The 72,089-nt window shown below is 44.0% G+C and overlaps 2 long non-coding RNA genes across 4 annotated transcripts; both read left to right on the top strand.

The window, feature by feature from the left end:
• Positions 1 to 30,411: 30,411 nt before the first annotated feature.
• LOC125521143 lies at positions 30,412 to 33,800 on the top strand. Of its 3 annotated transcripts, none has more exons than XR_007289069.1 (4): positions 30,412 to 30,798; positions 30,910 to 32,132; positions 32,825 to 33,346; positions 33,456 to 33,800. It is a non-coding gene; the product is annotated as an uncharacterized LOC125521143 (long non-coding RNA). The 3 variants fall into 3 exon arrangements; XR_007289068.1 differs by having other exon boundaries at positions 30,418 to 30,798; positions 30,910 to 31,735; positions 31,955 to 32,132; positions 32,825 to 33,800; XR_007289067.1 differs by having other exon boundaries at positions 30,416 to 30,798; positions 32,825 to 33,800.
• A 9,444-nt stretch (positions 33,801 to 43,244) lies between these two features.
• On the top strand, positions 43,245 to 46,317 carry LOC125522010. Its single transcript, XR_007289597.1, has 4 exons — positions 43,245 to 43,589; positions 43,674 to 43,863; positions 44,853 to 45,681; positions 45,977 to 46,317. It is a non-coding gene; the product is annotated as an uncharacterized LOC125522010 (long non-coding RNA).
• The last annotated feature ends 25,772 nt before the right edge of the window (positions 46,318 to 72,089 follow it).

Raw genomic sequence — 72,089 nt, 5'->3', positions numbered from 1 at the left:
AGGGTTACTGTTCACCCGGATCCGGATCCAGATCGAGCGTGCGCGAGAAACGAGGTTCGCCGGGGGTTGGCGCCGGAGTAGACGAGGGCGGCCGGAGAGAGGGAGGTCGGCGCCGGAGTGAGGAAGCCGGGGCGGAGGACGATGGTGGCGCGGGGCGGTGCTGCCGCGGTGGGGCGGCGCGGACGGAGCGGTGGCCGGGCGAGGCGGCGGCGGCCGGCGATGGAGACCACGGCCGCCGGCATCGAAGGGGCCTGCCAGTGTTGGGGAAGGGCAGGCGCGGCTGGCGGACGACAAACGGGCGACGTGGCGCGGCGTCTGGGCCTCGGGGGCCCGGGGTGGGCTTCCCGGGCCGGAGGCGGAGGAAGGCGGCGATGTGGGCTCGGGCGCCACGTGGCAAGCTGCGGTTGGCTGCGGGCGGCGGCGGACGTGTCCGGCGGCCGTTGGACGTGTCCGGCCGCGCGGAGAGAGGTGGATCTAGGGTTTCGGACAAGGGGAACCGCGAATTTCGGGAGGGTGGTGTATTTATAGGCATAGAGGGAGCTAGGAGTGTCCAAATGAGGTGCGGTTTTCGGCCACGCAATCGTGATCGAACGCTCTAGATGATGGAGGGGGTTTTGGTGGGTTTTGGGCCAAATTGGAGGTGTGTTGGGCTGCAACACACACGAGGCCTTCTCGGTCCCTCGGTTAACCGTTGCAGCATCAAACGAAGTCCAAATGGTACGAAACTTGACAGGCGGTCTACCGGTAGTAAACCAAGGCCGCTTGACAAGTCTCGGTCCAATTCGGAAATGTTTAATCCCCACACACGAAAGAAAGGTAGAAATGATCACCGGAGGATAACGGAGCGCCGGAATGCAAAACGGACAACGGGGAAAATGCTCGCATGCATGAGACGAACATGTATGCAAATGCAATGCACATGATGACATGATATGAGATGCATGACAACAACAACAACACACGGAGACAAAACCCGAACCCGAGAAAAATAAAATAACTTAAGGCCGGAAACGGCAAGAGTTGGATTACATATTGGTTAAAACATATCCGGGGTGTTACAGTGGATTATTTAAGCTTGCAGGTATACCCTATGATGTTGCTAAGAAGAAGGTCTTCCCTTTATCTTTGAAGGGAGACGCATTGATATGGTATAGGCTATGTGATGATATGAGATCATGGGACTATAGAAGATTGAAGTTGGAATTTCATCAAAAGTATTACCCTATGCATCATGTTCATCGTGATCGCAATTATATATATAATTTCTGGCCTCGCGAAGGAGAAAGCATCGCTCAAGCCTAGGGGAGGCTTAAATCAATGTTATATTTATGCCCCAATCATGAGCTCTCAAGAGAAATAATTATGCAAAGTTTTTATGCTCGGCTTTCTAAAAACAATCGCACCATGCTCGATACTTCTTGTGCTGGCTCTTTTATGATGAAGACTATTGAATTCAGATGGAATTTATTGGATAGAATTCAACTCTGAAGATTGGGACCTCGACGAAGGTAAGGAGTCAGGTATGACACCTAAGTTTGGTTGTGTTAAATCTTTTATGGACACCGATATTTTCCGTAAGTTTAGCACTAAATATGGACTTGACTCTGAGATAGTAGCTTCTTTCTGTGAATCTTTTCCAAAGGAGAAGTGGTTTAAATATCATCCTCCCATAGAAGTAAAAGTAGCTGCACCTATTAAAGTTGAAGAAAAGACTGTCACTTATAATGATCCTATTGTTCCTACTTCTTATATTGAGAAACCACCTTTCTCTGTTAGAATAAAGGATCATGCTAAAGCTTCAACTGTTGTTCGTAAAAGCAATATTAGAACTTATACACCTCCTGAACAAGTTAAAGTAGAACCTAATATTGCTATTGTTAAAGATCTCTTGTCTGATAATATTGATGGGCATGTTATTTAGTTCGAAGGTGAAACTGCTAGAATTGCTAAACCTTGTGATAAGGATAAACATAGACCTGTGGTAGGCGTGCCTGTTATTTCTGTTAAAATAGGAGATCATTGTTATCATGGCTTATGTGATATGGGTGCAAGTTCTAGTGTTATACCGCATACTTTATACAAAGAAATTAAGAATGAAATTGCACCTGTTGAGTTAGAAGATATTGATGTTACTATTAAACTTGCTAATAGAGATACTATTGCACTAATTGGAATTGTTAGAGATGTTGAAGTCTTGTGTGGGAAAACTAAATATCCCGCTGATTCTCTTGTTCTTACTTCTCCGCAAGATAGCTTTTGTCCAATTATATTTGGTAGACCCTTCTTAAATACTGTCAATGCTACCATAGACTGCACTAAGAATATTGTTACTATTGGCTTGGACGATATGGTTCATGAGTTTAATTTCTAAATTTAGTAAACAACATCGTGAGGAAGAATTACCTAGTAAGGATGAAATTATTGGTCTTGCTTCTATTGCCGTACCTCCTAGTGATCCTTCAGAACACTATTTGCTAGACCATGAAAATGATATGTTCATGAATGAAAGAAGGGAAATAGATGAAGTATTCTTTAAACAGGAACCTATTCTGCATCACACTTTGCCTGTTGAAATTTTAGGAGATCCCCCTCCACCCAAGGGTGATCCTGTGTTTGAGCTTAAACCTTTGCCTGATAATCTTAAATATACTTATCTTGATGAAAAGAAGATATATCATGTTATTATTAGTGCTAACCTTTCAGAGCATGAAGAAGAAAGATTATTGAAAACTCTGAAGAAGCATCGTGCTGCTATTGGATATACTCTTGATGATCTTAAGGGCATTAGTCCCACTCTATGTCAATATAAAATAAATTTGGAAGCAGATGCCAAACCAGTTCGTGATCCTCAATGACGTTTGAATCCTAAAATGAAAAAAGTGGTAAGAAAAGAAATACTAAAGCTTCTGGAGGCAGGTATAATCTATCTCGTTGCTAATAGTGAGTGGGTATGTCTTGTCCATTATGTCCCTAAGAAGGGAGGTATTACTGTTGTTCCTAGTGATAAAGATGAATTGATTCCACAAAGAATTATCACAGGTTATAGGATGGTAATTGATCTCCGCAAATTAAATAAAGCTACTAAGAAAGATCATTACCCCTTACCTTTTATTGATCAAATGCTAGAAAGATTATGCAAACATACACACTATTGCTTTCTAGATGGTTATTCTGGTTTCTCTCAAATACCTGTGTCGGCTAGAGATCAATCAAAGACTACTTTTACATGCCCTTTTGGTACTTTTGCTTATAGACGTATGCCTTTTGGTTTATGTAATGCACCTGCTACCTTTCAAAGATGCATGATGGCTATATTCCCTGACTTTTGTGAAAAGATTTGTGAGGTTTTCATGGACGACTTTTCCGTCTATGGTTCCTCTTTTGATGATTGCTTGAGCAATCTTGATCGAGTTTTGCAGAGATGTGAAGAAACTAATCTTGTCTTAAATTGGGAAAAGTGCCACTTTATGGTTAATGAAGGTATTGTCTTGGGGCACAAAGTTTTTGAAAGAGGTATTGAAGTTGATAAAGCCAAGGTTGATGCTATTGAAAAGATGCCATGTCCCAAGGACATCAAAGGTATAAGAAGTTTCCTTGGTCACGCCGGATTTTACAGGAGGTTCATTAAGGACTTCTCAAAAATTTCTCGGCCTCTGACTAATTTATTGCAAAAAGATATACCATTTGTCTTTGATGATGATTGTGCAGAAGCATTTGAAATACTTAAGAAAGCATTAGTCTCTGCACCTGTTGTTCAGCCACCTGATTGGAATTTACCCTTTGAAATTATGTGTGATGCTAGTGATTATGCTGTAGGTGCTGTTCTAGGTCAAAGAGTTGATAAGAAATCAAATGTTATTCATTATGCTAGTAAGACTCTAGACAATGCTCAAAGAAATTATGCTACTACTGAAAAAGAACTCTTAGCAGTTGTATTTGCTTGTGATAAGTTCAGATCTTATATTGTTGATTCTAAAGTAACTATTCAAACTGATCATGCTGCTATTAAATATCTTATGGAAAAGAAAGATGCTAAACCTAGACTTATTAGATGGGCTCTCTTGCTTCAAGAATTTGATTTGCATATTGTTGATAGAAAGGGAGCTGAGAACCCCGTTGCAGACAACCTGTCTAGGTTAGAAAATATTCTTGATGACCCACTACCTATTAATGATAGCTTTCCTGATGAACAATTAAATGTTATAAGTACTTCTTGTAGTACTCCATGGTATGCTGATTATGCTAATTATATTGTTGCTAAATTTATACCACCTAGCTTCACATACCAGCAAAAGAAAAAGTTCTTCTATGATTTAAGACATTACTTTTGGGATGACCCACATCTTTATAAAGAAGGAGTAGATGGTGTTATTAGACGTTGTGTACCTGAGCATGAACAGGAACATATCCTAGGCAAGTGTCATTCCGAATCTTATGGAGGACACCACGCTGGAGATAGAACTGCACATAAGGTATTGCAATCTGGTTTTTATTGGCCTACTCTCTTCAAGGATGCCCGTAAGTTTGTCTTGTCTTGTGATGAATGTCAAAGAATTGGTAATATTAGTAGACGTCAAGAAATGCCTATGAATTATTCGCTTGTTATTGAACCATTTGATGTTTGGGGCTTTGATTATATGGGACTTTTTCCTGCCTCCAATGGATACACACATATTCTAGTTGCTGTTGATTACGTTACTAAGTGGGTAGAAGCTATTCCAACTAGTAGTGCTGATCATAACACTTCTATTAAAATGCTTAAAGAAGTTATTTTCCTGAGGTTTGGAGTCCCTAGATATTTAATGACTGATGGTGGTTCATACTTTATTCATGGTGCTTTCCGTAAAATGCTTGCTAAATATGATGTTAATCATAGAATTGCATCTCCTTATCACCCCCAGTCTAGTGGTCAAGTAGAGTTGAGCAATAGAGAGCTCAAATTAATTTTGCAAAAGACTGTTAATAGGTCTAGAAAGAATTGGTCCAAAAAACTTGATGATGCATTATGGGCTTATAGAGCTGCATATAAAAATCCTATGGGTATGTCTCCGTATAAAATGGTTTATGGAAAAGCATGTCACTTACCTCTCGAACTAGAACATAAGGCATATTGGGCTATTAAAGAGCTTAACTATGATTTTAAACTTGCCGGTGAAAAGAGGTTATTTGATATTAGCTCACTTGATGAATGGAGAACCCAAGCTTATGAAAATGCCAAGTTGTTTAAAGAAAAAGTTAAAAGATGGCATGACAAAAGGATACAAAAGCGTGAGTTTAATGTAGGTGATTATGTATTGCTATACAACTCTCGTTTAAGATTTTTTGCAGGAAAACTTCTCTCTAAATGGGAAGGCCCCTATGTTATCGAAGAGGTCTATCGTTCCGGTGCCATAAAAATCAACAACTTCGAGGGCACAAATCCGAAGGTGGTAAACGGTCAAAGAATTAAACATTATATCTCAGGTAATCCCATAAATGTTGAAACCAATATTATCGAAACCGTAACCCCGGAGGAATACATAAGGGACACTTTCCGGAACATTTCAGACTCCGAAAAGGAATAGGTATGTGGTACGGTAAGTAAACCGACTCCAAAACAATTTTTAAGGCAATATTTCTCTGTTTTGGAATATTTAGAAAAATAGAAGAATAAGTAGCAGTCCGGGAAGGACACGAGGGCCCCACGAGGGTGGTGGGCGCGCCCCCTACCTCGTGAGCACCTCGTGTGCCTTCCGAAATCTTTGCGCATTATAGGGTGGACGCTTTCCGTCCTCCCATAGAGGCTATCCTCTTTGATCAAGAAGAAATAATGCGTTTTCAATCTCTAGATTATGTTGCTTTCAATGAAAATCTTAGAAGAAAGGTTCATACCAATGTTTTAGTTGATAGAATTTCTGATATTAATGATGATTTGGCTATTCGAAATAATGAACTAGGATATTCTCTTGAATATAGGCTACAAGGTTCTGTCAAAAGAATGCTTATAATGATGAATTGGTGGTGCATTATGAAGGACCAAAGGAGGAACCTATACCTCACAAGGTTGATCTTGGGGACTTTTGTCCCGTTAAATTCAATCCTTTTGATTACTTTTGCTTGCCTCAAAGAAAACTTGCTGCCGAACGTAGAGAATATGAAATGAGTTTCACCAATCTATCTTATTACTATGGCAATACTTAAATCTACCCTTGCTTGTTATGCCTAGCTAGGGGCGTTAAACGATAGCGCTTGTTGGGAGGCAACCCAATTTTATTTTTATTCCTTGCTTTTTGCTCCTGTTTAGTAATAAATAAATTATTTAGACTCTGTTTTGGTTGTGTTTTTTGTGTTTAATTAGTGTTTGTGCCAAGTAGAACCGTTGGGAAGACTTGGGAAAAGTCTTGTTGAACTTGCTGTAAAAAACAGAAACTTTAGCGCTCACGAGAACTGCTGTAATTTTTATTTGAAGAGTGCTATTTAGTTAATTCTTTTTGCAGATGATTAATAGATAAATTACTCACGTCCAGCAATTTATTTTAGAATTTTTGGGGTTCCAGATTTTGCGCTAGCTACATATTACTACAGACTGTTCTGTTTTTGACAGATTCTGTTTTTCGTGTGTTGTTTGCTTATTTTGATGAATCTATGGCTAGTAAAATAGTTTATAATCCATAGAGAAGTTGGAATACAGTAGTTTAACACCAATATAAATAAATAATGAGTTCATTACAGTACCTTTAAGTGGTCTTTTGTTTTCTTTCGCTAACGGAGCTCACGAGTTTTCTATTTTGAGTTTTGTGTTGTGAAGTTTTCAAGTTTTGGGTGAATTCTTTTGATGGATCATGGAACAAGGAGTGGCAAGAGCCTAAGCTTGGGGATGCCCATGGCACCCCCAAGATAATCCAAGGACACCAAAAAGTCAAAGCTTGGGGATGCCCCGGAAGGCATCCCCTCTTTCGTCCACTTCCATCGCTAATTTACTTGGAGCTATATTTTTATTCACCAACATGATATGTGTTTTGCTTGGAGAGTCTTGTATTATTTGTGTATTTTTTTGTTATTATGCCACAATCATCCTTGCTGTACACACCTTTTGAGAGAGCCATACATGAATTAAAATTTGATAGAATACTCTATGTGCTTCACTTATATCTTTTGAGCTAGATAATTTCGCTCTATGTGCTTCACTTATATCTTTTGAGCTAGATAATTTTGCTCTATGTGCTTCACTTATATCTTTTGAGCGTTATAATTTTGCTCTATGTGCTTCACTTAGATCTTTTAGAGCACGGTGGTGGATTCGTTTTAAAGAAACTATCGATCTCTCATGCGTCACTTAAATTAATTTGAGAGTCTCTTAATAGCATGGTAATTTGCCTAATAATAATATGCTTGGTATTCAAGATTTGTGAAACTTTCTTTTTGAGTGTGTTGAATACTAAGAAAATATTTAAACATGATAATTGTTTTGAGATATGGAGGTGATAATATTAAAGTCATGCTAGTTGAGTAGTTGTGAATTTAAAGAATACTTGTGTTGAAGTTTGTGATTCCCGTAGCATGCACGTATGGTGAACCATTATGTGATGAAGTCGGAGCATGATTTATTTATTGATTGTCTTCCTTATGAGTGGCGGTCGGGGACGAGCGATGGTCTTTTCCTACCAATCTATCCCCCTAGGAGCATGCATGTAATACTTTGCTTTGATAACTTCTAAATTTTTGCAATAAGTATATGAGTTCTTTATGACTAATGTTGAGTCCATGGATTATACGCACTCTCACCCTTCCACCCTTGCTAGCCTCTCTAATACCGCGCACCTTTCGCCGGTATCATACACCTACTATATATCTTTCTCAAAACAGCCACCATACCTACCTATTATGGCATTTCCATAGCCATTCCGAGATATATTGCCATGCAACTTTCCACCATCTAGTTCATCATGACACATCCATCATTGTCATATTGCTTAGCATGATCATGTAGTTGACATAGTATTTGTAGCAAAGCCACCGTTCATAATTCTTTCATACTTGTCACTCTTGATTCGGCATTCATATAGAGTCATACTTTGTTTTAGTATCGAGTTGTAATCATTGAGTTGTAAATAAATAGAAGTGTGATGATCATCATTCAATAGAGCATTGTCCCAAAAAAGGGAAAGGCCAAAGAAAAATGAAGGCCCAAAAAAAAGGGGCAATGCTACTATCCTTTTTTCCACACTTGTGCTTCAAAGTAGCACCATGATATAGCAAGTCTCATATATTGTGCTTCAAAGTAGCACCATGTTCTTCATATAGAGAGTCTCATATGTTGTCACTTTCATATACTAGTGGGAATTTTACGTTATAGAACTTGGCTTGTATATTCCAATGATGGGCTTCCTCAAATTGCCCTAGGTCTTCGTGAGCAAGCAAGTTGGATGCACACCCACTAGTTTCTTTTGTTGAGCTTTCATACATTTATAGCTTTAGTGCATCCGTTGCATGGCAATCCCTACTCACTCACATTGATATCTATTGATGGGCATCTCCATAGCCCGTTGATACGCCTAGTCGATGTGAGACTATCTTCTCCTTTTTGTCTTCTCCACAACCACCATTCTATTCCACCTATAGTGCTATATCCATGGCTCACGCTCATGTATTGCGTGAAGATTGAAAAAGTTTTGACAAAGTTAGAGTATGAAACAATTGCTTGGCTTGTCATCGGGGTTGTGCATGATTTAAATACTTTGTGTGGGGAAGATGGAGCATAGCCAGACTATATGATTTTGTAGGGATAACTTTCTTTGGCCATGTTATTTTGAGAAGACATAATTGCTTTGTTAGTATGCTTGAAGTATTATTATTTTCTATGTCAATATAAACTTTTGTCTTGAATCTTTCTAATCTGAATATTCATATCACAATTAAGAAGATTTGCATTGAAATTATGCCAAGTAGCACTCCGCATCAAAAATTCTCTTTTTATCATTTACCTACTCGAGGACGAGCATGAATTAAGCTTGGGGATGCCTGATACACGTATCTATAATTTTTGATTGCTCCATGCTATATTATCTACTGTTTTGGACTATATTGGGCTTTATTTTTCACTTTTATATTATTTTTGGGACTAACCTATTAACCGGAGGCCCAGCCCAGAATTGTTGTTTTTTACCTATTTCAGTGTTTCGGATAAACAGAATATCAAACGGAGTCCAAACGGAATAAAATCTTTGGAAACGTGATTTTCTCACCGAACGTGATCCAGGAGACTTGGACCCTACTACAAGGGATCAAAGAGGTGGTCACGAGGGTGCCCCCCCTAGGGCACGCCCCCCTACCTCATGGGCCCCTCGGTGCTCCACCGACGTACTCCTTCCTCCTATATATACACACGTACCCCCAAACGATCAGAACAGGAGCCAAAACCCTAATTGCACCGCTGCAACTTTCTGTATCCACGAGATCCCATCTTGGGGCCTGTTCCGGAGCTCCGCCGGAAGAGGGCCGTCATCACGGAGGGCTTCTACATCATCCTAGCCCCTCCGATGAAGTGTGAGTAGTTTACCTCAGACCTTCGGGTCCATAGTTAGTAGCTAGATGGCTTCTTCTCTCTCTTTGAATCTCAATACAAAGTTCTCCCCCTCTCTTGTGGAGATCTATTCGATATAATCTTTTTTTTTGCGGTGTGTTTGTTGAGACCGATGAATTGTGGGTTTATGATCAAGTCTATCTATGAATAATATTTGAATCTTCTCTGAATTCTTTTATGCATGATTGGTTATCTTTGCAAGTCTCTTCGAATTATCCGTTTGGTTTGGCCAACTAGATTGGTAGTTCTTGCCATGGGAGAAGTGCTTAGCTTTGGGTTCGATCTTGCGGTGTCCTTACCCAGTGACAGAAGGGGCGGCAAGGCACACATTGTATCGTTGCCATCGAGGATAACAAGATGGTGTTTATTTCATATTGCATGAATTTATCTCTCTACATCATGTCATCTTGCTTAAGGCGTTACTCTGTTTTTAACTTAATACTCTAGATGCATGCTGGATAGCGGTCGATGAGTGGAGTAATAGTAGTAGATGCAGAATCGTTTCGATCTACTTGTCACGAACGTGATGCCTATATACATGATCATGCCTAGATATTCTCATAATTATGCACAATTCTATCAATTGCTCAACAGTAATTTGTTCACCCACCGTAGAATACTTATGCTCTTGAGAGAATCCACTAGTGAAACCTATGGCCCCCGGGTCTATTCTCATCATATCAATCTCTGTCACTTTTATATTATTTTGCTATTTACTTTGCTTTTAATTTTTACTTTGCATCCTTATATCAAAAATACCAAAAATATTCTATCTATCAGATCTCGCTCTCGTAAGTGACCGTGAAGGGCTTGACAACCCCTAATTGCGTTGGTTGCGAGTAGCTATCGCTTTGTGCAGGTACGAGGGACTTGAGCGTGGGCTCCTACTGGATTGATACCTTGGTTCTCAAAAGCTGAGAGAAATACTTACGCTACTCTGCTGCATCATCCCTTCCTCTTCGGGGAAAACCAACGCAAGCTCAAGACGTAGCAACATACCACTTCCATCTTTGTAAAGTGTTACGATGATTCCTTGCACTTGAGGATTATCATCAACCCACATCGGTTCAGTTTGTAATTCATGTATACCCTTTCATTTGTTTATTTTACCCTTTGACTCATGAACTCCAAACTATATTCCATGTCAGCAAACCAACTTAGTCAATGAAGCTTGCAATATTTCTTCATTATGTGCAAAATGGCTTTTTTACGAAAAGAGAATTGTTGGACACTCGTGTCAATTAATCATCAGTTTTCTTCCTAATAATTAAGTTTGACACGGGGTGCTCCATTTTCAATGCAAGTAATAAGATGCAATCGCACCATTGTAAATGCCTTGGTGCACGGTGTGCTCCCATATAACATATCTCACCCTTCTTAAAACACTGGGATATAAGCTTAGGAGGCATTTCTAAGCATATATCTCACATACTTACTCTACTTTTAAATATAGTGCATATTATTTTTTCAAAGTCAAATTTATTAGTTTTGATTAAATTTATAGAAAAATATCAACATCTGCATTGCAAAATGATAAAATGTATTTTCATGATGGATCTAATGATGCTGATTTGTTGTCATGGATGGTGATTTTTTCCAGCAACCTTGGTCAATGGTTAAAAGTTAGCTTTTACACAAAATTAATATGAACTATTGTTGATATAGAGTGAGTATATTTCTGGAATCCTTGGTCAATGGTTAAAAGTTAGCTTTTACACAAAATTCATATGCACTATTGTTGATATAGAGTGAGTATATTTCTGGAATATATGATAACGCATATTTGCGTATTTTTTTATTACACAACAAATCTAGGTCCTCTTCTATGGCCGCATATTCCAATTAATGTCATCACGCAATGCTCTGCAACGCTCTCATCCATAGTCAGCAAGAACCATTCACCGACTCTTCCTCCATTGCTTAAGCAATTCTCCCATAGAAAATTCTCTCTTCCTCCTAAAAACAAACAATAAAACATGCTAGTTCCAGGTCCGTGGAGTTACATTATTTTTCTTTTCTTCTGCGCAGTCGCTAGATTCGTCCCCATGTGAGATTTTGGGTTCTTTGTTGTTCATTATTGGGGATGAAATTTTTGGAAATGGGAGAGCTTGTGTCATCCATGGAGCCATACTTTTCATTTCGCCCATTCCAGAAGTGTCTTGGTCGGCACACAAAGATCTCCTAGTCTAGAGACAAACTAAGCAAAAAATCATCTTTGCCAACCTTCCCACTTTGTTGTTTGTTTTTGTGTATTGATTAGATTATGTAATAAAGCAAACTAGTGGTATATCATCTACTCATGTATTAAAGCTACCATGTGCTAGTAATATCCGTTGGAGTCGACAACTATACAATAACATTCCACTCTGCTAGAGCCACGTGTTAGTTACCATGAGATAATTAATATTAGTCATCATTTCCTTTAGAGCCGGCGCATCACACACCAGTGCGCCGAAGCTTTTCTTCATGGTATCTCTTTGATCTCTCATCTCTTCATTTAAATGCTATTTTTTCCTGCATTTTCTTCATTTCTTCTTTGTCTCTGGTTCTAGATTCCTTTAGAGCAACAATTGCTCTTCCTTCTTCCACATGCTCTCTTCCTATATTCCTTTCTCCAGTCTCTTCTCTCTTTTGCATATCGGTAACCATGCCCCCTTCGACATAGCATTGGTCATCTGACTCTTTTGTTGCCGATATGTCGATTTTTCTTTTTTCCTTTCGCTAGACTATTGATATTGGTTGTGTTTCTCTTAGCTATGCAGAGGCCTGGTGTTGCTCATTATGTTTTATATCTGTTTAATGCTATATTTTAAGTTAATAAAATAATTATTAAAAAATATCTGTAACCGGGCCTAAAACATACCCATACCACTCTCTTAGGACAAGAAAGGACCTCGCCCAAGTCACCATTTCATTGAAAACACAACCGACCTATCAAGTCTCAACACAGTTGGTACAAAATAAAGACTATTCCACCCTATTACTTAAATTACCTTCGCATAAATGACATTAACCCCAACTACATCAGTTAGGTGACTCACTAACTCTTGCTTTGTTAGGCTTCGGTTTGTTTAATGTATGTTCTTGTGAGATCTTTGTTGAATAACTAATACTACTAATATGATTGTGTGCATTGCTCTATGTAGAGGTCGAGGCTTGATCCCCTTTTCCGAATAACTAAATCTTGCTTTGCAAGTAGACGAGCGAATTCAAGAAGATGTTCGACTCAAGCTAAGATTCTGTTCCGGCCCGTGTTATTGAATGAGACTAAGGCCAGTGCCACTTTATTTCTTTGGTATTATTCCATTAATCGTGTATTCAATCTTTTCTTCCTAGATAATATATTTAATTACTACTTTATCAATAGATAACACAAAGCTCCTGGTGGTCGCACAGATATAAGGGTTGCTTGTCTCTAGGAGCCAAATATCCATGTCCCTGCTTTATAAGGTTCTGATAGCCGTATTGACTTGCACTAAAATTTCATAACAACAAGCACCCAAATTTCAAAAGATAAAATAAAAGCGGTACTAGTCAGAAACCACATGCATCCTGCTCATGGCCATGATAGATAATTAATAACCTTCATTTAGTGTGTCTTCAAAACAAAAATAAAAGAAACAAGGGAACAATGCATCTGCTTCTAGACAGCCCATGTTATAAAAGATGGATATGGTAGCATAGAACAAACATTATGATACCATCACCTATAGTTCTTGCAAAGCGGAAGAAAGGAAGGAAGAGATAAAAACAAGTCAATTCCCATGGTCTGATCTAGCCTTCGAATGAGAGCAAAACCCGCAACTCATTGGGGGATTGAGAGACATGAGGAATGGCTCACCCATGTCTTCGTAATCATGACCTTCTCCTTTCTCGTCGTTGGTCATGTCTGCTGAACTCCGATCAAATGATGTTTTAAGCTTGGGGCCATCTCATCTGGCTCAAGGTACATACTTTTGGCTTTTTGGGTAAAGGAAGCTACGGAATGGGGTCATGTAGTTTAGGTTGAGATCTGTGCCACATGCTCCGTTGCAAAAGGCAGTGCCTAGGAGGCGCTTAGGCACGTCTAGGCGCTAGGCAATGGCCAAACGCCTCGCCTAGGGCATAAGTAGAAGTCTAGGCAGAGCAAGTAAGAAATTGTCTACCCAAACGAGAAATCATGTCATATTGCACTGATGTGCCAAAAGGGCCATATTCCAATTGTAGTAGCTGGTAGTTAACATTCTTATATGCCCTAAATTAATAAAATACACATATAATAACCACATATACACCCTAATAGTAATATATATATATATAATTGCCTAGGCTGCGTCTAGGGCGCTTAAGCACCGCCTAGACACTAGGCGAAGGCGAACCGCCTCGCTTACGCCTACCGCTTTTTCCAACCTTGGCCACATGTTTAACTTACGAAATTAGAGTATCACGACATTTAAGAAATAGAGAATATCATAGGATTTTTTTATCTTGTCTTGTACTCCAACAAGGACACCCACGAGGCTCAGCAATAGAACAACAATTCCACCGACCTCCTCTCTAATCATTGACACCCACCTTGACGACTGCCTTGATCGTGTCACCATTTTCTTCCTGGCACACCACTGCTTCCCTGACTATACGATGCTTCTTGCATCTGCAACTCCACGTGTGGCTACCCCAACACCGACAACTCTTTGCTTTTTTCATTTTTTCCTTTTCCTTGTTCTTCTTTTTTCTCCTACTTTGGTAAACAAATTTCAAATTTGTGAATATTTCCAATTCGTCAACTCTTTTGAATTAATGAAACTTTTTTAGACCCATGAACTGTTTTGTTTTTTATTCGTTAACATTTTTGAATCTGTGAACTTTTCCAAATCTGTGATTTTTTCCAAATTTATGTATTTTTTTCAATTTCAGAAACTTTTTTGAATTCATGGATATTTTAAAAAAAATGAATTCGTGAATTTCTTAAATCAACAAACATTTTAAAATTTATGAACTTCTTTTGAATTCATGAAGTTCTTTTAATGTCCAAAAAAAGTTATCCGATGTTTTTCATGGGAGAAGTCAACCGTGCCTAGCCAATCGGGGAGTGATGGCGCCATGTCATCAATTCACTCCAAAGTTCCCGCCACCAAATCGGGAGTGAATGCAGTGAGGCGACCGAATCGCACAAGCAACCAACGTGAGGAGCATATTGGGCCGCAACCCATTAGCCCTGATAGTTAATCATTTGCTCTTTGCAGACGACAGCCTTCTGTTTTTTGAAGCTAACAGTGAGAGTGTGGTGCGTGTGCGAGATATATTGAGAAGGTATTGTGATGCGTCGGGGCAACGTGTCAATACAGAAAAATCCTCCATCTATTTCAGCAAGGGTGTATCGGAGTCAACGCGTGATGAAATCAAGAATGCCTTGGATGTACACACCGAATCATTGTCAGAAAAATATTTGGGACTTCCTACAGATGTAGGTAGAAAGAAGGAAGGTAGTTTCAGATACCTGAAGGACAGGATATGGAAACACATTCAAGGGTGGATGGAAAAGTGCTTGTCAGCAGGGGGAAAGAGGTTTTGATCAAATCAGTAGCACAATCTATACCAACATATTCAATGTCATGTTTTAAGCTTTGCCGGGGACTAACTGAACACATAAACAGCTTGCTGAGGAAGTTTTGGTGGGGAAGTAGGCAAGGTCAGAGAAAACCGGCATGGGTCTCGTGGGAAACCATGTGCAAACCGAAGAATATGGGAGGGATTGGCTTTCGGGATATCGAGTTATTTAACTTGGCTTTGCTAGCACGTCAAGTTTGGCGCCTGCTTCAAGAACCGGAGTCTCTTAGCACTCGAGTCTTGCGAGCTAGATATTACCCACACGGCAGCATCTTGGATGCTACTATGGGCGCACACCCTTCTCAAGTGTGGCGCTCGCTGATGGAAGGAAAAGAGATTCTGGCTCTAGGTTTGATCAAGAGAATTGGCTCGGGTTTGAACACGCGCATCTGGGAAGACAATTGGCTGCCACGGGACTACAAGCTGAAACCAATATGCTCTATATCTGTTGGTTCCCCGCAGCTTGTGGCAAAGCTAATTGACGAAACATCCAGAACATGGAACACACAGAAGCTAGTTTAACATTTTATTGCACCGGATGTGTTGGTTATTCAGAGCATACCACTGAGTTCTCGAGTACAACCCGATTTCTGGGCCTGGCACTATGATAGAAGAGGAGTTTTCACGGTCAAATCAGCCTACAGAATGATCAATGGAATCAAACAGCAGCGAGAGGATTGGCTCGAGCATAGGCCGAATCACTCAAACACAGAAGCTGATAGCAAGTCCTGGTCGCAACTTTGGAAAGTGAAAATACCTTCAAAGGTTAAGGTTTTTGTTTGGAGACTAGCCCAGATGTCACTACCTACGGGGTCCCTCCGCCATTATCGCAATATGGCCACATCCCCTGAGTGTGGTCTATGTCAGGAAGGGTATGACTCTTGGCGCCACTCTCTGTTCGAATGCCGAATGGCATGTTGCGTATGGGCACTATGTGATGATGAACTTGTGGAGCATATAATATCAAACAGATCTGAGGATGCACGCCTATGGCTCTTCTGGCTTTTTGACTCAACGAACCAACATGATCTTGCTAGGGTTTTAATCACTATGTGGGCCATATGGTGGGCTCGGAGGAAAGCGATCCATGATGATGAATTTCAGAGTCCATTATCTACTATGTGTTTTGTGAACAGGTATCTTGAGGATCTTCAGATAGCCACAAAACGAGAACCAATGAAACATTCAAGCAAAGTAACACCAAGAGTTCGGAGATGGATACCCCCAGGAGAAGATGCGGTAAAGATCAATGTTGACGGAGCAGTTTCCCGCTCAGGAAGGACGGGGGCAAGCGCGGCAATATGCAGGGATAAAGATGGCAGCTACATTGGTTCGTCGGCGGTGGTTTTTGATGGCCTAGTGGAGGCAGCAAGTTTGGAAGCTCAAGCATGCAATGAGGCCCTCGCCCTTTCTCAAGATCTCCTACAATCACATGTGATAATAGCTTTAGATTGCTCGCAAGTCGTCTCAGATATTAACGGTGTTGCGCCAGCTTCTTCTTATGCTTTTGTTTTGGATGAGATTAGAACTAGAACTTTAGATTTTGTTAAAGTGGTTTTTCGCTTTGAGAATAGGGAGGCAAATGTTGAGGCACATGCCTTGGCAAAGGCAGCCTCGACACTCCCTGTTGGTCGACATGTGTGGCTAGGGAACTTACCAGACATTATCTGTATTCCATCTGCTTTGGTTGATGAATAAAGCCCTAGTTTCACTTCAAAAAAAAATAAAGCGAGTTTTTTTGAAGCACCGGTGCCTATTTCTACAGGAGAGATGCTTAGTTAAGCATCTACTCTGTACAAATAAGCACCGGTGCTTAAGGAAAGTCTGATTTATTTCTCTAAGCACCTCCCATTGTACACGGCCTTAGCGTCTGCGCGTCGCAGGTTGACTCCCTGATTCTAAAGGTGCCGAACAGCGAAATCACTCATTAGGGGTACCCGTTGCAAAGATCACTCACACTTTCTTTGATACTGATAAGTGGCGCATTGCATGTGCGTCACTTGTCGCAATCTGTGAGTTTTTCCGTCCTTCGTAGATTTGTTCTTTTCAAACAATTTATCTCTTGAACCATGCATCCAAATCAAGAAATGTTTTCAGCGTTGGATTTCTCACGTCAAGATCTTCTAAGCTAAAACCCATGTTAATAGGTTTGGACGGAGTTTAAAAAAAGAGAAAATGAGAATAAAAAACAAAAAAGTAACCAAAATAATGAAAAACCAAAAAAGATAAAAAACCAAGTAAAATCTAAAATCAGAAAAAGGAACCTAAAAGCACAATAGTACCCCCCCCCTTTTTGAAGCACAAATGTGTCTTTTTCCTTTTCGGTTACTTTTGTGTTTTCGGGAAGCATAGTTGGGCTTCTCTTGGAACACATACTGTGTTTTTTTAGGAAGCACATATCTGATTTCCTTTTTTTGTAAAGCACAGTGTGACGGTGTTATGCACGGGGGTGGCTGACCCAGAGGGGTGCCCGGCTTCGGGCTCCATCAGGGCCCGCAAAGCCCAAGACGGAGGCGAAACCCCAAGGAGGGCGCCGAAGACATTCGTATATGCAAAGACAAGGGTGGTGGCGGAGGAGATCACATCTACCTCTCTGTAAACCCTAGCCCTCCCACCCCCCCCTCCCCCCCCCCCCCCCCTATATAAGGGGAGGTCTGGAAACATTCACGATCGGATCTCTGGTAGAAACTCTCGGGAGCAATCTCATACATCATTTGTAACCCTTCTTACGAGGTACCCCTCCATCATGAATAATCAAAGCAAGCAGGATGTAGAGTATTACTCTGCGGAGGCCCGAACCTCGGTAAAATCCTCGTGTGTCCTCCGATCTAAGATTTCCAGCTGCATTTGGACCCCTACCGAGGGATCTGATGGTATTTTGCACCATCATAATGTGCTTCTCGTGAAAGTACATATTGTGCTTTTCCTTTTTTCGAGGAAGCGCAGTTGTGCTTTTCCCTTTACGGAAAGCATAGTTGTGCTTCTCGTGGAAGCATATGTGCGCTTTTTCTCTTTTCAAAAAGCCCAGTTGTGCTTCTTGCAGAAGCACATGTTGTACTTCTCACTGTAAAGCACTACTTCGCGAAAAAAATTACAAATGTATTTTTCACCAAAACCTAGGGAAAACTAAGCAAAAGCTAAAAAACCAAAACAGACACTAACAACACATGAAATAAAAACCGAAATCCCGGCGGTGCACCCAGTGTGTGACACGCAATGGCGGCTGGGTCCACAACTTGGCGTACTCACATGCATAAAAAAGTGACCTTTATAGAAACCTTCCAAAGGATACCCTTACCGTTTCCGGAGAGGGGATGGCGACTGCGCGCTCGCCTCGGCTGTCGCTCGCCTCGGCGCTGGCCGCCGACGCCGGCCTTCCCCGCCCCGCCGGCCCCTCCCCGCCCGCTTCCTCTGCTGGTGCGCCCCCCGTGGCGCGTCCCCCCTCCCCTGCTTGCCGCCCCTCCTCCTGCTGCCAGCCTCAGACTGCTCTTGCTGGGCGGATCTGGCGGCTGAGGAGGACCTGGCCGAGGCTGCGGCGGCCGCGGCGGGCCTGCCTCACCGCCCTCGCCGCTTTGGGGACCGCCTTGCCGAGTGCCTCGCCCCCGTGCTCGGGCTACCGGCGACGCTGTCCGCTTCTTCCCCGCCCCGCCTTCCTCTGCCGGCGCGGCCATTGGCCCGTCACGCACCACCTTCCCCACCACCAACGGCTCCGCACCGGGAGGCCGGACGCCGTGGTCGTGGGTCCCGAGCTCGTGCTTGGGGGGTGGCCGGAAGGTCCGACGTGGGCGCGGCGGCACTGTGGCGACGCTCTCCGGCGCATTTCTCCAACGCGATTCCGGGAAGTTGGACCCCGCCGTCGACCTCCTCCCCTTCGTTGGTTCTCCGCGGTCCGCGCTTCCGCCCCTTCCGCTCGTCGTCGGTGGCGCCGGCCGGCGTGCCTGTGGTGGCGGCGGCGCCCGTCGGGTTGCGGGAAACCCTACCTTCCCTCCCTCCCCCCCGGGATGGGTTGGGCCGTACCAGGCCCGTTGGGCCGACTGGGACGAGGGTAGGTGTTGGGCCCCTGGAGGCTTCCTGGACTGGCCTGCGTGGCCCTCCCCACCTACGCCCGACGGCCTGCCAGCGCCCTCGCTAGGGTTTTTGGGACAGCCTGCCCCCTCGTGCCCCCCATCCGCGCCCTCCCCCCACCCCTCTCCTCCCCCGCCGCCGTCTCGCCTCCTCCCCCTCACCGCTCCTCTGCTCCCCTCCACCAGCACCCACTCCTCCCCCGCGGCGGTCTCGGCCATGACCCGGGTGGCCGGAGATGGGGTCCCCCGCCCCAAGCGTCAGGCTGGCGGACGGGAGCCTGCGGCTCCGACCGAGTCTCGCCGCCCTACCCCGGATGGATCCCGTCGGGAGGCGGAGCTGCGCGAGGAACTTCTCCGCGGTCCTGGCCAGGCCGAGGCCGATGCCGCCCCTTGGCGCTCCACGCGCACCCGCGACCCTTTCCCGGAGTCTTAGCGCGGCCGTGGCCGTGACCGGGAACGGGACCGGGACCGGCGATCCCCTCCTCGCCGCTCTTGCTCTCCTCCTCGGCCTGACCGGGCGGCAGCCTCGCCCCCGCGGCGCTATGATCCCCCTCGGCGTCAGGCTCAGTTCCCCCCGTCGGGTTCCAACAACAACAATAACCGCAACGGACGGGGCACATTTGCTAAGAAGAAGAAGAAGGCTGCCCAACCCCAACCGGGTGGCCCGACGTCCTCGGCCACGAACCCTTCGGTGGTGACGGCTCCTCTCCCGTCCGCGGCCACGTGCTTCAACTGTGGGGTGGTCGGTCACTGTCAGGGAGATTGCCCTAAGGCACCAGCTTGCTACCTATGCAAGAGGATAGATCACCCCCCTGTCCTCTGCCCGGTGCACCAGCCCCCTGGGACACTTGGGTTGTTTGGGTATGCGTTGGATGATTTAGGCTTCTTCCAGATGGACCTTCCTGAGTCCCGGGCTACCCCGCCCATGACCGCTCTCATCTCGGTCCTGGATGGCCGGACCGCTTCCCCGACCATCATCTCTGAGGAGCTTCGCCACCTGTTCAACCCCGATTGGGATTGGGAGGTGACCCCGATCTCGGACCGGGAGTTCACGACGGTCTTTCCGGACCGGGTCAGCCTCCGCTATGGCACCCACAGCGCCAGACTCACGCTCGCCCTCAACCAGCTCTCAGTCCGCATCTCGGTCCCATTGGTGGACCCTCTGGCGGTGGCCACCCTGTCCACAGTGTGGGTGTAGATTCACGGGCTTCCTACGCCGGCTCGCGACGAGGGTGTCCTCCGCGGCTTGTCCCGTCTGTTGGGCAAGTTCATGGCGGTCGACAGTGCCTCCCTGCCCAAGGGCCCTACTGTGCGGATGCAGATCAAGTCCCCTAATCCTTCCAAGCTCAAGACGACGATCCGGATATTCTTCAACGATGTTGGCTACGACCTGCTCATTTCCATTGAGGGTGGGACTCCCTCCGATCCCCTCAACCCAGAGGCGGGAGATGGCGCCGCTCCAGGTTCAGGTGGGGGCGCTGATGCTCCGGGCTCCCCCCGAGAGCCTCGTCGCGACTCTCCCCGCTCTGAGGCCTTTGACGATGACTCGACTGACTCTGGGGATGACATTCCTCCTGCTGGCTCCTCTCACCCCTCGACCACTCACAGCATGGGTCATGGCCCCTTCCACACCAATCCGGGGGACGAGTCTGAGGACATTGCGGCCATCACGGCCATGCTCGACGAGGCCTCCACCCTCCCTCCTCCCTTCCTCCCTCCGTTGTCCGTATCTGAAGAGGAGGGGAGCAAGGTCAGCCGGAGCAGCATGGAGGTTCGCCCTCCGTCCTCCCCGCGGCTGGTGTCTCCGGCGCCAGGCCGGGAGGACCTCTCAGCACCGACGCCTCCGGAGGTCTCCGTGGCCCCGCTTCCTCCGTCTCCCTCCAGGTCACCCAGGTCCCGGGGCCGCCCTCGTTCGGCCTCTAACCCGGTGTCGTATGCCCGGAAGAGTGCCAAGCTTGGGGCAGCGACGGGACTGTTCGGGGCCTCCCCGAACGCGGTGGAGAAGGCTTCGCGATGCGCCGCCATCCACAACCTCGACACAGGTCCGTCCAATTCCCAAGCCCCTTGTTCTGATTTCGATGATATCTGTGATGCGTCCTTCTCCGCTCTTGCTAGGGTTCCTCTTGGTCACCTTGCCAAGGTAGCGGCTGATTCAGCTATTGTTTTCCGTGGCGAGAAGGGCCCGATCCTTGAGCAGCTTGCGTCCCTCCAGGCCAAAGAGATCCTATAGGGCCACCTCGCAGCCACTAGGGCTCGCGAGGCGACAGCAGTTGCGGAGGCCCCCACCCCTCCACCTCGCCGTCCCCACGGTCGGGTCCTCTCTGAGGCTGACCCAGGTGAGGTTCGTGGCCGGACTCAATCTCGTACTACTCAGTTACGCCGTGCTCTTAGTGCTGCCTCCACAGTTGGGTCCAGGGAGGACCCGTTAGGCGAGTGATCATGCGCGCTCTATTTTGGAACCCGCGGGGCTTCGGCCATGATGGCTGCCGCAGGCAGCTCATAGAATACATGCGTGACGAAGCCATAGATGTAGTGGCGATCCAAGAGACAATGCACACTGAGTTCTCTCTTGTAGAACTTGAGCGTCTCAGTAGACATATTTTTTCCTGGCACTGGCTGCCATCTAGTGGGGTGACAGGTCACTCCAGTGGCATCCTTTTAGGTGTGAAGGATGCCACCTTTGAGGTGGGCTCCATGGACCGTGGCGCCCACTTTGTTAGTATGGAAATCTGGGAACGCGACGTGAACTTCAAATGGGAAATCATCGTGGTCTATGGCCCGACCGATCACAGTCGGTCCGCCGCTTTCTTGGTGGAACTTCATGTCAAGATTTCTTCCGCAACCCTCCCGGTCATGGTTGGAAGCGACTTCAACCTCCTTCGGTCCGCCGAGGAGAAGAATAACTCTCGGGTGGACTTGGCAGAGATGCGTCGTTTCAATGACTGGGTTGCAGATTTGGGTCTCCTTGAGCTAGACGGGGTGGGGCCGAGATTTACCTGGACTAATAGACAGGTTTCCCCAACCCTTAGTGTGCTTGATCGGGTGTTTGTCTCCCCCGATTGGGAACTCCGGTTCCCTTTGGCATCTCTCCAGGATATTACCCATATTGAGTCGGACCACATTCCTCTCCTCTTAGCTTCTACGGATGAACGACCGCGCCCTCCCCCGCAGTTCCGTTTCGAGAATTTCTGGCTCCGGCCACCAGGCTTTATGGAAGCCGTCCAGACCCACTGGGTCTCAGCTCGTGCTGAGCCCCATAGGCAGATGTCGATCCTCGATGAGTGGCATCATTTGTCCAAACGATCCCGGCAGTTTATGAAGGGATGGGAGGCGAACAATGGGAGGGATGTTCGGATTTAGATGGCTTCCCTCCTCGAGGAGATCCGTGCCCTTGACCTCCGTGCAGATATCACAGGGATCTCTGCTGAGGAATGGATGCATAGATATAATTTGGAGGATTCCCTCATGGAGATTTACTCCCAGGAGGAAGAGTTTTGGCGCCAACGCGGCTCCATTAACTGGGTGCTATTTGGGGATGCCAACACTGCTTACTTCCAGACTATCGCGAATGGCCGTAGACGACATTGTTCCATCCCCCTCCTTTGGGAGGGTGGACAGTTGTTTCAGGACCCCCAGGCTATCCGCCTGCTAGTTGACGACTTTTACAAGTCTCTATTTCAGGGACGGCCCCGAAATGGTGTCGCCCTTGCCGACCACATCTGGTCACGCGACCAACAGGTTTCCCCCAAGGAAAATGCGACCCTGCTTGCCCCCTTCGATGCCGCGGAAGTTGAGACTTTTGTCAAAGCTATGAACTCGATCTCGGCCCCAGGCCCTGATGGCTTGCCGGTCCGGTTTTTTCAGACTTTCTGGCCGATGGTTAAGGATATCATCCTTGATCTTTTCAGCAAATTTTCTGGGGGAACCCTCGACGTGTCCCGACTTAACTACGGGATTATCTCCTTGATTGCCAAGGTTCCGGGTGCGGCAGACATTAGACAATTCCGCCCTATCATAGTGCTCAATGTGATATTTCGGATCCTCGCGAAAGGGTACGCCACTAGGGCGGCCCTTATTGCTCCCCGGATTCATCATCCGAACCAGTCGGCCTTCACGAAAGGGAGATATATCTTGGATGGGATCCTTGCCCTCCATGAAATTATCCATGAGGTTAAGAGCAAACACCTCCGTGCGGTGTTCTTCAAGATCGATTTCCATAAAGCCTATGATACCGTTCATTGGTCCTTCCTTCGGGAAGTGTTGCTGAAGCGTGGCTTCGACCCTCACTGGGTGGCCCGGGTGATGCAGTTAGTTACGAGTGGCCGGACGGCTGTAAACATTAATGGGGAGGTTGGACCTTACTTCTTGACTGGCCAAGGGGTCCGACAGGGAGACCCGATCTCCCCATTTCTCTTCAACCTTGTGGTTGATGCGCTCGCTTCGATTCTGGACTTGGCCAAGCGCGCGGGTCACATCAGGGGGATTTGCCCCCATTTGGTGGCCCATGGGGGTTTGACCCACCTCCAATATGCGGATGACACCATTATGATGGTGGAAGGGTTCGACGAAGATATTCAGAACCTCAAATTCCTCCTCTGCTTCCAGGAAATGTCGGGCCTCAAGATAAACTTTGCCAAGAGCGAGGTAATGGTCTTGGGATATTCTCAAGGGGAGGCCCAGCGGATTGCTAACCGTTTGAACTGCCGCTTGGGGTCCTTCCCGATGACCTATCTTGGCATGCCCCTCAGTGACGCTCGGCTCCAGGAGAAGGACTTCCGTCCAATAATCGCCAAGCTCCAACCTAGAATGGAGCCTTGGCAAGGGAGGTGGCTTTCCAAAGCCGCTCAAGTGATTCTAATGAAGTCCTCCCTTATTAGCTTATTGATGTATATCATGGGATTCTATAGCCTACACGAATCCCTCCATCATGAAGTTACCAAACTACTCTCCTGATTCTTTTGGGCGGGCGAGAACAATAAACAGAAGTACCACATGGTCAAGTGGTCCGAGATCTGTAAACCGAAGGACCAGGGAGGCTTGGGGGTTATTTCCTCTAAGCGAATGAATATCGCCCTCCTGTCCAAATGGCTTTGGCGGATCCAGACTGAGGAGGGTGGCCCGTGGCTTCAGATTATCCGTGGGAAGTACCTTCGCGGTCAACCGCTTGCGTTTGCGTCTAGGACTGGAGGTTCCCAATTCTGGCAATCGGTGATCCCTCTGTTCCCGGTCCTACACATTGGGACCTCCATCCAGATAGGCTCCGGTGATGCCACCCTATCTTGGCTGGACAGATGGGTGAGTTCCCGCCCCTTTGCAGATCGTTTTTTGCGCTTTTCTCTATCTGTGTACGCACATAGATCTCCGTGGCTGCAGCCATAGTGAATCTAGGCGCGATTGCCTTCCGCCGCACCTTCGGGGCGGTTGAACTCGCGCAATGGGAGGAGTTACTTGAGTGTGTTGTCCTACACTCCCCCACTCTGGAGCCGGATGCGCTTTCTTGGCACCTCGAGCCAAGTGGTAGATTTTCGACTAGATCTCTTTACCAGGCGATTGTTCCCACTCCTGGTCCAGCGGAGCTAGCGGTGCTTTGGGAAATCAAACTCCCCCTGAAGATCCGTATATTTTTATGGCAATGGGTTCGAGGACGCCTCCCCTCAAGCACTGAGGTCCGTAAGCGTAATGGACCTGGGGATGGTCTATGCCCCATTTGTCTGGTACCGGAAGATTGCAACCACATCTTCTTCCGGTGCCCGGCAGCTCAGTTCTTATGGAGTTGCTTCCGGGAGGTGGTTGGGGGCACGTGGTGCCATGACAACCTCCCAGATTTGTCCGGGGAGGTCTTTAGGCTCCCCGGGTCTAGGCACGCCCCTATTTGGGTCGCGCTAGGTACCCTTGACTGGTCCCTTTGGTGTACCCGCAATAAATTAGTCATCGAACGAGTGATTCCGTCTCGCGTGACTGATGTGATCTACAAAATGTGTGGCTTCTTGCAGCTCTGGAGACCGCTTAGTAAGCGGAGCGACCGCGGCGTCATCGACAACATCATGGCGGGTCTTCCTGCCTCGGCAGCGTCTTTTGCTCCTCCTCCACCGCCACCCCCCCCCCCCCCCCCCCCCCCCCCCCCCCCCCCCCCCCCCCCCCGAGCCGGATTAGAGTCTCCTTTTAGCTTTATTTGGGGCTTGTCTTGCTGTGCCCCCAGCATGATTCTATGACTTATTGTACTTGACTTTGTGACTTTGGATGCTTGATGGTATGCTTTATAATATAAAGCGGGGGGAAACCCTTTTTCTTTTTTCTTAAGGATATCCTTAATTAGTTGCTCCTTCCAAACAAGAGCTCCTGGAAGGAAAGTGGTCTCTTGCCAGCTGGAAATAATGAACTTGGGTCGCTCACGCCTCTTTGTCTCGCGCACCTCGTGGTCCATGAAGAGGTGTACTTATGACATTTGTTGCCAAAGGCTGACTAATTTCACGAGAGCTATATCTCCCTTCATGCGAAATGGAAATTGTTCTCGCTTCAGGAACAACGCGAGTGGGCCAGCCCATTAGCTTAGAACTCGCCTGACGTTTGTTCGTTGTAGTTTTTTCTTTGGCCATTTTGTTTCTTCACTGGTTTTCTTTGGTATAACTTTAATTTTCTTTTGTTTTTCACTGGTTTCTTCATTGCTTATACGGTTTATACACATTTTCCTTTTTTTTCTCTTTTTCCCTTTTTATGGTTTTCTTTGTTTATTTCTCAACTTTTTTGGCCTCTTTGTTTCTTTTCTTTTTTGCAATATTTATCATCACTTTTTTGTTTCCTTTTTCTCTTTAGTTTCATTTCATTTATTTATTTGGTTTTCTTTTGTTTTCCCCTCTACTTTTTACAGCACATGTCTACATTTTTTATTACACATTGTACATTTTAGTACACATCAAGAACATATTGTTTGTACATGTTTTACATTTTTCAAATACATGTTAAATATTTTCGTTTTGATTCTATTGTTTTCTTACATGCTATACATCTGTGATATACATCTATATTTCTTTCAATACATGTTTAACATTTTTCATATATATGAATAAAATATATATTTTAATATAGTTTTGATGTCTATTTTTTATACACATCGTGCATTCTTCTTATTTAATAGATACATTTTTTTATAAATGTTAATGTTTTTAGATATGCATGTTTACCATTTTCCATATACATGATTAATTTTTTAAAACATATATTTTTGGATCTCTACTTTTTCCATACACATCCTACATATTTTGTACATGTCAGGAACAATTTTTAGGTACAAGTTTAAAATTTTTTGATTGCCTTTAGGGCCCTTGGTCTCGCACAAGCAAGACATAGGCGCGCCCACGCGAGATGGAAGCAGGTCTCGCCAGGGCTATATGTCGCCCGTACTGATTCCTAATAGCGGGCTAACCCACTTTGTAGCACGGGCGCTGCGTGTGGTGCCCATTGTTCTAGCTTGTAGTGATCGCTGTAGAATTCGCTCGCTCCAGGTCTTTTCTCAGTTCCTATTTTTCTTCGTTTCATTTTGTTTTCTCATAGCTTTTTTGTTTTTTGCCAGTTTTTGGTTTATTTCTTCTTCTTTATTCCCTGGTTTCCCCCCGCCCCCCTGGTTTTTTTGTTTTTCTTTTTTCTTCTTTAAACTTTTGTTTTCTTTTTTTCTTTCTGTGTTTTCCTTAATTTATTTTGTTTCTTCGCTTTTATTTTTTTTGTCTTTTTTCATTGTTTTTCCCAGTACTTTCTACTTTTTATCATCCATATTTGGAACCTGAAGCCAAAATGGAAAAGGATGGTAAACGACTACAAGCTGAAGACACATGTAAGAGGTCATGTGACGAGTACTTTGCCCGTGGCGCTTCTGAAGATATTGACCTGTTGCTTGAGTTTTTGCGACATCCTCTGTGAGCAGCTCGTGTCATCCACTGCTACTGTTTCACCATTTTTCAGCTAAAAGTTCACGCTCGATTTTGAGCTACTACCACTCTTGTTCAGAGCAAGTTGTGGGCATTTAAGCCCTAGTCTAACTACCAATTAGTACATGTGTTCTTCACATTATTGTTGTGTTTGTCGTGCTATGCCCAAATAGGAACCTGAACTTTTATTTGCATGGGGATACCTATCAATCCGAGCCACCACGATTTGATGAATCATTGCGAGCTATCTTACTGAACCCTGAGGTTTCAGAAAGAGGGGTCATGTAATGGTTACTAGGTAGACAGTCTCTAGTCAAAATACGAGAATGTCTTTTTTTTTGCGGGTGAAAATACTACTGTCTATTTCGAATTTCTGCTCTTATTGGATTTTCAAAGTGACAGAACAAGTAATGTAATCATCAAGGTTTATCAAGCTGGACAGAGTGCATAGACGATATGAAAAGGTATGCCTCAATTTTTTTTATTTTCCTTTGCACTTGCGCCATCCTAATTGGACACAGGTCCTAACTGTTTCTCTAATGACACTCTTGATACAAGATTAGATAATATTCTGCCGGTCGTCCACAATAGACACAAATATGATCCAGGCATTTAAATTCAAGCAACTAATATCAAGCAGTACAATTGATTTAGCTCCAAGGGAACGGTAAGCGCCGTTCAGGAACCGCCAAAACTCAAAGAAGGATCTGTTTGATTTAGGTCCAAGGGACCGGTAGTCATTGTTCGGGAACAAACAAGAATCAAAGATGGATCCATTAGAGTTAGCTTCAAAGCACCGATAACCGCCATTTAAGGAACCGTCAAGAACAACGATGGAGCCGATGGATTTAGGTCCAAGGAACCGCTAGTCGTTGTTCGAGAACTGACGAGAATTGAAGACAAATCTGTTAGAGTTAGGTCCAAAGCACCGGCAACCACCATTTATGGAACCTTCGAGAACAACAATTGAGGCAATGGATTCAGGTCCAAGGGATTGGTAGTCGTTGTTTGAGAACCGATGACAATTGAAGATGAATTCGTTAGCGTTAGCTCCAAAGCACCGATAACCGCCATTTATGGAACCGTCGAGAACAACGATGGAGCCGATGGATTTAGGTCCAAGGGGACGCTAGTCGTTGTTCGAGAACTAACGAGAATCGGAGACGGATCTGTTAGAGTTAGCTCCAAAGCACCAACAACCGCCATTTAGGGAAGCATCGAGAACAACGACGAAGCCGATGGATTTAGGTCCAAGGGACCAGTAGTCGTTGTTCGGCAACTGACGAGAATCAAAGACGGATCCATTAGAGTTAGCTCCAAAGCACCGACAACCGTCATTTAGGGAATTGTCGAGAACGACAATGGAGCCGATGGATTTAGGTCCAAGGGGACCGGTAGTCGTTGCTCAGGAACTGACGAGAATCAAAGACGGATCCATTAGAGTTAGCTCCAAAGCACCGACAACCGTCATTTATGGAACCATCGAGAACAACGATGGAGCCGATGGATTTAGGTCCAAGGGATCGGTAGTCATTGTTCGCGATCTGACGAGAATCAAAGATGATTCCATTAGAGTTAGCTTCAAAGCACCGACAACCGCCATTTATGGAATTGTCGAGAACAACATTGGTGCCGATGGATTTAGATCCAAGGAAAACTGGTAGTCGTTGTTCGGGAACTGACGAGAATTGAATACGGTTCCATTGAAGTTAGCTCCAAGGCACCGACAACCGTTATTTATCTGACTACGGTCTACAGCACACGAGCAGTACATGGAAATATCATGAGAATACGCGCACAACAAGGAAGGATACATAGGTTCAACACGTTGTAGGTTCCTCGCAGGCATACACGCGGATCCTTCGTGACTAGCGGACCGAACCTGCGCCCGTCTCATCGACGGACTTGAACAAGACCTCACACAAGAGGCTGATCTAACAAGCCTAGCTACAAAATCCTGATAAAAACTTGCCAATTTACTCTCGGTTGATGCATAAGTAGCAACAACTAATACTCAAGTGACAAAAAAAACCGTTTTAAGAGACACTGTCTGGGTGCATGCTCGTTCGGCCCTACTAATAAGCTTCTCCCCCGAATGCACATTTGTACGTGGGCATACACGGGAATCATTTTCCCTACCCTAGCCGCCGTCAATAGCCAGGCCACTAGGGAGGCGATCTCCTTCCACCGATCTTCACCGGCCGGGACGCTGGCCCCCTCTCCCTTAGGCCGCTGCTCTGGCGGCAAGAGGGGGGGGGGGGCGTTCCTTTGCTCTGTAGTTAGGTTTTGGATCTATAGATCGTGGTTTGCGTCGTTGGGATGGTGGGAGCGGTGTCCGGACGAATAAATCTGTCTTAGCTCCACTCCCACACCGGTGATGCCGTTCACGGCGGCGTCTCAGAGTTGATGGCATCGTGTCTCTGCCGACCTTTCATATCGGCAGTGTTAGAGTTCATGGATGGTGTTGGCGAGGCGGCGGCGGCGACTCCATGAGGTGTGTCTCTCCTTCTGCTCTGTCCCCGTTGTTGTGGCGTTGTCTCCGACGTCATGGTGGAGCAGGGAGGTTTTGTCGTCCAGGAGTACGCGGAGGCAGTTGTCTACGCAAGTGACAGCTGGAAGATGAAGAATCTTGTGCTGGGTCTGTGGTTGAAGGCTGACAGTTCTGGTTTTCTCCTCCGACGTCGTCGTCATGCGGGGGTGTCAATTCTGAAGTTTGATGACGTGTCCGGGGACATGTTGCCCCAGTCTGATTCTTTCAACGGCTATGGTTTTGCTTCTGGCAAACCACTTTGGAGGTCCGTAAAGCTGCCGATCAGCGATGGAGCCGCGTCGAGCTTGGGTGAAGAGGTGATCTGTCTTTTTACCCTTTGGTGGCCGCTTCGGTGGTGTCGAAGAAGAGGGACATACGCTGGTATTTTGCATAGGATTTTTTTTTACCTTTTCAGTCTTGTATGGTTGATGCTTGCGTGCCTTGTAATTTGATTTTTATTTTATATAAATGAGACACGTATTATCATGAAAAAAAAACTTCGGCCCTGACGAAAAAGTCGGAGCAGTTAGACACGAGACGAAACGTGTTTGCCGCTGTTAGAGCAAGCCAGTCTGTGTGAGGCAGTTGGCTAGAAAACCACAAGCAGCAGCGACATCGAGAAACATTAACGTGTGCATCATGGGCATGCCCTCGCGCTCTCCACGTCAGATTAACTATGCGACAAAAGGTTCGCTTCGTCGAGGAGAAAGAGCGCCTGCTCGCGATGTCCACGTCGTCGACAAAAAAAGAAATGAGAAGCGATTCGTCGGATTAGGAACACGTTTTCATTGGCCAGCTGCCCCAGGTTTCTCCACGCGCAACCTCCTCCTCTGCTCCTTTCTCTTCCTCGGCGCCGCCGGATCTGCGGCAGCTCCTGCCGCACCGAGGGAGCACGGCGCCGCTGAGATGCGGGGCGATGCGCTGCCGCCTACCGCGCCCTTGGCCTTCCCTCCTCTACGGCGACGGCGAGCTCTTCGAGTCGGGGGCCTCGCCGCTCGTCTTCCTGCCCTGCTCCTGATCCAGGGCGGCGGCATGAACCTCTCCCGCGTCGACGAGAATCTCCTCAGCTCCGTCTGCTGCGCGCGCTCCCTCGCCCTCCTCCCCCCGACCCCAGCCCCTTCCCGTGTCGAGGTACTGTGTTCCTCCCCTGGTTCCTCCCTTCCTCCCCGCCATCAACCCTTCGTCCTGTGTTGGATCCAACAATAGTGCTTGGTTGCTTATCATTGTGTCGTGCGCCTGTAGGTTCCAGCTCGAGCTGTTGTTGCGGCGACGACTGGATTTGATGTCACTGAAGTTCTAAAAATTACATGATGGCTTGCTTAATTTTCTTCATTAAGAGCAGAGAAGGAGAGGGAAGAGAAAGACAAAGATATTTAGCTTTCCTTCCAGTTATCATTGCATTACTTTTCTTTAGGGTTTTCGATCATTGGTTCTAAGAAATTAACCCCAAGAAAGGGTGCCTTCTGATGTCTATAAATCTAAGCTTTATCTGTTCTTGGGATCCGATGGAAGCTTGTGATTTAGGATTAATTAGATTATCTGATCACAAAAGTGGCTCCTTTCTTGGTTTGTTCTTGTCCCTGTAAGCTGAGCTTCTATCCATCTGTCCGTAATAGAAGAAGCTTATTTCCTTCCTAGGCTTGTAGTATCATCTCATGCTCCCTTGTGCTGTGAATTCGTAATGCAATGTATACAAATTGGAGGCAGCCTCCCTGTTTACAGTACTACTTACTACAGTTTTTTCATTAATTAATTGGCTTAACTTGTACTTGCGCCTGCGCTTTTCTGCTAGAATAATGGGCCTTTTGCACTAAATCCATCATTAACAATGCCATTTTTATAATGCTTGCATGCATCCCTACGAGCAGATTAACGTGTGCCTAAACAATAAAAAAAAGCCGAGATACACATCCTTCTTGCAAGCAGGAAGACATGAAGACGGTGACTTGATCCGCCCAGTCCAGGGGAGGAAAGCAACAGGGAAACCCCACCTTCTGCCACCAGTATGAGATAACGGCCATAGGACACACGATGCATCCTGGTGCGCTTAACCCACAGCCATCATTTGGTATGCCCAACAGAATTTCTTACTGCCACAACTTGTTGTTTCTAGCAGGATAACGTATTGTTTGTTGTTGTCTTCGTTACTATCCTTACAAAAGTCACTGGTCTAGGTTAATTTTGGCCATTCTTACTGCTGTTTGACTAATGGTTTTCTTATTATATTGTTGGTCGCAAAGCTATCTGGCTACAGATACGCTTTAACCTTTTTCCCCCATGTATTCAGACAGGATTTGACATGGATGATGTAGTAAGAATGTACATCCGATACACACTGAATGGAAAACAATTCAATCCTGATGTGGTTCTGGATCTCATACGTCTTAGGAAAGCATCAATGTTTGAAGATAATTAAGTTGCTGAAATTCTGAATCAGATATCAAGACGAATTGTTCGGGAAAAAGGTATTGTTATTCTTCTTCTGAACTGTTACTCTTAGAGAACACATAGTATTTCCTAACCATTCAAAAGACTCTGTTTTTTGTGAACGCTGCATGATAGCGTTCAAAATATTATGTCTTTCTTATTGTGAACTATTGATTTCCTTGTATTTGGTAGGAATGATAATTTAGTTTGATTCACAACTAAACTTGATGTGTAAGATTATGGTTGCACACTGCTAGAGCACTGGCCGCTGAGGATATTTTGTGTTTTATGATATTGCTGGTCCAATAGTTATGGACTTATCTGGGTTTAGAGAACAAGGTTTCAAGCCTAAGCTTGCTGTCCATACATTGTTTGGAAAAATCATGTACTTATCAGAGGCAAGCTGCTGGTGTCTGTTTTTATCGACTCTCAGTTGCAGCTGAGAATTTTCTTGACTCTAAAACAGAATTAAAATGTTTTAGATGTCATGATGTTGTATTATAATGTATTCAACTCCTTACTTCCCTCATTATAACTGAATATCTGTGAATTATCCAACTCAAAGAATTCTGTTCTCGGGACGATTTGCTTGTTGTCAAAGAAATTTTTGGATTTATAGAGTATGGCTAAATCTTTGTTGTGGATTATCATCACAAATTTTATACCACAACTGGTGCTTTCAATACTACTGCCGTAACCATTGTTTCTCATCATGTTTTCATCTGAGCAGTGGATGAGCTCGAGGAGGTGTTCTACGAGGAGGTCGGTGCTGCATTTTCCGACACATGGGTCCTGCCGTCTTGTGTCAGTTGGGTTTGATGCTTTTGATTTTGAATTATGTGAAGGAACTCAACCCCATAAAGTACATTCTGGCAAATATTTTGGAAGAAGTTGGTGATGCCACCTATTTCGATAAGCAGGTTTAGTGATCTACTATCCTAAATTCCTTGCTAAAAACATCATCTGAGAGGAATATTTAGCTTGGATTTCCTCTTGTCATGGTATCAACAACACATCCTTGCCTTTAGCACAGATATTTAACTGGTTAATATATATGCTTTGCTTACTTCATCAGCCTATGTTTGAACATTTTGTATAATATTTTTAACTGGTCAACATACTTGTAGATCTACAATTATTATGTTAGGTGTTAGACCCAATGAATAAGACCGATCCCCAGTAATTTGTTAATATCACCAAGTCAGAACCCATACAGGAGGTGGACTGCATACTGCAAGTGCCTCACATTGTTGTATGTACCTAATCCAAAGCAATCCTTTGATATCCTCCTATTTTCCTCTCTAAGATATGCAATATCCTACTAATTTTGTTGGTTTGTTAAGTTATCTTCTTGTACATAGGTCACAGCTGATCTAGAGACGATCTCCACAAAGAAAATATTGGGCCAGTTGACCTTCCACGGGCATGCATATCAGAATCAAATCAAAAGCCGGAAGCTTCAATCTTGCCTTATTCACATAGCTTTTCAAGATCAAATGAGGATTTGCCTGATGTGGCCCATAGCTAGATATTTGCACGTGATAGGTACTTCTTTTTGACTGCTCTAGCTATGTAATACACTATAACAATCTCTAGGATTTTATTTAGCCACCAGTGAAGCCTAGCAGGTAGGTGGGTCAACAGTGAACCTTTTCAATTGTCATTATACCATTGATATCCAAATCTTGGATGAGTTTTTCTTGATTGTTCGGTGACTAAGCGTATGTTGGTTAATATGAATTTCAATTGTACTCTGGATCAAGTGATTTTCTGATATGGTAGTTCATTTCTACAAAAATTAGCCCATTCTAATTGAAAAACAAAGCAGCATTTCTATAACACGTGGGTATAAACTGAAAATTGTATATAGTGACCTATGGAGTAAAAAAACACAAAATGCAAATAGATGAGAAATCTTAGCTTATTCCTTTTGGCCATTTCTATAACAAAAGCTCTTGGCTGGCCTAACAAAGGTGCTGGAATTTCAGAGCGACAGAAAAACTAATTTAATGTCTTCAGATAATTCTCATTTAGGGTAGTATAGTTGTAGCTTTTATGTTCAAAATTGTTGTTTATCGGCACATTTTCTTGAAGACATGTGCCTAGCGCTTCTTTGAATGTATTCCTGAGCCAAGAGCCGACATGGCGACGGAGCAAGATATCTCAAATATAAAGGTTGATCTTAATTTCTTGATATTGTCTATTTCATACTAATAATTGAGAATCATTCCCCAAATTAATTGCTATGTAGCCAACTCTTACTGAATCTATCCATGTCAGCTTATGTTCTCAAATCGGTCAAAAGGTCATTGTCTGGTCAGTTTTATCTATAATTAATTGTTTTGTTCAACCCAACAGTCTTCTCTACGTACATCTAACCACATTGGGAGTTCTTACATGTTTATAGTTGAATTAATCTTCATTCATACGGCAGGTGCATGAGGTACCATGCAAGCAAGCAGGGTGGCCCTGATCATGCTGTAGGGGCTGGGTATATTTCTATCTTTGTAAGACCTTTTAAGTCTGACTTAAGACACCAGGAAGTATGCCTCTACTTTTGGACGCTGCCATGTGCTATCCGTTACTTTTGAACCACCATCATCGTTCATGTAACCTCCAGAATACATTCTCTAAGTGTGTTGTTTTTGCATGGCTCCATCTTAAAGTTTCAGTTAAAAACTTGCGCATACCAGTCCTAATATACATGTACTTTAAGTGTGATGGAATAAACAAGAAAGTGGAAGGGGCGCGCTCCTACCTTGCACCGCCACAACTTACTCTCAGAAGGCCCGCAATGGCGGGCCCCAACCACTAGCGTCGTACATAGTGAACGATCGGACGGATCCATGCGAGTTCCGATCAGTGTTTTTTTTTTTTTGAGACAACGATCAGTGTTTTGTTGTTCGGATGAGCGTGCGCTACTTCGAGGGAATGGGCTGGGCCGGGAGTGGAGCAGGCGTACATGGATCTTTCGCAAAAAAAAAAAGAGCAGGCGTACATGGATGATCTGGAGTTCTCTCGACCGCTGGAGTTCGTCGTACTCGAGATTTTAAATAAAAAAGTGCCGAGACAAACAAGACTATGAAGATAATCAAAAAAATCATTAGGATTCAAATCCTCCAATATTCTTATAAAAATCCTATAAATCAAAGAAGCCCTAAATATAAGTTCCTCCTCTTTTTAACAAGACAATGTAAGCAGGGGCGGACCCAGGAAAAAAATTAAGAGGGGGCAATAATGTATGGCCATATTCGAATTAACAAAGCAGCCATCCATATAAATTGAAACCTAGGCACAATCACTTCATTCTCCATGAGATGACCAAATTCATGAAAGAAAAAGAAACTATCAATTTGAAACAAAATGAGTTACATCGGTATGTCAATATCTTGTTCTGAAGTTGCATAAGAGAACATTGGTGCATTGCCTAACAATCTAACCAACAACCTGGAAGGAAAAAAAAAATCCTTAACAAACGAAGGGAGAATGAAAATATTGAAGAATGCCTTTATACAAGCGAAAAAGAGCGTTTAGCACATTGCCTTTTACTTTGTCCCACGGTGATTTTTCACCTCTTGAGAACATTTGATTATCACTTCATTGGGGGAAAAAAATTAGCAATCCCTTTTCTACAAATCAAATACGACTATGGTTCATACCAATCGACACTAAAATGTTGATTGATCGTCGCGATTGTCTTTTGCTTAAAATTTTTAGGACAAGGCAGATTTCCTCATGCCGATTGGTACTGTAATATGCAATCATCTTGCTCGGAACTAGTAAGAATAGATGATCCGAATGAAATTTTGAGTATCTCGGTCTAGACAAAGTTTGGTACTAATATTTAAATCTTACGAGAAAATTGTTTGAACCAATCTAGTCATCTAAATCAGTAAATTATACAGTACACATAAATTGGTGATACTATTATGGTTTGTATACACAGGAATTGCAAACGAACAATTTTTTTAAAAAGGAAGAACCCTAATGATCTACTATATGTCTTACTTGATGTCAATGAGAACGCTGAAATTGCAGAATTGGTGATGAGGCTGTGTTGCGAAGGCAGCGTGCAAGCGCGAGAGACAGGCGACGGAAAGTCGCTCATTGCCGGCGGCGAGCGGCGGGGTTGGGGGGGCTGCGCGGCTGCCGTATCGTGTGTTCGCTACTTTTTGAGTGTGCGTGGATGTGCATCAGGGGTGTAGGGCCGCACTGATCCATAACGTAGCTTGTTTCTTTGTGGTGGGCTTCTACAGATTTAGAATACATGGGCTTTTGAAAATAAACAATAAATTGGACTGAGTGGGGGCAAAGTAATGGGCCGAGTGGGGGCACACGTAGCTTGGCATGATCAGTCGAGGCCTACGAGGAAAAATTGAATGGGGGCAGCTGCCCCCACAACCTTCAACGTGCGTCCACCTTATGCAAGCGATATTTGAAAGCATTGACTCTTAGCTGGATATACTAGAACATATATTGAACATTGCATCAACAATACCGGGTAATGAACGCCTGTCCACCGAGCTCACTTTTTGACCCGAATTGGTATTTCAAGTACCAAAATCTTCATCTACAACGTGTCAGAGACATTATACGCTGGTCAATGAGAGCCTGCTTAAAGTTGAAGTACATAAAATAGATAAGAAGTAACCGTTCTCTAGATAATGGCAGCAATCACTCTACCCACCTCTGTAGGCATCAACACATGCATTGATGCATCTCTATAAATTGCGGAGTATGTGCTAGTATCAGATAACCTAGAGATTCTATCGTAGGTTTCAGTTTCTAGCGATGCATACCTTGCGATGTAATTCAACTTGACGAGCGTATCTATAGATCACACTTGCTTACTATGCTGGCATGGCCCCAATTTTAATCTCTATGAACATGTTAGATCTAGCTAGCCATGTATAGGATTGGGATGCAACAGGGATCTAAGGCACACAAGAGCCGATTCATAACATGTTCAAGCGCTAATGAGGATTTGTACTAGCCGGGAAGATGGTGCTTCAACCCCAGCCGAAACCTCCAATCTACGTTTCACCATTCCTAATCAAACAATTGGGCACTTGAGCATGCCACACGCACCCATCCCCAGTCGACCAACACATAGGCCGCTATTGAATTCATGCTTCAGCCAACTCATTCAAAAGTCCGAACTGATGGAGGGAGGCGAGCAATATATTTCAACACCCCCCTCACGTCTAGTCTATTTTAGTCCTTAGACGTGGGATCGATATAGGCCGCAGAATCGTTTATTTAATACGGCATTGGTAGGGTCTTGAACTCAAGACCTCTTGACTCGGATACCATATTGAATTCATGTTTCAGCCAAACTCATCCAAAAGTCTGAACTGATGAAGGGAGGCGGGCAATATATTTCAACAGCCGCCACTGCGACGCCACCCGCCCATCCACGCTACAACGCCTATGCGCTTCCACATCAGTGCAACTAGTTTCGTAGTTAGGCCAGAAACTTAGGAGACCATTGAAAGACATTGTGGTCCTATCAATTGAATAAGTTTGTTGGTTTCTTATGTTTTTATATATGGTTCTTTCGTTCATTGTGTTTTATATAGCTTACCACTCATGACAAGTGGTATTTTTTATATATGGTTCAAGGAGTCTTTAGATCCAGCGGACGTTTGCTTTAATATTAGCCTCTACACCATTTTTTGGGTGTCCATTTTGGTAATATTAGTTTTAGTTTTCTAGGTTTATGTATCCACTTTCACTTCCACATAAAAAACTGAAAAAATGCATCACTCCCTTCCATCTGTTATCATCCTTAGCCTCAAGAAAATATTGGAGTGCTAACTAGTGTATCAGGTCATACTAACTTAGTGACTAACTTTGTCGAACAGAAATGACACTCATAGTAGAATCAAGGGAATAGTTAATCGATCTTTGGATCATGTTTATTATTTTAGTTGTAGTTTGAGCCATATTTGTCTCAATGCTAGCACTTTGCACTAGTAGAATACCCATAATATCGCGTCTTCTACCCTTCGTCCGGGTTTATTAGGCTCCTTCTTATATTGGATAAGGTTTGAACATAAATGTAACTAATATAATGTAAATTATATGTCAAAGTTTATACACTAGTAGAAAAAAGGCCTTTAGTCCCAGTTCATAAGGGCCTTTAGTCCCGGTTCTGGAACCGGGACTAAAGGGTCATTACTAAAGCCTCCCCCTTTAGTCCCGGTTCTTATACTCACCAGGACTAAAGTCCTCCACGTGGCCGCTGCCTGGAGGTCCACCTTTAGTCCCGGTTGGTAACACCAACCGGTACTAAAGGAAATTTTATGATTTTTTTTTGAATTTTTTTATTTTCAAATTTCTGAATTATTTTAACCTCTAATCTCCCCTCATCACTGCTCAATTTAATCTCTAATCTCTAATCACCCCTCATCATTCCAAATCATCTAACTTCCCGGACGGTCACCCATCCTCTCACTACTCCAGCCTGAGCACGCTTAACTTTCGAGTTCTATTCTCCCTCGTTTCCAAGTCTGCACTTTTGTTTTCCTGACAATAGTAAGATGTCAATCCTATCAACCCTCAGGAATTTAGCTTGAGCATGAAGTCACACATTTCACTGTTTGAGTTTGAAACTATTGTTCTAAAAAACAATAATTATTTAGTAACACTATTATTTCTTGAATAAGTAGTTTGACCACAGTTTGACCATAGTTTGACCCCAGTTTGACCAGTGACCAAAATTCAAAAAAAACTGAAATAATTATTTAGTAGCACTAATATTTCTTGAATAAGTAGTTTGACCATTGTTTGACCACAGTTTGACCAGATTTGACCAAAATTCAAAAAACTGAAATAATTATTTAGTAACACTAATATTCTTGACTAATTATTTAGTAACACTAATACTTCTTGAATAAGTAGTTTGACTAGATTTAACAAAAATTCAAAAAAACTGAAATTTGAGCATAACTTTTTTTCCTTTTAGAATTTGAGGATTCTAAAAATTTGCAAACATGCCATATGCTGTCAAAATCGGATGCGAATTTTCATGCTGAACATTTTGATATATTATACGTTTTTTTTCTGACATCGTATGCAAAAGTTATAGCCGTTTTACATTTTTCCTGCACTTTTTGCAAAACATGTCCAAATTTAAGTTTTTAAGTTTCCTAACTAGTAGATGTGGTAACATAACTACATCTCGAAGGATTTTAACTTTTGAAGTTTTTATCATCTTCTTTTGCTTTTTACAAAACTGAAAAGGCGATACACCGGGGGGGGGGGGGGTAGGATTTGAAAATTGCACCATTAGTACTGGTTCGTGGCACGAACCGGTACTAAAGGTCTCAACCTTATTAGTACCGGTTCGTGGCACAAACCGGTACTAAAGATTAAACCTTTAGTATCGGTTCGTGGCACCAACCGGGACTAAAGGTCCATTTGAACCGGGAGTAATGCATGTACGGTGCCCTCGCCGCTCGAACCGGGACTAATGCTCACATTAGTCCCGGTTCGTAACGCAACCGGGATTAATGCTCTTTTCTGGCCGAACGAAAGCCCTGTTTTCTACTAGTGATACAGGGTGAAACCTATTTCAAATACAAATCCAATAATATACTTTTTGCAACATACACTTCATACTTAGTTAGTCATATAGATAGTCGAAGCTTGAGCCAAAACACAAGCCGCCCAATAAACCAGAATTGAGGAAGTAGTTCACAATAACAAAACACATGCTTCATTGACTTTTTTAGCATTTGCGAGGCACCATGCCAGCCCATTTGTCATTGATCTTAGTCCACATCTATTGAGTTTGTAATTCATGTCCTACCCTTCATTTGTTTATTTTACCCTTTAATTCATGAAACTCCAAATTGTACTCCATTTCAGCAAATCAAGTCAGTCAATGAAGTTTGCAATATTTTCTTAATATGCGCAAATGTTCCGTTTAGGAAATGAGAAATTATGTACACTCGTATCTAATTAATCTATCTGTTTTGCTTCCTAATAATTCTGCCACAGAGTGTTCCATTTTCAATGCAAATAAGGTGCACTAGCCCCGTAGTAAAGGCATTTGTGCACCACGTGTACCCATATAGGACATCTCACCCTTCTTAATACATTTCCAATTGTTTGAACACAACACATTCAAAGACACTCACATACGCGCACATACACTCACCCCTACCCTATGAGCACCTCCGAGAGACTAGGACGACAAATACTTGAGATTGACGAATCACCATATGCACATTGTAGTCGACGGGAACATCTTCTTCCACTGAACGAAGATCACTAGAAAGTTTGAAATAAATCCAGGAAAATGCGAGCACCAATGCCAAGTCCAGGACTTGAACCCTGGTGGTATGGCTCCACCATAAGGAACCTAACTATTTGAGCTAGGCTCAGTTCACACCATTCTTAATACATTGGGATATAAGCTCAGGATGCATTTCTAGGCATATATTTCATTTACTTACTCTATTTCAAAATAGGGCATACTAGTATTTTTCATAGTCAATCTTGTAAAGTTTGATTAAATTTATTAAAAAAACATCAACATCTACATTAAAAAATATAATGTAAAAATATATTTCATGATGGATTTATTGTGGATGATTTGGTGCTATGGATGGTGATTTTTTCCATCAACCTTGGTTAAATATTGGAAGTTAGAATTTGCACGAAATTAGTATGCACTATTGTTTGAAATAGAGCGAGTATAGTTTTGGTATGATCCCTCATCTTTGTGTGTTCTTTATTACAAGCAGATGCTAGGTCCTCTTGAATGGCCATATATTCCAATTGATGCCACCACTCATTCTCTCCAATGTTCTCGACCTTTATCAACAAGAACCATGTCGATCACTCTACCTCTATTGCTTTAGAAATTCTCCCATACCGCATCCTCTCTTCCTCCTAAAAACCAACAATAACATGTGCTAGTTCCACCACCTTGGAGTATCATTCCTTCTTCTTTCTTCTATGTAGTTGTTAGATCCGTCGCCGGATTAAGAGGTTTTGGTATCTTTGTTGTTCCGTCCTTGCGGATGCAACTTTTGGAACTGGGAGAACCTATGTCATCTATGGAGCCATAATTTCATTCCATCCATGCCAGTAGAATCATGGTCTACACACAAACATTTCCTGGTCTTGAGCCAATCTAAACAAATAATCATATTCCTACTCGCCATTGCCAACCTTCCCACTTTGTTCTTCTATTTTAATGTATTGATTATATTATATGTTATAAAATCCATTAATTGTAATGTCATGTACTCCTTTACTAAGGCAAATCTACCATTTTCTGGTAGGATCAGCTAGACTCGACAAATATACAATAACATTATGTTGTGCTAGAGCCATCTATGTGTTAGTTGTAATTTAACCATGAGATAACTAATAATTGTCATCATTTCCTTAGAGCCAACCCATCACACACAAGTGCCCCGAAACTTTTCTTCATGGTACCTCTTTGGTCTTTCACCTCTTCATTCCAATGCTACATTTTTCTTGCATTTCCTGCATGTCTCCTTCATCCCTGGTTCTAGGTTCATTCCTTTAGAGCAACAAATGTTCTTCCTGCTTCCGTGTGATCTCTTCCTATGTACTTTCCCCTATCTCTCCTCTCCTTTGCATATGGGCAAACAAGACTAAAACATATCCATACTACTCTCTACAATCTTTTAAGAACAATATGGTCCTCTCCCAAGTCCCATTTGCACCGAAAAAACCAACCTCTCAAGTCTCAGCACAATTTGTAGGGAATGAAGACTATTCTATCATGTTGCTTAAATTGCCTTCGCAAAAGGACATTAGATTTGACTATTGTAATTAGGTGACTCATTAACTCTTACTTTGCAAGTAGGCAAGCCAATTCAAAAAGATGCTCTTCGCGACAGATTCAAGCTGAGATTTTGTCCTGGGCCATCCCATTGAAAGAGGCTGATGCCCACACGGTATTTCTTTGCTATAATTCCATTTTGCCCCACATTCAATATTTTTTCCCAACAACCCATTTAATTACTACCTTATCAACAAAAATCAAAAAGTTCTTGGTGGTCGCGATGATATAAGGGTAGCTTCTCTCTAGGAGCCAAAAAATCATGTCCCTACTTTATAGGATTATGCTAATCGTATTTCCTTCAATAAAACTTCATAAGGACAAGCACCCAAATTTCAGAAGAATAAATAAAAGTGGTACTAGTTAGGAAGCTTCCTGCTCATGGCCACAATAAATATTTAATAGCCTCATTTAGTGCACCTTCAAAAGAAAACTAAAATAAATAGTGGAATAATACATCTGCTTCTAGACAATGTTATAAAAGATGGATATGGTAGTATAGATCAAACATTATGGTACCACTAACTATAATCCTTACAAAGCAGAAGAGAGGAAAGAAGAGAGACAAAGAAAGTCGATTGCCACAGTCTGATCTAGCCCTCGAATGAGAGCAAAATTACAACTCATGGGGGGATTGAGAGACATGAGGGAAGGCTCGCTGGTGTCTTGGTCATCAATACCTTCTCATTTGTCGTTCTTGTTAACATGTAGAGAACTCTGATAAGTTATTGTTTTAAGCTCGGGTACCTCCGTTCTTGCTCATGGAACATACTTTTGGGTTTCCTGTTAAAGGAAGTTGTTATATTAGGACCCCGTTTAGGTTGAGATCCATGTCACAGCTGACCCTCGCACAAGCACAATATCTGCCACCCGGCTAGGCCGTCCCGCGCCTGCCAGCTACGAGCGATGGAGGGAATGAAGGAAATATGCCCTAGAGGCAATAATGAAGTTATTATTTATTTTCTTATATCATGATAAATATTTATTATTCATGCTAGAATTGTATTAACCGCAAAATTAGTACATGTGTGAATACATAGACAAACAGACACTACTAGGAAATAGCTTATAGATAGACGCTTACTAGTATCGCGTTATTTTGACCCACGCTATTGCTAATTATTAGTAGCGTGTTGTATTGACCCCTCGCTACTAGTAAATATTACAGATAGCCACATGACAAAAAAACACGCTATTAGTAAATATCTCTCAGCGATAGAGCATAGCAGTAGCATGGATTATAAAACCTGCGCTACTGCTAAGTGAATAGCTATAGTGCACGTGACACACCCCACCCTACTACACATCCACTGCTGCACCCCAACCCACCCGATCCACTCCCACCGCACCAAACTCTCTCTCTCTCGTGTGCATCCCTCAAAAAAAACTCTCTCTCGTGAACCTCACCCCCACCCTCGGTCCAGTTCCTTTCCCCCACTATCTCCGCGCCGCCGCCGCCACCCACGTCGGCCGGTTCCGGTGATCTCCGGCCGCGCGCAACATGCCCCCAAGCTCCGCCCCTCTCTCCCCCCTTCCAGATCCGTGCCTCAAGGGATGCACCCTTGCCCGCCGCTAGCGTTTCGGGCGCCTCTCGTGTTCTTGCCAGAATCCACCACAATCGGCGATGGCGAGGCCGGAGCTTGCGGGATCCGTCTGCGGTGTTGCCCAGGTAGGCCCTTCCCCTCCTTCCTTGCTTGGGTCCACCCTTTCCTCCTCACCTCACCTTCTCCTCCTATCCGTCCCTTTGCTGCAGGTCACCATGGTGCAGAGACGACAATGATGGCAAGAGGGCACAGACCTTGCCCTGATCGAGGAGGAGGAGGGGCGCACCTAGATGCCAGCCCTGCTCTGCTCGATGAGGAGGGGTGGGAGGGGTCTACTCCTAGGGCGACCAAGAGGTCCTGCTCGAGCTCAAGCATGGCCATGATGACCCACCACGGCAGGTCTGTTATCCCGCAACTGTGCTGTTGGAGCACTGCACTCATGATGGAATGATGCAGAGTTTTATGTAGTTTTTGCTATCTTAGCTCTGATGGTAACATCATATCAGTTAGGAGTAGTGTTTAGGAACAATTAGAATATGCTATGGTCGTCTAATAGAGAGATAGATTCAAGGGACTTCCCAGTTTGGACAATGAAATGTGTTCACAAATAACATCCACGTTGGTTTGTACTAGGTCCTAATGGTGATGCGACGGATTTTAGTACGTTGGTTGAGGCCCAAGTTGATTTGTGCTAGTTCTAGGATGTTTATTTATGAAAAAGTATATGTCTGATAGACGTGATTAATTACTGTGTAGAAAGTACCAATGTTTCTTGTTCAGCGCACTGTTTATCTGCTTCCCTACTGTTAGTGTCGAGCAACAGTTTCATCTTTATTTTACATTCATACTCATGCGTGTTCTGTTCATGTGCATATGCTTAATTATTTTGTGGTGACTGACAGGGAGTACACCTTTGGTTACCAATTACTGCACAATCGTCCCACATTTGTTTTGCTTAATGTTCATTGCCCAACAGGCTACAACGCCCACACGCTGAGCCTTATTTTGCCTACAATTTACTGCTGCGGTGCTGCAGGAACCAAGCTAAGCTCCAGTAGAACCTCATGTACCTAATGTACATGTAGTTAACAGAACACTAAAAGAGGGTCTTGGGGTTTTGTTGCCAAATTTGAATGTCTTATCTCCAAAGAGTCCCGTCTGTTAATGATTTGTTTCTTATTGTAGGCCCTAGGCATTACAGATATGCATATAAAGTATGTCATTCTAGATGTGCTCCGAGCATTACACAGTTGCATATAATCTTGTGTTTTATTTCTTGTATTTACATTTTTATAAGTTGTACAGACAAAAGATAGCATGCGTTCCCTCAAAGTGAGTAAATATGTACTGATTATTAGTGAAGTTAACCGAGAGCCTGTGACATACAGGAAACAGGCATTGGTTGATTGGTCGATGCGCCATGGCCGTGGGTTGTCCTAGTGCATGCGTTTGCTGAAGGTGGTGATGCATATGCCTGAAGGTGGTGAGCAGAGCAACTTCTGCTGTAAGAATTTTCTGAGGATGCTTTTGAGTGTAGAATAACAAAAAATATGTACGGAGTAATTATTTTAGCATTACTAGAACTGTTAATTCGCACTCCCTCTACAGGGAGTATTATTTATTTCTTTTGGAAGATGACCTCTAGTTCTAAGTGAGTGATTTTTTTGAATTTTTCGCCCATTCTGAAGATTGTGCACTAATGAATAAACAATGTGCTCCCTTTAAACATTGTAGAGTAATTAATATGCAGCCAGAGTCAAGTATGGTATCACAATCTTTAGTAAAGCATTTGAATTAAAGCAAGTAGATATTGATCTTTGTGATTGAAGTGTGTCTGTTTAATACCTCTAAACTCAACTATTTCTTTTAGAATTATGGTACTTCTTAGTGTAGCATTGTAGCTTTATTTTTACATGATCAGATTACCTTTGGTATATGCAGCATGCAGTCAAACTATGCTATATATCTACAGTAGTAAATGTATCATCTTAAGAGTGTACTGAAGCTATATTATTTCGTAGCTCAAATTTAGGCTTTCTCCATGGTTAATATAAGTTATGTAAAGCAATGTTTGCCTGGATGTGTAACTGTAAAGACATTCTTATTATATATTCAATGTACAGCGACGGTGCTGCTGCACTTGTGCTAGTCAGTGAAGCTAAGAACCTTGGCCTTCAAGTTCTTGCAAGAACCAAAGGGTATGCTGATGCTGCTCAGGTAAATCCTACATGCCTCGTCATTAATCATTGTTGGTGAAAAATATGTCATTTGAGAAATCTCAGCCCATTGTTCTTGTTAATGAAGACTTTTACCAATATTATCCTTTCCCGTGCCTCAAAACTATCAACCTGGCCCAAACAATGATCTTTTTCTTTAGGATTCATGGTTATTTTTTCTTGTTATTATGCATTACTGTTGATTCATGTGCATGTACTAAAAAGAAAGAAAATACCCTACTGGATTTGGATGTGGACGCCAACTAACAAGTTTTCACTTTCCAACGTGGGCACAGGGGTGATCGACGTGGACTACTGCGGCCTGGTGGGCATCGTGCTCTTCAACCACTCGGAGGCGGACTTCATCGTGAAGCCCGGCGACCGTGCCACACAGATGATCATCCAGGTCATTGCAACGCCGGAGGTCACCGAGGTGGAGGACCTCGACGCTACCGTCCGGCGGGAGGGAGTGCTGGGATCCACCGATGTTTGAGCTCCGAGCCTTGGTAGATACATCTAGAGAAGTGGTCTAATTGTTTGCATCTAATGTTAAATGGGATCTCGAGATCTCGAGTTGAGATGTTCAATGTTGTATCCATGAATGCTGCAAGTGCTAAGATGGTTCTGTGAACTTAGTTTATTTGCATTAGTTTATTTGCATTGGATGTGTCTTGATTTCCATCCATGAATACTGCATCCGACTTCAAAAAAAATCTAGTTAGTTAGTTGTAGCGTGGGGGGAAAATGTGGCGCTACTAGCACTTGGATAGTAGTAGCGTAGGTGTAAATGGGGCGCTACTAGTACTTAGTAGTAGCGTAGGTGTGGAATAGTGGTAGTGTGGGTAGCGCCGTGCTACTACTAACTTTTTTAGCTGTAACCTGGGGTAAAAAACGCGCTACTGCTAAAAGTTAGTTGTAGCGTCGTAGTAGTAGCGCGGATACCCACGCTACTGGTACGCAAAAAACCTACGCTACTAGTAGTGTTTTTTCTAGTAGTGAGAGTGTCATTAGTTTGCCTTTACTTGACTAGCTCGTTGAATCAATGATGATTATGTTTCCTAACCATAGACATGAGTTGTCATTTGATTAATGGGATTACATCATTAGAGAATGATGTGATTGACTTGACTCATCCGTTAGCTTACCATGATGATCGTTTAGTTTGTTGCTATTGCTTTCTCCATAACTATACATGTTCCTATGACTATGAGATCATGCAACTCTCGAATACCGGAGGAACACTTTGTGTGCTACCAAACGTCACAACGTAACTGGGTGATTATAAAGGTGCTCTACATGTGTCTTCGATGGTGTTTGTTGAGTTAGCATGAATCAAGATTAGGATTTGTCACTCCGATTGTCGGAGAGGTATCTCTGGGCCCTCTCGGTAATGTACATCACTATAATCCTTGCAAGCAATGTAGCTAATGAGTTAGTTACGGGATGTAGCATTACGGAACGATTAAAGAGACTTGCCGGTAACGAGATTGAACTAGGTATTGAGATACCGACGATCGAATCTCGGGCAAGTAACATACCAATGACAAAGGGAACAACGTATGTTGTTATGCGGTTCGACCGATAAAGATCTTCGTAGAATATGTAGGAGCCAATATGGGCATCCAGGTTCCGCTATTGGTTATTGACCAAAGAGGTGTCTCGGTCATGTCTACATAGTTCTCAAACCCGTAGGGTCCGCACGCTTAACATTCGTTGATGATATAGTACTATATGAGTTATGTATGTTGGTGACCGAATGTTGTTCGGAGTCCCGGATGAGATCACGAACATGACGAGGAACTCCGGAATGGTCCGGAGATAAATATTGATATATGGGATAATAGTGTTTGGTCTCCGGAAGGGTTTCAGAATTCACCGGAAGGGGTTCCGGATGATTCCCAAAATGTTTGGGTACGAGAACACTTTATTTGGGCCAAAGGGGAAAGCCCACAAGGTTTTTGAAAAGAGAAAAAGAAAGTTTTGCGGAGTCCAGGGGCCAGACGCCAAGGCTCTTGCCTTCCGGGTGAAACCGACTTTGTGTAGGCTTTTACTCCAAGTTTCGACCCCAAGGCTCAACATATAAATGGATGGGTAGGGCTAGCACCCAAGAAACATCAAGAAACACCAAGCCGTGTGCCGGCAACCCCGTCCCCTCTAGTTTATCCTCCGTCATAGTTTTCGTAGTGCTTAGGCGAAGCCCTGCGAAGATTGTTCTTCACCAACACGGTCACCACGCCGTCGTGCTGCCGGAACTAATCTACTACTTCGCCCGTCTTATTGGATCAAGAAGGCGAGGACGTCATCGAGTTGAACGTGTGCTGAACGCGGAGGTGCCGTATGTTCGGTACTTGATCGGGACGGATCGTGAAGGTGTACGACTACATCAACCGTGTTGATAAAATGCTTCCGCTTTTGGTCTACGAGGGTACGTAGACACACTCTCCCCTCTCGGTGCTATGCATCGCCATGATAGATCTTGCGTATGCGTAGGAATTTTTTGAAATTACTGCGTTTCCCAACAGTGGCATCCGAGCCAGGTCTATGCGTAGATGTTATATGCACGAGTAGAACACAAAGGAGTGGGCGTGGGTATATACATATTGCTTGCCGTCACTAGTTGATTCTTGATTCGGCGGTATTGTTGGATGAATCGGCTCAGACCGACATTACGTGTACGCTTACGCGAGACCGGTTCTACCGACGTGCTTCGCACATAGGTGGCTAGTGGGTATCTATTTCTCCAACTTTAGTTGAATCAGATTCAATGAACATGGTTCTTTCTGAAGATCAAAAAGCAATCACTATACCGCGTTGTGGTTTTTTGATGCGTAGGTAAGAATGGTTCTTCCTCAGCCCGTAGCAGCCACGTAAAACTTGCAACAACAAAGTAGAGGACGTCTAACTTGTTTTTGCAGGGTATGTTGTGATGTGATATGGTTAAGACGTGATGAGATATAAATTATTGTATGAGATGATTATGTTTTGTTAAAGTTATCGGCAACTGGCAGGAGCCTTATGGTTGTCTCTCTAGTGCATAAGATGCAAGCGCCATATAATTGCTTTACTTTATTGCTATGCGATAGCAATAGTTACAAAAGCAATAGTTGGTGAGACGACCATGTGACGACACGTTGATAGAGATCAAGATGATGTAGATCATGGTGTCATGCCGGTGACGATAGAGATCATGACGGTGTTTTGGAGATAGAGATCAAAGGCACAAGATGATGACGGCCATATCATGTCACATATTTTGATTGCATGTGATGTTTATCCTTTATGTATCTTATTTTTCTTAGTTCGGCGGTAGCATTATAAGATGATCTCTCACTAAATTTCAAGGTATAAGTGTTCTCCCTGAGTATGCACCGTTGCGACAGTTCTTCGTGCCGAGACACCACGTGATGATCGGGTGTGACAAGATCTACATTCACATACAACGCGTGCAAGTCAGTTTTGCACACGTGGAATACTCGGGTTAAACTTGACGAGCTTAGCATATGCAGATACGGCCTCGGAACATTGAGACCGAAAGGTCGATCGTGAATCATATAGTAGATATGATCAACATAGTGATGTTCACCATTGAAAACTACTCCATCTCACGTGATGACCGGACATGGTTTAGTTGATATGGATCACGTGATCACTTAGGTGATTAGAGGAATGTTTATCTAAGTGGGAGTTCTTAAGTAATATGATTAATTGAACTTAAATTTATGATGAAATTAGTCCTGATAGTAGTTGCATAACTATGTTGTAGATCAATAGCTCGCAATGTAGCTCCCCCTTTATTTTGATATGTCCCTAGAGAAAAACTATGTTAAAAGATGATACTAGCAATGATGCGGACTAGGTCCATGATCTGAGGATTATCCTCATTGCTACACAGAAAAATTATGTCCTTGATGCACCGCTAGGTGACAGACCTATTGCAGAAGCAAATGCACACGTTATGAACGTTTGACAAAGCTCTGTATGATGACTACTTAATAGTTTAGTGCACCATGATTTACGGCTTAGAACCGGGACTTCAAAAACGTTTTGAATGCCACAGAGCATATAAGATGTTCTAAGAGTTGAAATTGGTATTTAATACTCATGCCCGTGTCGAGAGGTATGAGACCTCTGATAGTACTTTGCCTACAAGATGTAGGAGAATAGCTCAACCAATGAGTATGTGCTCAGATTGTCTAGGTACTACAATTTCTTGAATCAAGTGGGAGTTAATCTTCCAGGTGTCTCGGTCATGTCTATATAGTTCTCGAACCCGTAGGATCCGCACGCTTAACATTCGTTGACGATATAGTACTATATGAGTTGGTGACCGAATATTGTTCGGAGTCCTGGATGAGATCACGGACATGACGAGGAACTCCGGAATGGCCCGGAGATAAAGATTGATATATGGGATAATAGTGTTTGGTCTCCGAAAGGGTTCCGGAATTCATCGGAAGGGGTTCCGGATGCTTCCCGAAATGTTTGGATACGAGAACGCTTTATTTGGGCCAAAGGAGAAAGCCCACAAGATTTTTGGAAGGAGCAAAAGAAAGTTTTGCGGAGTCCAGGAGCCAGACCAGACGCCGGGATCCCAGGCGTCTGGTCCTGGAGTCCGAGAAAGACTCTTACCTCTTAGGTGAAACTGACTTTGTGTAGGCTCTTACTGCAAGTTTCGACCCCAAGGCTCAACATATAAATAGAGGGGTAAGGCTAGCACTCAAAACACATCAAGAAACATCAAGCCGTGTGCCGGCAACCCCGTTCCCTCTAGTTTATTCTTCGTCATAGTTTTCGTAGTGCTTAGGTGAAACCCTGCGAAGATTGTTCTTAACCAACACCGTCACCATGCCGTCGTGCTATCGGAACTCATCTACTATTTCGCCCGTCTTGCTGGATCAAGAAGGCGAGGACATCATCAAACTAAACGTGTGCTGAACGCGGAGGTGTCGTACGTTCGGTACTTGGTCGGGACGGATTGTGAAGGTGTATGATTACATCAACCGCGTTGATAAAACGCTTCCGCTTTCGGTCTACGAGGGTACGTAGACACACCCTCTCCTCCCGTTGCTATGCATCACCATAATAGTTCTTGCGTGTGTATAGAATTTTTTTTAAAATGAGTGCGTTCCCCAATAAAGAAAGGCCTTGCCATCGACCGGTGAGAGAGGCTTTGCCCTGGTGGCTTTGGCTGACTTTGGAGGCAGGGAGAGAGGGTCTGGGGGCGAGGAGGGAGGAAAGTAGCACTGCCGCCCGAGTCGCCCATGGGATGACCCGAGAGCTATGGCTGGGATTTTTTTTCTAGCGAACTACTTCAACCCGATTCTCCAAAATGCTAGCAAAGGACGAAGGAATGATAACAGCTTACTTCGAATCATAATGACGGAGCCTAAACAAGAAAACAGACTAGTATGCTCTAACAAATCGTGGTATGCATGTCGTGATCAGGGCCGGCCTTGTGTTTTGGCAGGCCCTAGGCGAACTCAACGACATGGGCCTCTGTCTTTTAGATCATTTTTTTTATTTTTCTTATTTTTTCAGCATCTGGCAAATGTTTTTTCTTAGGTTAAATGGCAGGCTAATGTCCTAAAATAATGAAGAAAATAGAATATAAAGAATTAGAAATCTATACATCAGATGATTGAAACCTAGACATGTACTCCCTCCGTTCCAAATTACTCGTCATGGTTCTAGTCCAAATTTGAAACGGAGGAAGTACACAACATGACAGAAAATTAGGATGGATCAGGGATGAATAGTTGAATACGTACTAAAGAATCAAAGAAACTGCTGAAGTTTAGCTTTGGATGGAATCGGGGGATGGAACAGGAATATGATACATGGATGGATACGTACTGTATTGCCGTCTTGCCGGATGCCGGATGGCTGAGCAGCGCGCGCAGCGACAACAATCAGCGGCGGTCGACGAGAGGATGAAGTTACGAAGACGAACCGACGAGGGACGAAGGCACAAGACCAGATCTTAGATTGATTTGTTTCACACAAGTGAAGCGAGCGGCCGTGTGGCTGGCGTGATGCTTCGCGATCGCTACCTAGGGCATCTAGCTATGGGTCTAGCCCATAACTATTGTGTCCTTTCGTTTCTCTTGTATAGTTTTTTTCTTATGTATTTTTTGCTGGGCTGTATAAAATATGTATTCTAATCATGGGCCCCCTCTCAGCCTGGGCCCTGGGCCATTGCCCCTCTGCCATACCCCCAAGGCCGGCCCTGGTCGTGATAAATACGCACATGCCAACTTACTCTTGGTTGATGTGTATGTAGCAGCAGACGATACCGGGAATACACATGAGCATCAAGGTGCTCCACCCCCTTATACAAAATTAAATTCAAAAAATAACAGAAAATTAAAAAAACTAAAATCTTGGGATCTCAAACTTGGGTGCCCAATCTATCTTCATACGAAGTTTCGTTGAAAAATACCATGAACTATATTCATGGTGAAAAAATATAGTCTCAACTAAAATCCTTTCAAACATTCTTTTGTCTTTTTGCCACGGATACGTTTCCTGATACCTTTTCACAACATTTCACATGAAATTAGATTGGGCACCCAGGTTTCATATCCCAAAATTCTAGATTTTTTAAAGAATTTTCTAGTACTCAAGTGCTACAAATCCTCTTCCCTGTCCATACTCAATATTTTAATTTCTAAAAGAAAAGGATACTCAGTAGTAACAATTTCAATTAGAAATTTTGGTTGTGTGGATTCTAGCGTAACTAATCTTCACCCTCCAATGATCGATCAACTCACACGGCTCGAGAAAGTATTTGAGTGACGGGCCATGTACCAGTTGAGCTGGGCCAGGAGAACGCGTACATGATCTGGACTTGTGAGACTTGAGACTCAAGATGTAAAACAAAAAGTGCCTAATGTCGACAACAACTTGAAAATAAATAAATACAAATCAGATTATTCGAGACCCAGAAGAAGCATCAGGTGAGCAAGGAACACTGACGGGACGCCCTGCCCTAATGTTCACTAACAAAGTCGTCCCTGTTCGAGCTGGCACATAAAAGTATGGGGAGAAGTTGACTTCTATCTACTCTCTCTGTTACAAAATACTTGAAGCTTTGGGTTAGTTCTAAGTCAAATGTCTATCCATAATTGGTTCTACCTATCCAACCTCTCATTCAGTGACGGAGCCAGGATTCGAGTATTAGGGGGGAGGGTACATATATTGATCTAATCTCGTTGGTAATTACTCGTCGCTCCTACTAAAATTGTCGATCGTTGAGGAGGGGGGTACATATATTGATCTAATCTCGTTGGTAATATTACTCGTCGCTCCTACTAAAATTGTCGATCGTTGAGGAGGGGGGGGGGGGGGGGGGGGGGGGGGGTACATATATCGATCTAATCTCGTTGGTAATTACTCGTCGCTCCTACTAAAATTGTCGATCGTTGAGGAGGGGGGGGGGGGCAGGCCCCTGCTCGTCCCCCTGGCTCCGCCCCTGCTCCCATTATCCATCTTCATGCCTACGCTTTTGACAATTGTTGCTCTATTTAAGATACTTTGTACTTGGCATCTACTGGGTATTGATGTTTTTGTTACTCTACTGCAACCAAGCAATCAACACTTGACATATTTTCTACTAATAAATTATCTTGAGATTTTTTTTGGTTTCCAACTGTGATTGGATTGACAACTCAATTGCTAAGGTTTAGAAATATTCTTTGACTCCCCTTGTGTCAAATCATTAAATTTGGGTTGTGATACATCACATTGAAGACTATCACAATCCCTTACACTGGTGGGTTATTTGAGGTCGGGGCCCTATACCACCATATATGTTAGGTATTCTTTCAGACCCCTATATTCAACATTTTTGTTTTGATATAATCCATGTAACCTTGTCCACATATGAAAAAGTTCCAAATGGCCGAAGACATATAAGACGCGTCTGTCTCATGGAGCCAAAAAATTCATGCCTCTAAAATCATAAGCTCTTAAGATTATGATCACCATATTACCTTGCATTGAAGCTTCATAAAGACAAGCACTTAAATTTCACAAGAGAAAATAAAACTGGTGCTAGTAAGGAGCCACATGCTTCCTTCTCATGGGCACGATAGATAATTAATATCCTTCATTTAGTGGAACAAATTAAAAAAATATAGAACAATGGATTTGCTTCTAACCAACCCATGTTATAAAACATGGATAGAGTAGCATAGCCCAAACATGATCCTATTACAGTTTTTGCAACATGCAAAAAGAAGGAGAGACAAAGAAAGTTAATTTCCATGGTTTTCATCGGGTCTTTTAGATGAGAGAAATTGCAACTCGTGAGATTGAGAGACATGGGGAACTTCTTGTAGCTTGGTCATCAGGTCCTTCTCCCCTGTTGTTACTGTTCACCTCAACATCTTCTTAATCTAGGATAAGTAGCCTCTAGCTCGAGGAACAGGGGACTTGTTCTCGAGGCCACCTAGTTTAGCTTGGTATATTTGCCATATGTCCAACTGAATAAGTATATGATGTATCTGTTTCATCCAGAGGATAAAATCAAATTTTGCTTGTGTGTATTTCCCAATCTTTGTAGGTAGAACCAATACATACTTCGTATCCACTTGAACGGCCTCCTGCGAGCACATGCCTTTGCATCGATCCCCTCACCTCTTAGTTGGAAGCGTGAATCATACTCTTTGAATGCACGCGGCTGGGAGAGGCACGGAAGGGTGGGTAGTGGAGCCAGAGTTGTTGGGTCTCAACGAGTTGCACGCCCAAGGGATTATTCGATTCAATATCATCTAACAATGTTGAAATTGTTTGGCTTTTCAATCCGACCATTACTCCAGTCAAGTCCATGTTAAAAATTCCACACTGAATTTGATCAAAATTTAACCAAAGCTGTAAAAGTTTGACTTATGCTCGAATTTGGATTGAGTTTTCTTGTCATCGTAATATGTTAAACAAACAAGAAACATTTTTGTATGTACTAGGATGGTTGAAATTTCTAATCATTAGTTAATATTGACTTGAGATTAAACATATGATCGATGATCTACTAAATGGTGAAATGTAAAAATAGTTTTACTATTAACTTGGTTGGTGGGAACACAGGAGAAACATAATACTATCGTGGTAACCAACTTGATAGGAGGGAATATTTTGCATGTTCAACTCAGATGATGGGACAGGATTACCTAGTTTTTTTAACACTAGGAAAGGGCGCAAAGGCCCCAAATGCTCCATTAACTACTAAGTGTGGTACAGAACACATTACATCGGGATACAAGGAAGAACAAAAATTGCACATAGGTCCTTGACATTTGAAAGGAGGACCCCAGCATTTGATTACAAATCACAATTGGATCCAAAAGAGATCCTCCTACGTAACTAAGATCGTCGGCACCGGGGACTAGGCTAACTGAACGAGTTCTCCATGGAAAGACACCATGGACTCTGTACTGGAGCTCCACTGCCTCCCATGTGGCATCAAGGGGAGGAATAACATTGGCCGCCCTTCATCCCTTGGATGCAATGGGTCACCAACATCACCGTTATGACGAATGAGCAGCTCCTTGATTTCAATGAACTAAGCAGCCACACATGAACATACGAGTGCTAGTGCTACGACCGAAGACGACAAGGATACTACCAAGGAGGCGTCAGTGGCAACGCCAAGGCACATGGCAACAAGCGCGAAGGAGTTGCATGGAAAGCCAACAGAAGAGTTTGAAATTGAGCTTGCAGAGCAAATATGTCGGCAGGGTCAATCAGTGGAGGCCATCTCATTCTAGACGGGCTCTGCGCTTATCTGCTCCAGCACCATCCATATGGAGGACAATATCATGGATGGTTGTGGCTGCTTCTATGATTGGATCCGCTTTGGCAATCTAAAGATGTGGCAAATATCATGGAAGGATACGACCGCCGCTGGAACATCGTCTCCGGCGTCTCCACCGCCACGAACACGTCTCACTCACTTAGTCAATTGGATAGCCTCGCCTGCGTCAAAATCATAGTTACCACTGTTCAAGGTTTCATTGACCATATGAATATCAGTTAATCATCTATTTAATCCATTCAGCTCTATTATCGCATGGTCCTGATTTTACATCACTTATACATTTCAATGCTCTTATAAAATTAGTTTAACAAAAGGAAAATTGTTGATGTATTAGCAAAACATATTCATAAATATTTCAAAAGTGTTTGTTCCTTTTGGAAAATATAATTATGTAATTTAAAGAGTTTTCATGCTTTTTTTGTAATCTTATTAAGATGTGTACATTTTTTAATGCTCGTGTAATTTTTATACATGCCTTATAGAAATTGTTTGTAATTTTAGAAGTTATCTTTCTTTGATGATACAGATAGTATATGACTAGATGCACATCAACAAGTTGTTAGATCCATGCGCTGGTAGGTTTTATTCTCTATCAAGTAGTCCCTCCACAGTTAGTGATCTAAAAGGTCTTATATTTGTTTACAGAGGAAATACTTGCTAACTAAAATAATTAATAAATTACAACACTTGGAATTCAAAATTACACTTTTACTTGAATGACGCAGTTTACCGTACTTTGAAGTGCATATCTTTATTATATAAGTTTTAATACACGCTAGAAACAATTTCCCATTGCAACGCACAGGCAAAATTCGAAAGGAGAGGTTGGGTGGCTGGTGCCACTTGTCTAGCCCAGCAGGTGGCCCATGAAGAACATCAAAGCTTTGCTAATATGGCGATCCCTATTTGGCGCGTAGGTCGCGCGAGCGACCTAGCGCGCACCCTTCCAACGCCCCAGCCAATTTTTGGTCCAGCCCATTTAGGCTTTATTCCCCACCGATTTTGGGAAGGTTCTAGAACCTTCCCTGAACCTATTTTTATTTTTATTTTACGTTTTTTCTTTTGTTCTTCTTTTCTGTTTTTCACTTTCTTTTCTTAATTTCCTTTCTTTTTTATTTTTTATACTTTCTTTTAATTTTCTTTCTCATTTTTGCGAACACATTTCAAATTTATGAATATTTTTTAATCATGAAGATTTTCCGAATTTTATGAACATTTTCTAATTTGTGACCATTTTTTACAAATTCATGAACATATTTTAAATGATGAACTTCTTTCAATTTGTGGACTAGTTTGAAATTGTAAACATTTATTGAAACTCGTCCACATTTTTTGAGTCAGTGGATATTTTTTGAAATTTTGGAACAAATTTTGAAATTCATGAACATATTTTTATGAAATGTGTGAACATTTTTCAAATTCATGAACAGTTTATTAATCAGCGAATATTTTTTGAACTGATGCTTTTTTATTTACTTTCTGGGATTGTTTTTTTAAATTCACGAACATTTTGAATTTTTTATGAAAATTTTAAAAAGAGGAATATTATTTGAATTCACAAAATTATGTTCAAATTCACGGACATTTTTTTAATACACGAACGTTTTTCAAAATCATGAATATTTTTTGAATATGAGAATATTTTTTAAAAATCACAAATATTGTTTTAATGCGTGAACATTTTCAGAAAATCATGATCGTTTTTTTCGGAATTCACAATTATTTTATGATTTCTTGAACATTGTTATTCAAAAATCACAGTTATTTAGAACTTGAAATATTTGGAATCCTGAATTACTTTTAAAAAGAAATAAAAAACAACACGCGCATGGTAGAAGAGTTCGGGCGCCTATGTAGCCGAATTGGAGTTCCCTGCTCATATGGTAGAAGAGGTTAATCTCACAAATCGTGAGCTTACTTGAACAAGACCGCACACAAGAAGCTAATCTAACAAGTCTACCTACAAAATCCTGATAAGTGCTTGCCAATTTACTCTCGATTGATATATATAAGTAACAACAACTGATACTCAAATATCCAAAAGAAAAACATTTTAAAAAGAGAAACTGGCTGTGTGCGTGCTCGTTAGGCCCAAACTAATAAGCTTCGCCCCTGACGATCTGTCAACAACCATAGGACTAGAAAAAAATTGGAGGATTAGACAAGAGACGAGACGTTTCGTTGCTGTCAGAGCAAGCCAGTTTGTGTGAGCCAGTTGGCTAGAAAACCACAAGGCCCCCCGCAAAACACACACACACACACACACACACACACACACACACACACACACACACACACACACACACACACACAACGTAGTCCAGAGTAAACGATCGGATCCCTATCCATCATTTGTTTTCCGGCGAAGTTTCGATCCATGTGATTTCGAGCGTGCGCTACTTCAAGGGAATGGGTTGGGCTGGAAGTGGAGCAGGCGTACATGAATGATCTGGAGTTCTCTCGACTGCAATTGAGTTCTTTTATACTCCCTCTGTTCCCAAATATTTGTTTTTCTAGAGATTTTCAACAAGTGAATACATATTATGAAGCAAAATGAGTAAATCTACACTTATGTCTATATACATCCGTATGTAGTATTTGAAATCTTTAAAAAGACAAATATTTAGAAACGGAGGGAGTAGAAAGAAAGAAAAGGCAGTTGAGCTGAGACTTATACTCGAGATTTAAACAAAAAGTGCTTAGACGAACAAGGCTAGGAAGACAATCAAAAAAATTCTTAGCATTTAAATCCTCCAATATTCCTATGAAAATCCTACAATCCAAAGCGGCCCTAAATATAAGTCCATGCTCTTTTCACAAGATAATGCAAGTGATATATAAAAGCCTCGAATCTTAGTTGGGTATACTAGGACATATATTGAACATTGAAGCAACAATACTAGCTAATGAAAGCATGCCCACTGCCCCACTCTTTGATCCGAACTGATATTGCAAGTACCAAAATCTACATCTACAACAGTGTCAGAGAAATTATACGCTGATGAATGAGAGCCTGCTTAAAGTTGAAGTACATAAAATAGGTAAGAAGTAACCGTTCTTTAGATAGTGGTAGCAATCACTCTACGCACCTCTGTATGCATCAACACATGTATTGAAGCAACTCTATAAATTGCAGTGTATGTGCTAGTATCAGATAACCAAGAGATTCTATCATAGGCTTCGGTTTCTAGTGATGCATACCTTGGAATGCAACTGAACTTGATGAGCGTATCTATAGATCACAGTTGCTTACTATGTTTGCAATGGCATCGCCTTAGTTTTAATCTCTACCGACATGTTAGATCTAGCGAACCATGTATAGGATTGGGATGCAACGGGGATCTAAGGTGCACAAGAGCCGATTCATATCATGTTCAAGCACTGATGAGGATTTGTACTGCCTGATAAGATGGTGATTCAACCCCCAGCTGAAAGCAATCGTTTTGTTGTGTTGTGTTGTGTTGAGTTGTGTAGTAGCTGGGGCTTGTCTCACTGGTAGTGCTTTGATGGAAGATGGTGGTCTACCTCATCTGATGGTTTTTGGTTGAAGATGGCGTGGTTCCCCCCTTTATGAGCGCAGCCGGGTGCTCAAAACATTCTTGTCTTGTTTTCGAGTTGCCCATGTCTGGGTTTTTACAATTTGTTGAGTATGATAGTTATGTTGGTGCCGCCAGGTTTCGTCCCATAGCACGTGTTCCGATGGCGAGCACATGCAATGGGTTTCCCGGTGGTCCGTTAAACTCGTTTCTTACCTTTCCCGTTTCCTGATTTCGTTTGGACTGCCCAATGTAGTCCCATTATGATAATTGATTAGCAATGCATAGGTCCATTTTGGATGGCCAGGAGGTTCTGAAACAAGGCTTGATTAAGAGGATTGGGGATGGACATTCAACTCATATTTGGAATGAGAATTGGCTTTCGAGGAAGAGCCTGATGAGGCGCATTGCACCACAACAAATAATATGCCAGAACTGGTTTCTGAGTTAAATTGACCCGGCGGTGATGGCATGGAATGAGCATACCTTGGAGGAGGATTTTATGCTGTTGGATTTAGATGTCATTTCTAAGATTCCATTGCCAGCAATGAAACTAGATGATTGTTGGGCTTGCTTTTGGCAGAAATATTGTGACTTTACGGCAAGACTTGCATACGCCATGTTAATCCATACCCACAACAGGCGAGAAACGGGGCTAGAAGTACGATTGGGAAGTTCCAATCCAATAAGTGAGGAGCATGGACTAAACTATGGAAGCACAAAGTACCAGCAAAAGTAAAGGTGTTTGCGCGAGGCTGGCTCATCAAAGCCACCCCGTGGTAGACGTAGCTCATCATCTAAACAAGGTTGTCGAGAGTACATGCACGATCCATGGATTCAGGGAGGAATCGTGGAGACATTCTTTGTTGGATGGCCAGAAGTGTATGGGTTTTAGTTGACAAGGAGTTGTATGATCAAGTGAGATGGTGTGGGTGTACCGGCGGTGACCGCAACATGCTCAGCAGTTTGCGTGCGGGGGGTGGTGTCATTGGGCGTCGACGGATGGCTAGACTGGCAAAGATGATGTGGATCTCTGTCCTGAAAATGGGTCGGCGGTTCGATAATGATGACAGCTTTTAAAATGTGTGCATGTGATGTACGCTTTAGATTTGTTGTACCGGCTGTAGGTTCCGATACGTTATGTGGATGAATCGGCAACGACATCGATTTTAGATATGGTGAGTGAGAGCACTCCACATTATCGAGTTTGTAGGTGTGAGTGATGGTTTCGGGTAGCTTGATGTATGTTCTTGTCAGATCTTTATTGAATAATTAATAAAGAGTCCGGGAGTTTTATCCTTCTTTTTCAAAAAAAAAAGTGAGACAGTGTGAGGAGCCGCATGCAAACAATTGGATTTTTTTAGATGGAAGGCGTTTTGTCAGAAGAAAGATATGGCATGACGATCGTTACTATGTGCGAAATATGGAAGGGCAGGAAAGATGTTTTATCCTCTAGACGCCGAGGGAACTACCACACACAAGAACTTCGGTTCCATCTATATGGGCAGTGGCGGAGCTACAAAGAAAAGCCTGGGTGGACCAATCTAAAAAAACACGAAAAAGTTCAACCCAAGGAAAGGATGATGAGCTGCTGCTGAAAAGTCTTCCTCAACTTATCTGTAACGTATATCCCTTTTTCACTTGAAAACCAAATCGATTTTGCGTTGATTAGCCTAGTATACCCAAATTAGGATGTGTATTATCAATTCACTAAATTTCAGAGTGCTATAGCCTAGTACATTTTATGGGAAAATTAGACTGCCTGGGAGATGAGAGTTTGCGGGGTGCGCATGTGCCTGTGGCCTGTGCTAGTGCAGCAGCGCTCGTCGCCTAGGTCTGCACTTGCCGTCCCCCGGCTGGGCGCAGTCGCTGCTAGCTGCCGCCTGGGGCATGGCCAAGCCACCGCGGCATGGGTCGCCCTCCAGCATCCTCAGTCCGCACCGCTCTGCGCTGCTACTCGCTGCGACCGGCAGCTGGACCTTTTCGGCTCCGTCCCACCTCTCCCTGTCCGCGTAGCTCGTGCCCTATCATCGAGGGCGACCAAGGCTGGATGCGAAGGAGAGAAGCCTGACGAGGCCGGGACAGCATGCGAGCGAGGCTGTCGTGTGCTGGGCTGCACGTATATAGTTATATTTTTACCTTAGCGGCTGGGCGGGTTATGGCACGCTTTTGCCCTCACGAAGCTCCGCCGGTGTATATGGGTACTGCTGCCTGATGGTGTAGCTAAGAGCATCTTCAGCCGTTCGGCCCCCAAGACGCATAAAAAGTGCCCCTGGGGGCGAGCCGGCGATGCAATCGGCGCTGGGGCGATTTCGCGCCCAGTCGTCGTCCTAGGTGCCGAAATTCGTCCACTTTTCAGCCCCATTTCGGCGAATAAAGAGTCCATATGGGTGACAATAGCCCATATTCGACGTGGTTCGCCCTTGTTCGACGTTCAATTATGCACATAATTTTTTTTATCACATATTTTATAACAAAAATATCAAATACTTCAATAAAATAGTACAACAACAAATAGTTCAATACAAATTATATAGTTCAACAAATAAAACTCATATTTCATCACACGTCACGCCCGGCGTCGCCCTTCAGCCTCCATAGATGCTCTATCAGATCTTGCTGTAGTTGATGATGCACCTATGGGTCTCGGATCTCCTGACGCATACTGAGATAGGCAGTCCAGGTTGCCGGTAGCTGATGATCAATTTCGGCTAGAGGACCCTGCCTGTAGTATGGTTCAGTGTCAAACACTGGGTCTTCTTGCTCGCTCTCGATGATCATGTTGTGCAAGATGACACAACAAGTCATAATCTCCCACATTTGATCTTTCGACCAGGTCTGAGCGGGGTACCGGACAACAGCAAATCGAGATTGGAGCACACCAAATGCCCGCTCGACATCCTTCCTGCAAGCCTCCTGAACCTTCGCAAACCAAACGTTCTTGCCTCCTGGCACAGGGTTTGAGATCGTCTTCACAAATGTCGACCATCTCAGATAGATGCCATCAGCTAGATAATACCCCTTATTGTAGTGCCGCCCATTGATCTCGAAGTTCACCGGAGGAGAATGACCTTCAACAAGCTTGGCAAAGACAGGAGAGCACTGCAGCACGTTGATATCATTGTGAGTTCCTGGCATACCAAAGAAGGAGTGCCAAATCCAGAGGTTCTGTGTGGCCACCGCCTCAAGCACCACACTGCAACCGCCTTTGGCGCCTTTGTACACCCCCTGCCAAGCAAATGGGCAATTCTTTCATTTTCAATGCATGCAGTCGATGCTTCCAAGTATCCCAGGAAATACTCTTGCTGCATTCTGTGCTAGGATCCGAGCAGTGTCTTCCGCATTGGGTGTTCTCAAGTATTGCGGTCCAAACACTGCCACCACTGCCCGACAGAACTTGTAGAAACACTCCATACTGGTGGACTCGGCCATGCGCCCATAGTCGTCGAGTGAATCACCGGGAGCTCCGTATGCAAGCATCCTCATCGCTGTCGTGCACTTCTGGATGGAGGTGAATCCAAGAGCGCCGGTGCAATCCATCTTGCACTTGAAGTAGTTGTCGAACTCCCGGATGGAATTCACAATCCTGAGGAAGAGCTTTCGGCTCATCCGATAACGGTGCCGAAATGTTTTCTCGCCGTGAAGTGGAGCATCGGCGAAGTAGTCGGAGTAGAGCATGCAGTAGCCTTCGAGACGATGCCGGTTCTTTGCTTTCACCCGCCCAGGCGCCGAGCCACCTCGCCGCGGCTTTTCATTACTCGCCATCAGCTGGGCGAGGGCGGCGAGCACCATGAGATGCTCTTCTTCCTGGACGCCGGCCTCGGCTTCCTCCTCCAGCAGCGCGGCGAGCGCTTCCTCGTCATCCGAGTCCATCGCCGAGGCAGGCAAATCGCCGAACACCTTGCGCTCGGTGGGCGTGTACCCGCCGCTAAACCGCGCCTCCGCGGCCGAAAACGCCCAGCTGCTGTTGGAGGGGCTGCCGCGGCGAAGCACTGCTATTTTTCCGGCGGGGAATGGCTATCTAGCGGTGTAGGGCGGCGGGCGGCGTCGGGATATAGCTACTGGTGGCCGAGGGCGCGGGGGGGTGGGAGGCGAGTCGGGGAAGAATACCTTGACTTTTCCCCTGACGGTGTGGGCCAGCCACGCTTTCCCTTGCGCCGGAGCCCCCAACTGCTACCCAGTGCGTCGGGTTCGGCCTGTGACCGCCGGGCGGAAAAAAGGGTCGAACCGGCGATTTTCGGCGTCCTGGGGGCGTGACTGGGCCGTTTTTTCGACGCCGGCGTAAAAAAAATGACTTGGGGAGGCCTGTTGGAGGTGCGGCTGGAGATGCTCTAAGTGCAATGTAGAAGGCGCGGTCTCAAGTGTAAATGGAAGGTGCTCGGTGGCAGCGATATATAGAAATGAAGGAGATGTTTTCTTGGGGGCATTACCGATCCTTCGTGTGTAGAAGCTTTGGCTTGTCAGGAATCGTTGTATCTTGCTCGGGATCTTAACCTAATGAAGGAGATGTTTTCTTGGGGGCATTACCGATCCTTCGTGTGTAGAAGCTTTGGCTTGTCAGGAATCGTTGTGTCTTGCTCGGGATCTTAACCTGCGGAAGGCGGTGGTCGCTTCAGACTGTTAGAAGTTGTCAAGCTATGATAAAGGAAGCAGAGGAGCAAGTGTGATCGACATCAAGTAGATCAGCAGGATGCAACAGGAGCTAGGAAACAGTGTTTTGTTATGAACGAAGATAGGATAACATAGATGCCCATAGTATTGCTAGAAACTCTCCTCAACTACTACCAGGCCGGCATACCTGCCTTCCATAGCACCCTGGCTATGTAAAAACTTTCTATCATCAATGAATAAATGAGCTCGGTTTTTTCTCTAGAAAAAGTGTTTAGAAAGTGCACAACGATCTACGAAGAATGTTCGTTCCTCTGTCGTAACTTTGCTCATGTAACCTTTAGTCATGCCCCTAGGAAGCTAATAAGGCAGCTCGTGAACTTGCTAAACATATTAAGAGGAACCACAATGTTGTGTGGCAGAGTGGACCCAGAGTTTTTCTATCCTTCTGTATGATGTACTAGCTATTACTCTAAATTAATAGAAACCGGCATGATGTCTTTTCCGTCGACAACAGCTCGGACAACGTAATACGTACAAGTCGGATGATTCGAGACCCGGAAGAAACACCAAGCGAGCAAGGAACACTGACAGCGTCGCTGCCCTATATTGTTACTTAACAGAGTCGTCCCTCGTCCCTGTGTCGAGCTGGCTCACAAAAGTACGGGGAGAAGACGACTTTTAATTAACAAGTCAATCTGTGCCACGCACGCTACGAGTCAAAATTCAGAAAGCTCATTAGCAACAGCGACATGCCGCTGCGAGTAAACGAAGGAGCGAATGGATGTTCGGGCCATCTGTCGGGTGTGGCCACCGATGAGTTCCCGTCTCTGCGCGTTCAGGTTCAAATTCGATGTTTCCATTTTTGTACAACTCATTATATACTGTATTATATAGGTGTACACTCTCATTGTTTTAGAATTTGCTCGGGTCAAACATTTAAAGATATGATCGTCAATACAGAGAAATCTCCCACCGACATCAAGGACACATACTTATGTATCTTTGTCATGCAGTACATGTATTTTCTAATTTATCTTCTTTCTAAATGGGCATCACATTTTTGCCCCTCTCTATCTCAATAGGCTTACGCTCCACTTTGAAGATAAAACACCTTATTCTCCTAACGCATCTCTAGCGGTGATCCATAAATTTTGTCGCGCATCCGACCAGTCCACGGACATGATGTCGAAGGCCGCTATCTAATGCTGCCCGCATATATTTCAACAACTTCTCAATTTTTCAAACTATTTATACAAACCGAAGCACATTCATTACAATTCGGATATTTTTTCGTTAAACAAAAACGGTCTGACCTAAATCTATCCTACGGCGCCCGTCGTCCACTTTCTTTGTATTCCACATCGACGACCACGTTCTTCATCTGCCGTCTCAATGAGCGCCGGCGATAAGACTCGGGCAGTGTAGGTTTGGTCGCCGACAAAGAATAGTAGGCCATGGAAGACGGGCTAGCCCACATGGGACAACAGGCCCCGCAGCCTCCCATGCCCTACTCATCCTTGGAGGAGTCGTGCCATGCCCGTCGCTAGTGGACGTAAGGTCCACGATGGAAATGGAGGCGCCGGCGCTGTCGACACACCACCGGCCTGCCCAAAAGTTTGTCGGCGGTGCATAATACGCACAACTGGCGTTGTTCTCGTTCACGATTGCCTGCGCAGTTAGCATGCCTAATAGTACGTGGCGAACGGCGGCTTGAGCGCGGGCGGCCTTGTAGAGCGCATGGTGCTCCGCAACAAAGTTGGGGTTTGCCGCGGCCATGGCCACCACAGCATCCTCGCTCGCGCGCTCGCCGTCGATTTAGCTCTCCGCCTGCCGGTGCTACTCGAGGAGGAACATGTTGTACTGTTGTTCCCCCTACACCTGCTGGAACGCCGACATATGCGCCGACGCGGGCTGCTCCTCCGCCATGGCGGCTACGAAGTGCGCCTGCACCTGCTCCATGGTGAAGTCAGCATGCACATGTGCGGGCTCCGGTATTGGTGCGGTCTCGGTGAAGCCCGTGTTCATAGTGGTGTCGTCGTCGTCGGAGACCTCGAGCGAGCTGGCCGGCATGTCGGCCTCAATCCGCCTGGCACGATGGCTCTGCCAGGCGGCCGCAAGGGCGGCCACCTTGTGCTTCATCTCCGTGGATAGACTCTTCCACAGAGCATTGCCGCTCGCAGTCATGGTGGATGTGGTACAAGAGTGGTGGGTGTTGAGTGGCGGCGTGGAGTTGCCAAGTGTGGACGCCTTTAAATAGCGGACTCCGGCGAGGCCATGCGTCCAGGTGTGTCAATGCGCGGCGCCGGAGTGGGTTTATCAGCCGGCGAGCATGTTTAATGGTGGCATACGAACGAATGGGGCATTGAACAGATGTGGTTGATATCAGTCCCGTCTTTTCCAGTAACACGTCTTCGGCCTTGAACAGGCGCAGACACCGGGGGCACGTCGCGGGCAGTGCCCTCAACCGGCGCGCCACTTCAATGCTGGAGCCAGTGAGCAGTTACGTCCGCTCTAGGCCGGCGTCGATACAGAGCGGTCGCTCTACATCGACATGAATGTGGGGAGCTAGCGTTGGGAGGGAACGCACGTGGGCGAGGGGGAAGGATTTTGGGTGGGTCAGGATGGTCAGAAGCAAGCGTGGGAGCGGTTCGGACGCCCGTAAATCCCCCCCCCCCCACCGGCCTGCCCAAAAGTTTGTCGGCGGTGCATAATACGCACAACTGGCGTTGTTCTCGTTCGCGATCGCCTGCGCAGTTAGCACGCCTAATAGTACGTGGCGAACGGCGGCTTGAGCGCGGGTGGACTTGTAGAGCGCACGGTGCTCCGCAACAAAGTTGGGGTTTGCGGCGGCCATGGCCACCACAGCATCCTCGCTCGCGCGCTCGCCGTCGATTTAGCTCTCCGCCTGCCGGTGCTACTCGAGGAGGAACATATTGTACTGTTGTTCCCCCTACACCTGCTGGAACGCCGACATATGCGCCGACGCGGGCTGCTCCTCCGCCATGGCGGCTGTGAAGTGCGCCTGCGCCTGCTCCATGGTGAAGTCAGCATGCACATGTGCGGGCTCCGGTATTGGTGCGGTCTCGGTGAAGCCCGTGTCCATAGTGGTGTCGTCGTCGTCGGAGACCTTGAGCGAGCTGGCCGGCATGTCGGCCTCAATCCGCCTGGCACGATGGCTCTGCCAGGCGGCCGCAAGGGCGGCCACCTTGTGCTTCACCTCCGTGGATAGACTCTTCCACAGAGCATTGCCGCTCGCAGTCATGGTGGATGTGGTACAAGAGTGGTGGGTGTTGAGCGGCGGCATGGAGTTGCCAAGTGTGGACGCCTTTAAATAGCGGACTCTGGCGAGGCCATGCGTCCAGGTGTGTCAATGCGCGGCGCCGGAGTGGGTTTATCAGCCGGCGAGCATGTTTAATGATGGCATACGAACGAATGTGGCATTGAACAGATGTGGTTGATATCAGTCCCGTCTTGTCCAGTAATACGTCTTCGGCCTTGAACAGGCGCAGACACCGGGGGCGCGTCGCGGGCAGTGCCCTCAACCGGCGCGCCACTTCAATGCTGGAGCCAGTGAGCGGTCACGTCCGCTCTGGGCCGGCGTCGATACAGAGCGGTCGCTCTACATCGGCATGAATGTGGGGAGCTGGCGTTGGAGGGAACGCACGTGGGCGAGGGGGAAGGATTTTGGATGGGCCAGGATGGTCAGAAGCAAGCGTGGAAGTGGTTCGGACGCCCGTAAATCCCCCCCCCCCCCTCCACCAACACACACGTGTTGGATGGCAAAGCGGTCCGAACATATACGAACTGTTTGAGGGTCGGTGTTGCAGATCCCCTTATACTCCTATACCTGAGTTGGTGATTTGCATGGTGTGTCACCTTTTTCCTCTCCCACGCACAACATTTTCTTCTTGCTCCTTTTCCTCTCTCTTCCGTGGCAAGCTTGCTCCTTCTCCTATAACATGGAGTCTAATGGCGGATTGAGAGAGTGAACAGGGCGGGCCACGGTCCACCATGGGATTGAGCCACCCTTCGTTGCAATGCTTTTTTTAAAAAAAAAACAAGTTTTATATGAACCATTGCCACTGTTGGTCCACCTTGGCCTAGTGGGTTGGGTTCGTCGCTCATAAACAACAATACATGTCTCGTCCCTCAACTAAATGCAAAGTGTGTGCTTGATCTCTCCTCTTTCGAGACAAGCTGACCGATCAAGTTTTCAAATTTGATAACTTTGACCCACCTCAGCTTCTTCAAAGGTGCACGAGCCGCTCATTATCCATAGGTGCACACCATGATTTGATTCTTTGAGAGCACATCGGCAAATCTTGAGGCAAATTGACATAGAGTTGCAGTTGGTGCTGTGAAAAATAAAATCAAAGGCATAACGTGCATCCACAACTCAACACATACTGTACACGACAAAAGAGAACTCCACACGTACACGGTCGTCGGTTCAGTGTAGGATTACTGTCCGAATTACTTATATCCAGAAAAAGAAACAAGCGTGTAGGATTATTTTAATTTACTCACACAAGACAGAGTAGGATCATATATTGGATAGAATAGGCTTTGTCAACGATAGTACAGCACGGTGAACTATACAGTGACGTACGTACGTACCGACCGGTAGAGCATCCGATCGAGAATCTCCGCGGCTTCGGGGTCAAATCGCAGTTACCAATAACATTTCCCAGTTGCAACTGACAGCAGCAGCACCGCACCTGCATTGCACACAAGTGTGCTGTTTTTTTTTTCTTTTTTCTTTTGCCAGCAAGTGTGCTGTTCATGTGCTCCATTGCACACAACGCAAAGTCGTGTCTAGCAATGTCGTCGTTGTCGTACTCGTCTTCTACGTTTCTGGAGAGTGAATGGATTTGTAGACTGAGTTGGCCCCAGTCTTCTGCATTTCTCCGTAGTCGTCTCTAGGGGGGGAATGTATAAAAAAAGAAAAGGAAAAAATACCTAAAAAGAAAAAGAAAAAACGAAAACAAAATCAAGTAGAAAAAAAAGGAAAGAAAAGGAACAGAAGAAAGAATCACACTACTTCATCTGTTCCATAATATAGTGCATGTAGATTATTTTGAAGGCAAACTTAGTAATCTTTGATCTTTTATTAAAAATATATTTATATCTACAATGTCAAACATGTACGGTATGAAAATATACCTCATGATGTATTTAATGATATGCATTTGGTATTTTAAGCTGTATATTTTTCACTATAAACTTGATCAAAGTTTGTACAATTTGACATTGGACAAATCTATAGACATTATATTACGGAGTGGGAGGGGAGGGTGAGTACTAATAATACTCCCATATTTAGATGTTTATTTCCTCGTTGCTTTTACTACTTGTCTTTTGGAGCATGCTATACCAAGACAATATGGATCAGCCAGCTCACCATAACATGAAACATCCAAAGATGGCTAATAAGTAATGACCCACGACAGAAAAGGATTTTCTTTTGTTTTGCGAGTGAAACAAAAAAGGAATTCTAACAAAGCTGCTAGGTGGCGGAGTGTCTGAACCAATCACGACACGCTACCATTATGTACTTCTACCTGTCTCTTTGTGTTCTGCATTTTGCTTTCGGTATTGACAGACCAAAAGTTCCACATGATACTGCTCACAAAAGTTTCAAAGAGTTTGATATCATTCTATGTATATCTATTCAATTATTGTAGTGAGCCTCAAATTCATTTTTTATTAAATGTTTTTCTATTATATGAGTGAATTTTCATTATTTCAATCTATGTTACAAATATATTTATAAATGTCCACACAAATTTCTATAAGACATACTTCAACCATTTTCTAGAACATTCCCCGACATATATAATCGTTGTTTCAAAACAACTCATAAATTTTCACACCTTTCAGTTATTTTAGTCATATTTTCTATCAATTTTGGAAACATTTCACATAATTTTCAATTTCTTTAGATATTTTTAATATTTCCAATCATATTTTCATTAATTCATACAAATTCCGCACACATTACAAATTTCAATTATTTCAAGCACATTCAAATCATTTTTGACATGTTGTAAATAATTGCAGCCTCCTGTCTAAAATTGTGAAACATGTATTTCAAAAAATCAAAATAATTTTTGTAACTTATTTTGATCGTGAAGTCTTTCAGTTTTGTTTTATTTAGTGAAATTTCTATATCTTGAAGTTTACTGATAATATTCCTTTTGGTATTTACCTCTATGTTTCAAAATATCTAGATCATGCATATGTGCTGGAATAGTGGTGATTACACCCACCAATCTCAAAACAAAGTTGATCATTCTTTGTTTCCTAGTGGAGCCAATAGAAAATTAATGTATTGTTGGCATGCTTGGAGAATTATGCTCATGAATTTCCACACATAAGTTTTGTAGTGGGCATACAACTTTCCTAACTCCCATCTTTTCCCCATAGAAATGCTCCATCGAGTTTATCAACCATGGAAGAACATGAATCATTTTTCTAGGGTTTCTAGGAAGGAGGCGACTAGGAGGCGGCTAGCTCTTCCCTTTGGCTCATGTGCGCCCCCATGGGTTCCCTTGGCCTCCACTGGCCACAACGGTAGAGGATGGGGGAACCCGGATCTGGGTGTCACAATTCATGTCTCGTATGATCTTTGAGTTCTTCGCCGTCAGTGAAGTTGGGGCAACAACAGTGATGATAGTGGTTCCTCAACTTCCCCATGTTTATGTCCTTTCTCGGAGTGGTGTCGACAACTCGGGGGATGGTGTAGACCTTGGGCACTCGGTCTAGTGTGATTACCATTTGTTCACGACAGTGGTGTTCGGCAGAGGGGGTGGCGTTGCGACGTGCTATTGTTCCCTAGTTCCATATCTGTCCGATGAAGATCCACCAGATATGTTTCCATTGGGGAACTTTTGAGGTTTGTATCCCCCTCCTTTGTATGGACAGAGTTGGGATTATCTTTTGTCCCTCCTCTATGCCGACTTCTCTGAACCCACGATCCATCTAGTTCGCGGTCGTCGGCATCTTCTAGTCCACATCAGCGACTTCCAAGCTGCTGCTTCTACAAGCTCCTCGGCCTCAACAAGCTTACTCCAGTAAGACGGAGCTCCACATGATGAATGAACTTGCTCATAGCATGCCGTTAGTGGATGCAAAAGAAAGACATTGATGACTTCAAGCTTGCTTATGTTTTCTTGTTCTTGAAAGAGCTATTTTAAGGGCTTGTTTTGTTTAATGGACCTTTAGAACGACCGAATGTTATGTGTAATGGCTCTCTTGTGTTTCTTTTCTTTTTTGTTGTGGCTCAGCGCGCAAAGGGGTGCTTGTCATTTTTTCTAGTATCATTTTCTATTACACGCGAGTGCATGCTTATGCCTTCAACATGTCAAGTTTGCATGCACACATATAAGACGAGAATGATGATGTCAACCATTATTTCATCTAAATTTGAGATTCAAAATGTTTATGGGTAAAACCGTTTGTCTGATTTAAAATCTATTTTCACCATTAAATCCGTCACAATGGGATCTTCAAAACTAGATCCCATAGTGGTATGTTAAGGACATTTTTCCCATGTCCAAAGATACCAGACCTGAGATACGTAAGTTATCACGCATGCAGTATGCATAAATTACCTAGGGCATGTTGCACAGAAGCTATCGGTCCGCAGTGCATAAATTACCATTCTATTCACACAGAAGTTATCAAGGTATGTTTGAACAATTTATTTTGTTGGTCAAAGTTACCATGATGTTGTACATAAGTTATTAGGTCTGTAGAATTATAATTTGGTGAGGTAGAGGACAGAGGCTCAACATTGTCGGTTTGATCCGTTTGATAGCCAAAAAAATTCATGCATACAAATATGGTAAGGTCAAAAAATGATCAAGTACACATCTTTTCTTCCACTTGACACAAAAACATATACTGAGTTGGTCATTGGGTCTATGCGGGAGCTTCTTACCAACTAAATTTTGAATCCCCACCCTCCACCATTTTTTCCTTAACGAAAAACCACATAGAACATAGCAAGAAAAAATAGATTCAACTTTCACCCCACACATTACTAATTGATGGTAAAATAAAGAAAAATGTATCAAAGGAAACACTTAAAATACCAAAATGTCCACTAGTGCACACAACAACCGGGCAAGGGCAGGTTAGTTATTGCTTTGGCCTCCTGCCGAGTGGCTGGGTTCAATTTCCATGTGGTGCGCTATAGTTTGCAGTGCCCTCGTTCGATCATGATCCAACATATGGGAAGTCGTTCGGATATGCCCTAGAATAAGTGTGTTCGCCAATTACATTTATCTTTATTTAACATATGAGCTTATTTTCACAACATAGCTCAAAAGAACTAGGCTTTGGCTACCTCTGAAACTTAGTTTCCTACATCGTCAGGGAGTATTGTAGGGTTAACTTATGTATAATATTAAAGTACTCATTAGTCATGGTAGAAAATTTAAGGGT

The sequence above is a fragment of the Triticum urartu genome, chromosome 7 (assembly GCF_003073215.2).
Source record: "Triticum urartu cultivar G1812 chromosome 7, Tu2.1, whole genome shotgun sequence".
NCBI lineage: Eukaryota > Viridiplantae > Streptophyta > Magnoliopsida > Poales > Poaceae > Triticum > Triticum urartu.
The sequence above is the reverse complement of the archived record's forward strand: the minus strand, read 5'-3'. Positions and strand labels throughout refer to the sequence as shown.